Here is a 72,089-nt window from a genome sequence, read left to right as displayed (position 1 = left end):
ACTGATCCTGGGTTTTTTCTGGTTTGGATCACGTAGTAATGTGGTACCACACTGAAACAGTCGATTAAACCTCGTTTCGATCAATATTTTAGAGGATAATGCAAGTTAGGTCTGGGATAGGTCTGGGATTTGACCTCATCAGACTCATACCTTCGCACCCTTCACATACTCGTTGAACAGATCCTGGGATATTTTCTGGTTTGGATCACATAGTAATGTGGTACCACACTGAAACAATCAATGAAACCTGGTCTGGATAAATAGTTTAGAGGATATCGCATGTTAGGTCAAGGTTAGGTCTAAGATTTGCCCTCATCAGGCTCACAGTTTCGCGTTTTTCACATAGTTGTTGAACAGATCCTGGGTTGTTTCTGGTTTGGATCACGTAGTAATGTGGTACCACACTGAAACATTCAATTAAACCTGGTCTTGATAAATACTTTAGAGAATAACGCATGTTAGGTCTGGGTTAGGTCTAGGATTTGCCCTCATCGGGCTCATACTTTCGCATATTTCTCATACTTCATGGCTAGATCCTGGGCTATTTCTGGATTGGATCACGTAGTAAAGTGGTACCACACTGAAACATTCAATGAAACCTGGTCTGGATAAATAGTTTAGAGGATAACGCATGTTAGGTCAAGGTTAGGTCTAAGATTTGCCCCCTTCAGGCTCACAGTTTCGCGTTTTTCACATACTTGTTGAACAGATCCAGGGTTTTTGTCTGGTTTGGATCACGTAGTAATGTGGTACCACACTGAAACATTAAATTAAACCTGGTCTTGATAAATATTTTAGAGGATAACGCATGTTAGGTCTGGGTTAGGTCTGTGATTTGCCCTCATCAGGGTCATACTTTCGCATATTTCTCATACTTCATGGCCAGATCCTCGGCTATTTCTGGATTGGATCACGCAGTAATGTGGTACCACACTGAAACATTCAATTAAACCTGGTCTTGATAAATACTTTAGAGAATAACGCATGTTAGGTCTGGGTTAGGTCTAGGATTTGCCCTCATCGGGCTCATACTTTCGCATATTTCTCATACTTCATGGCTAGATCCTGGGCTATTTCTGGATTGGATCACGTAGTAAAGTGGTACCGCACTGAAACATTCAATGAATCCTGGTCTGGATAAATAGTTTAGAGGATAACGCATGTTAGGTCTGGGTTAGGTCTGTGATTTGCCCTCATCAGGGTCATACTTTCGCAGTTTTAACATGCATGTTGACCTGATCGAGGGTTTTTTTTGCTTTGGATCACGTAGTAAAGTGGTACCACACTAAAACAATCAATTATACCTGGTTTCGATCTATATTTTAGAGGATAACGCATGTTAGGTCTGGGATAGGTCTGGGATTAGCCCTCATCGGGGTCATACTGTCGCACAGTTGACATACTCGTTGATCAGATCCTGGGTTTTTTTCTGCTTTGGATCACGTGGTAATGTGGTACCACACTGAAACAGTCGATTAAACCTGGTTTCGATCAATATTATTGAGGATAACGCATGTTAGGTCTAGGTTAGGCCTGGGATTTTCACTCATCAGACTCATACTTTCGCATATTTCTCATACTTCATGGCTAGATCCTGGGCTATTTCTGGATTGGATCACGCAGTAATGTGGTACCACACTGAAACATTCAATTAAACCTGGTCTTGATAAATATGTTAGAGGATAACGCACGTTAGGTTTGGGTTAGGTCTAGGATTTGCACTCATCAGGCTCATCCTTTCGCATATTTCTCATACTTCATGGCTAGATCCTGGGCTGTTTCTGGATTGTATCACGTAGTAATGTGGTACCACACTGAAACAGTCCATTAAACCAGGTTTCGCTCAATATTTTAGAGGTTAACGCAAGTTAGGTCTGGGATAGGTCTGGGATTCGCCCTAATCAGGCTCATACATTCGCGTTTTTCACGTACTTGTTGAACTGATCCTGGGTTTTTTCTGGTTTGGATCACGTAGTAATGTGGTACCACACTGAAACAGTCGATTAAACCTCGTTTCGATCAATATTTTAGAGGATAACGCAAGTTAGGTCTGGGATTTGACCTCATCAGACTCATACCTTCGCACCCTTCACATACTCGTTGTACAGATCCTGGGTTATTTTCTGGTTTGGATCACATAGTAATGTGGTACCACAATGAAACAGTCGATTAAACCAGGTTTCGATCAATATTTTTGAGAATAACGCATGTTAGGTCTAGGTTATGCCTGGGATTTTCACACATCAGACTCATACTTTCGCATTCTTCAGATACTTGTTGAACGGATCCTGGGTTTTTTCTGGTTTGGATCACGTAGCAATGTGGGACCACACTGAAACAGTCAATTAAACCTGGTTTCGATCAATATTTTAGAGAATAATTCATGTTAGGTCTAGGTTAGGTCTGGGATTTGCTCTTTTCAGGCACATTCTTTCGCATATTTCTCATACTTGATGGCTAGATCCTGAGCTTTTTCTGGATTGCATAACGTAGTAATGAAGTACAACACTGAAACAGTCAATTAAACCTGGTTTCCATCAATATTTTAGAGGATAACGCAAGTTAGGTCTGGGATAGGTCTGGGATTCGCCCTAATCAGGCTCATACATTCGCGTTTTTCACGTACTTGTTGAACTGATCCTGGGTTTTTTCTGGTTTGGATCACGTAGTAATGTGGTACCACACTGAAACAGTCGATTAAACCTCGTTTCGATCAATATTTTAGAGGATAACGCAAGTTAGGTCTGGGATAGGTCTGTGATTTGCCCTCATCAGACTCATACTTTCGCACACTTCACATACTCGTTGATCAGATCCTGGGTTTTTTTCTGGTTTGGTTCACGTAGTAATGTGGTACCACACTGAAACATTCATTTAAACCTGGTCTTGATAAATATTTTAGAGGATAACGCATGTTAGGTCTGGGTTAGGTCTAGGATTTGCCCTCATCAGGCTCATACTTTCGCATATTTCTCATACTTCATGGCTAGATCCTGGGCTATTTCTGGATTGTATCACGTAGTAATGTGGTACCACGCTGAAACACTCAATTAAACCTGGTCTTGATAAATATTTTAGAGGATAACGCAAGTTAGGTCTGGGATAGGTCTAAGATTTGCCCTCATCAGGCTCACAGTTTCGCGTTTTTCACATACTTGTTGAACGGATCCTGTGCTTTTTCTGGTTTGGAACACGTAGTAATGTGGGACCACACTGAAACAATCAATTAAACCTGGTCTTGATAAATATTTTAGAGGATAACGCATGTTAGGTCTGGGTTAGGTCTAGGATTTACCCTCGTCAGGCTCATACTTTCGCATATTTCACATACTTCATGGCTATATCCAGGGCTATTTCTGGATTGGATCACGTAGTAAAGTGGTACCACACTGAAACAATCAATGAAACCTGGTCTGGATAAATAGTTTAGAGGATAACGCAAGTTAGGTCTGGGATAGGTCTAGGATTTGCCCTCATCAGGCTCTTACTTTCGCATATTTCTCATACTTCATGGCTAGATCCAGGGCTATTTCTGGATTGGATCACGTAGTAAAGTGGTACCACACTGAAACAATCAATGAAACCTGGTCTGGATAAATAGTTTAGAGGATATCGCATGTTAGGTCAAGGTTAGGTCTAAGATTTGCCCTCATCAGGCTCACAGTTTCGCGTTTTTCACATAGTTGTTGAACAGATCCTGGGTTGTTTCTGGTTTGGATCACGTAGTAATGTGGTACCACACTGAAACATTCAATTAATCCTGGTCTGGATAAATAGTTTAGAGGATAACGCATGTTAGGTCAAGGTTAGGTCTAAGATTTGCCCTCTTCAGGCTCACAGTTTCGCGTTTTTCACATACTTGTTGAACAGATCCAGGGTTTTTGTCTGGTTTGGATCACGTAGTAATGTGGTACCACACTGAAACATTAAATTAAACCTGGTCTTGATAAATATTTTAGAGGATAACGCATGTTAGGTCTGGGTTAGGTCTGTGATTTGCCCTCATCAGGGTCATACTTTCGCATATTTCTCATACTTCATGGCTAGATCCTCGGCTATTTCTGGATTGGATCACGCAGTAATGTGGTACCACACTGAAACAGTCGATTAAACCTGGTTTCGATCAATATTATTGAGGATAACGCATGTTAGGTCTAGGTTAGGCCTGGGATTTTCACTCATCAGACTCATACTTTCGCATATTTCTCATACTTCATGGCTAGATCCTGGGCTATTTCTGGATTGGATCACGCAGTAATGTGGTACCACACTGAAACATTCAATTAAACCTGGTCTTGATAAATATGTTAGAGGATAACGCACGTTAGGTTTGGGTTAGGTCTAGGATTTGCACTCATCAGGCTCATCCTTTCGCATATTTCTCATACTTCATGGCTAGATCCTGGGCTGTTTCTGGATTGTATCACGTAGTAATGTGGTACCACACTGAAACAGTCCATTAAACCAGGTTTCGCTCAATATTTTAGAGGATAACGCAAGTTAGGTCTGGGATAGGTCTGGGATTCGCCCTAATCAGGCTCATACATTCGCGTTTTTCACGTACTTGTTGAACTGATCCTGGGTTTTTTCTGGTTTGGATCACGTAGTAATGTGGTACCACACTGAAACAGTCGATTAAACCTCGTTTCGATCAATATTTTAGAGGATAACGCAAGTTAGGTCTGGGATAGGTCTCGGATTTGACCTCATCAGACTCATACCTTCGCACCCTTCACATACTCGTTGAACAGATCCTGGGATATTTTCTGGTTTGGATCACATAGTAATGTGGTACCACAATGAAACAGTCGATTAAACCAGGTTTCGATCAATATTTTTGAGGATAACGCATGTTAGGTCTAGGTTATGCCTGGGATTTTCACTCATCAGACTCATACTTTCGCATTCTTCACATACTTGATGAACGGATCCTGGGTTTTCTCTGGTTTGGATCACGTAGCAATGTGGGACCACACTGAAACAGTCAATTAAACCTGGTTTCGATCAATATTTTAGAGAATAATTCACGTTAGGTCTAGGTTAGGTCTGGGATTTGCTCTTATCAGGCACATTCTTTCGCATATTTCTCATACTTGATGGCTAGATCCTGAGCTTTTTCTGGATTGCATAACGTAGTAATGAAGTACAACACTGAAACAGTCAATTAAACCTGGTTTCCATCAATATTTTAGAGGATAACGCAAGTTAGGTCTGGGATAGGTCTGGGATTCGCCCTAATCAGGCTCATACATTCGCGTTTTTCACGTACTTGTTGAACTGATCCTGGGTTTTTTCTGGTTTGGATCACGTAGTAATGTGGTACCACACTGAAACAGTCGATTAAACCTCGTTTCGATCAATATTTTAGAGGATAACGCAAGTTAGGTCTGGGATAGGTCTGGGATTTGACCTCATCAGACTCATACCTTCGCACCGTTCACATACTCGTTGAACAGATCCTGGGTTATTTTCTGCTTTGGATCACGTAGTAAAGTGGTGCCACACTGAAACAGTCCATTAAACCTGGTTTCCATCAATATTTTAGAGGACAACGCATGTTAGGTCTTGGTTAGGCCTGCGATTTGCCCACATCAGGCTCATACTTTCGCACATTTCTCATACTTCATGGCTAGATCCTGGGCTGTTTCTGGATTGTATCACGTAGTAATGTGGTACCACGCTGAAACAGTCGATTAAACCTGGTTTCGATCAATATTTTAGAGGATAAAGCAAGTTAAGTCTGGGATAGGTCTGGGATTTGACCTGATCAGACTCATACTTTCGCACACTTCACATACTCGTTGAACTGATCCTGGGTTATTTTCTGGTTTGGATCACATAGTAATGTGGTACCACACTGAAACAGTCGATTAAACCAGGTTTCGATCAATATTTTTGAGGATAACGCATGTTAGGTCTGGGTTAGGTCTGGGATTTGCTCTCATCAGGCTCATTCTTTCGCATATTTCTCATACTTGATGGCTAGATCCTGGGCTTTTTCTGGGTCGCATCACGTAGTAATGAAGTACAACACTGAAACAGTCAATTAAACCAGGTTTCCATCAATATTTTAGAGGATAACGCATGTTAGGTCTAGGTTAGGTCTGGGATTTTCACTCGTCAGACTCATGCTTTCGCATTCTTCACATACTTGTTGAACGGATCCTGGGTTTTTTCTGGTTTGTATCACGTAGTAATGTGGTACCACACTGAAACATTCAATTAAACCTGGTCTTGATAAATATTTTAGAGGATAACGCAAGTTAGGTCTGGGATAGGTCTGGGATTTGACCTCGTCAGACTCATACTTTCGCACCCTTCACATACTCGTTGAACAGATCCTGGGTTACTTTGTTGTTTGGATCACATAGTAATGTGGTACCACACTGAAACAGTCGATTAAACCAGGTTTCGATCAGTATTTTTGAGGATAACGCATGTTAGGTCTAGGTTAGGTCTGGTATTTTCACTCATCAGACTCATACTTTCGTATTCTTCACATACTTGTTGAACGGATCCTAGGTTTTTTCTGGTTTGGATCACGTAGTAATGTGGGACCACACTGAAACAATCAATTACACCTGGTTTCGATCAATATTTAAGAGAATAATTCATGTTAGGTCTAGTTTAGGTCTGGGATTTGCTCTTATCAGGCTCATTCTTTCGCATATTTCTCATACTTGATGGCTAGATCCTGGGCTTTTTCTGGATTGCATCACGTAGTAGTGAAGTACAACACTGAAACAGTCAATTAAACCTGGTTTCCATCAATATTTTAGAGGACAACGCAAGTTAGGTCTGGGATAGGTCTGGGATTTGCCCTCATCAAGCTCATACTTTCGCGTTTTTCACATACTTGTTGAACAGATCCTGGGTTTTTTCTGGTTGGGATCCCGTAGTAGTGTGGTACCACACTGAAACAGTCCATTAAACCTGGTTTCGCTCAATATTTTAGAGGATAACGCATGTTAGGTCTAGGTCAGGCCTGGGATTTTCACTCATCAGACTCATACTTTCGCATTCTTCACATACTTGTTGAACGGATCCTGGGTTTTTTCTGGTTTGGATCACGTAGTAATGTGGGACCACACTGAAACAATCAATTAAACCTGGTCTTGATAAATATTTTAGAGGATAGCGCATGTTAGGTCTGGGTTAGGTCTAGGATTTGCCCTCGTCAGGCTCATACTTTCGCATATTTCTCATACTTCATGGCTAGATCCTGGGCTATTTCTGGATTGGATCACGTAGTAATGTGGTTCCACACTGGAACAGTCCATTAAACCTGGTTTGGATCAATATCTTAGAGGATAACGCATGTTAGGTCTAGGTTAGGTCTGGGATTTTCACTCATCAGACCCATACTTTCGCATTCTTCACATACTTGTCGAACGGATCCTGGGTTTTTTCTGGTTTGGATCACGTAGTAATGTGGGACCACACTGAAACAATTAATTAAACCTGGTCTTGATAAATATTTTAGAGGATAACGCATGTTAGGTCTGGGATAGGTCTGGGATTTGCCCTCATCAGACTCATACTTTCGCACATTTCACATACTTGTTGAACAGATCCTGGGTTATTTTCTGGTTTGGATCACATAGTAATGTGGTGCCACACTGAAACAGTCGATTAAACCAGGTTTCGATCAATATTTTTGAGGATAACGCAAGTTAGGTCTGGGATAGGTCCGGGATTTGCCCTCATCAGGCTCATACTTTCGCGTTTTTCACATACTTGTTGAACAGATCCTGGGTTTTTTCTGGTTTGGGTCACGTAGTAGTGTGATACTACACTGAAACATTCAATGAAACCTGGTCTGGATAAATATTTTAGAGGATAACGCATCTTAGGTCTGGGTTAGGTCTAAGATTTGCCCTCATCAGGCTCACAGTTTCGCGTTTTTCACATACTTGTTGAACAGATCCTGGGTTTTTTCTGGTTTGGTTCACGAAGTAGTGTGGTACCACACTGAAACAGTCCATTAAACCTGGTTTCGCTCATTATTTTAGAGGATAACGCATGTTAGGTCTAGGTTAGGTCTGGGATTTGCTCTCATCAGGCTCATTCTTTCGCATATTTCTCATACTTGATGGCTAGATCCTGGGCTTTTTCTGGATTGCATCACGTAGTAATGTGGTACCACGCTGAAACAGTCAATTAAACCTGGTTTCGATCAATATTTTAGAGGATAACGCAAGTTAGGTCTGGGATAGGTCTAGGATTTGCCCTCATCAGACTCATACTTTCGCATTCTTCACATACTTGTTGAACGGATCCTGGGTTTTTTCTGGTTTGGATCACATAGTAATGTGGTACCACACTGAAACAGTCGATTAAACCAGGTTTCGATCAATATTTTTGAGGATAACGCATGTTAGGTCTAGGTTAGGCCTGGGATTTTCACTCATCAGACTCATACTTTCGCATATTTCTCATACTTCATGGCTAGATCCTGGGCTGTTTCTGGATTGGATCACGTAGTAAAGTGGTACCACACTGAAACATTCAATGAAACCTGTTCTGGATAAATATTTTAGAGGATAACGCATCTTAGGTCTGGGTTAGGTCTAAGATTTGCCCTCATCAGGCTCACAGATACGCATTTTTCACATACTTGTTAAACAGATCCTGGGTTTTTTCTGGTTTGGATCACGTAGTAATGTGGCACCACACTAAAACAGTGAATTAAACCTGGTTTCGATCAATATTTTAGAGGATAACGCAAGCTAGGTCTGGGATAGGTCTGGGATTAGCCCTCATCAGACTCATACTTTCGCAAAATTCACATACTCGTTGACAAGATCCTGGGTTTTTTTCTGGTTTGGATCACGTAGTAATGTGGTTCCACACTGAAACAGTCGATTAAACCTGGTTTCGATCAATATTTTAAAGGATAACGCAAGTTAGGTCTGGGATAGGTCTGGGATTTGCCCTCATCAGGCTCATACTTTCGCGTTTTTCACATACTAGTTGAACAGATCCTGGGTTTTTTCTGGTTTGGATCCCGCAGTAGTGTGGTACCACACTGAAACAGTCCATTAAACCTGGTTTCGCTCAATATTTTAGAGGATAACGCATGTTAGGTCTAGGTCAGGCCTGGTTTTTTCACTCATCAGGCTCATACTTTCGCATTCTTCACATACTTGTTGAACGGATCCTGGGTTTTTTCTGGTTTGGATCACGTAGTAATGTGGTACCACACTGAAACATTCTATTAAACCTGGTCTTGATAAATATTTTAGAGGATAACGCATGTTAGGTCTGGGTTACGTCTAGGATTTGCCCTCATCAGGCTCATATTTTCGCATATTTCTCATACTACATGGCTAGATCCTGGGCTGTTTCTGCATTGTTTCACGTAGTAATGTGGTACCACGCTGAAACAGTCAATTAAACCTGGTTTCGATCAATACTTTAGAGGATAACGCAAGTTAGGTCTGGGATAGGTCTAGGATTTGCCCTCATCAGGCTCTTACTATCGCATATTTCTCATACTTCATGGCTAGATCCTGGGCTATTTCTGGATTGGATCACGTAGTAAAGTGGTACCACACTGAAACATTCAATGAAACCTGGTCTGGATAAATATTTTAGAGGATAACGCATCTTATGTCTGGGTTGAGTCTAAGATTTGCCCTCATCAGGCTCACAGTTTCGCGTTTTTCACATACTTGTTGAACAGATCCTGGGTTTTTTCTGGTTTGGATCACGTAGTAATGTGGTACCACACTAAAACAGTCAATTAAACCTGGTTTCGATCAATATTTTGGAGGATAACGCAAGTTAGGTCTGGGATAGGTCTGGGATTTACTCTCATCAGGCTCATTCTTTCGCATATTTCTCATTCTTGATGGCTAGATCCTGAGCTTTTTCTGGATTGCATCACGTAGTAATGAAGTACAGCACTGAAACAGTCAATTAAACCTGGTTTCCATCAATATATTAGAGGACAACGCAAGTTAGGTCTGGGATAGGTCTGGGATTTGCCCTCATCAGGCTCATACTGTCGCGTTTTTCACATACTTGTTGAACAGATCCTGGGCTTTTTCTGGTTTGGATCCCGTAGTAGTGTGGTACCACACTGAAACAGTCCATTAAACCTGGTTTCGCTCAATATTTTAGAGGATAGCGCATGTTAGGTCTAGGTCAGGCCTGGTTTCTTCACTCATCAGAATCATACTTTCGCATTCTTCACATACTTGTTGAACGGATCCTGGGTTATTTTCTAGTTTGGATCACGTAGTAATGTGGGTCCACACTGAAACAATCAATTAAACCTGGTCTTGATAAATATTTTAGTGGATAACACAAGTTAGGTCTAGGTAAGGCCTGGGATTTTCACCCATCGGACTCATACTTTCGCATTCTTCTTATACTTGTTGAACTGATCCTGGGTTTTTTCTCGTTTGGATCACGTAGTAATGTGGTACCACACTGAAACAGTCGATTAAACCTGGTTTCGATCAATATTTTAGAGGATAACGCAAGTTAAGTCTTGGATTGGTCTGGGATTTGACCTCATCAGACTCATACTTTCGCACACTTCACATACTCGTTGAACAGATCCTGGGTTATTTTCTGGTTTGGATCACATAGTAATGTGGTACCACACTGAAACGGTCGATTAAACCAGGTTTCGATCAATATTTTTGAGGATAACACATGTTAGGTCTAGGTTAGGCCTGGGATTTTCACTCATCAGACACATACTTTCGCATTCTTCACATACTTGTTGAACGGATCCTGGGTTTTTTCTGGTTTGGATCACGTAGTAATGTGGGTCCACACTGAAACAATCAATTAAACCTGGTCTTGATAAATATTTTAGAGGATAACGCATGTTAGGTCTGGGATAGGTCTGGGATTTGCCCTCATCAGACTCATACTTTCGCACACTTCACATACTCGTTGAACAGACCCTGGGTTATTTTCTGGTTTGGATCACATAGTAATGTGGTGCTAAACTGAAACATTCAATTAAACCTGGTCTTGATAAACATTTTAGAGGATAACGCATGTTAGGTCTGGGTTAGGTCTGGGATTTGCTCTCATCAGGCACATTCTTTCGCATATTTCTCGTACTGGATGGCTAGATCCTGGGCTGTTTCTGGATTGTATGACGTAGTAATGTGGTACCACACTGAAACAGTCAATTAAACCTGGTTTCGATCAATATTTTAGAGGATAACGCAAGTTAGGTCTAGGTTAGGCCTAGGATTTGCACTCATCAGGGTCATACTTTCGCAGTTTTAACATACATGTTGACCTGATCGAGGGTTTATTCTGCTTTGGATCACGTAGTAAAGTGGTACCACACTGAAACATTCAATTAAACCTGGTCTTGATAAATATTTTAGAGGATAACGCATGTTAGGTCTAGGTTAGGTCTGGGATTTGCTCTCATCAGGCTCATTCTTTCGCATATTTCTCATACTTGATGGCTATATCCTGGGCTTTTTCTGGACTGCATCACGTAGTAATGAAGTACAACACTGAAACAGTCAATTAAACCTGGTTTCCATCAATATCTTAGAGGACAACGCAAGTTAGGTCTGGCATAGGTATGGGATTCGCCCTCATCAGGCTCACAGTTTCGCGTTTTTCACATACTTGTTGAACAGATCCTGGGTTTTTTCTGGTTTGGATCACGTAGTAATATGGGTACACACTGATACAATCAACTAAACCTGGTCTTGATAAATATTTTAGAGGATAACGCATGTTAGGTCTGGGTTACGTCTAGGATTTGCCCTCATCTGGCTCATACTTTCGCATATTTCTCATACTTCATGGCTAGATCCTGGGCTGTTTCTGAATTGTATCATGTAGTAATGTGGTACCACGCTGAAACAGTCAATTAAACCTGGTTTCGATCAATATTTTAGAGGATAACGCAAGTTAGGTCTGGGATAGGTCTAGGATTTGCCCTCATCAGGCTCTTACTATCGCATATTTCTCATAGTTCATGGCTAGATCCTGGGCTATTTCTGGATTGGATCACGTAGTAAAGTGGTACCACACTGAAACATTCAATGAAACCTGTTCTGGATAAATATTTTAGAGGATAACGCATCTTAGGTCTGGGTTAGGTCTAGGATTTGCCCTCATCAGGCTCATACTTTCGCATATTTCTCATACTTCATGGCTAGATCCTTGGCTATTTCTGGATTGGATCACGTAGTAAAGTGGTACCACACTGAAACATTCAATGAAACCTGGTCTGGATAAATATTTTAGAGGATAACGCATCTTAGGTCTGGGTTAGGTCCAAGATTTGCCCACATCAGACTCATACTTTCGCACATTTCTCATACTTTATGGCTAGATCCTGGGCTATTTCTGGATTGGATTACGTAGTAATGTGGTACCACACTGAAACAGTCAATTAAACCTGGTATCGATCAATATTTTAGAGGATAACGCAAGTTAGGTCTGGGATAAGTCTGGGATTTGCCCTCATCAGGCTCATACTTTCGCGTTTTTCACATACTTGTTGAACAGATCCTGGGTTTTTTCTGGTTTGGATCACGTAGTAATATGGGTACACACTGATACAATCAACTAAACCTGGTCTTGATAAATATTTTAGAGGATAACGCATGTTAGGTCTGGGATAGGTCTGGGATTTGCCCTCATCAGGCTCATACTTTCGCGTTTTTCACATACTTGTTGAACAGATCCTGGGTTTTTTCTGGTTTGGATCACGTAGTAATATGGGTACACACTGATACAATCAACTAAACCTGGTCTTGATAAATATTTTAGAGGATAGCGCATGTTAGGTCTGGGATAGGTCTGGGATTTGCCCTCATCAGACTCATACTTTTGCACACTTCACATACTCGTTGAACAGATCCTGGGTTATTTTCTGGTTTGGATCACATAGTAATGTGGTACCAAACTGAAACAGTCGGTTAAACCTAGTTTCGATCAATATTTTAGAGGATAACGCAAGTTAGGTCTGGGATAGGTGTGGGATTTGCCCTCATCAGACTCATACTTACGCACACTTCACATACTTGTTGAACAGATCCTGGGTTTTTTCTGGTTTGGATCACATAGTAATGTGGTACCAAACTGAAACAGTCGATTAAACCAGGTTTCGATAAATATTTTAGAGGATAACGCATGTTAGGTCTGGGATAGGTCTGGGATTTTCACTCATCAGACTCATACTTTCGCATTCTTCTCATACCTGTTGAACTGATCCTGGGTTTTTTCTGGTTTGGATCACGTAGTAATGTGGTACCGCACTGAAACAGTCGATTAAACCTGGTTTCGATCAATATTTTAGAGGAAAACGCAAGTTAGGTCTGGGATAGGTCTAGGATTTGCCCTCATCAGGCTCTTACTATCGCATATTTCTCATAGTTCATGGCTAGATCCTGGGCTATTTCTGGATTGGATCACGTAGTAAAGTGGTACCACACTGAAACATTCAATGAAACCTGTTCTGGATAAATATTTTAGAGGATAACGCATCTTAGGTCTGGGTTAGGTCTAGGATTTGCCCTCATCAGGCTCATACTTTCGCATATTTCTCATACTTCATGGCTAGATCCTTGGCTATTTCTGGATTGGATCACGTAGTAAAGTGGTACCACACTGAAACATTCAATGAAACCTGGTCTGGATAAATATTTTAGAGGATAACGCATCTTAGGTCTGGGTTAGGTCCAAGATTTGCCCACATCAGACTCATACTTTCGCACATTTCTCATACTTTATGGCTAGATCCTGGGCTATTTCTGGATTGGATTACGTAGTAATGTGGTACCACACTGAAACAGTCAATTAAACCTGGTATCGATCAATATTTTAGAGGATAACGCAAGTTAGGTCTGGGATAAGTCTGGGATTTGCCCTCATCAGGCTCATACTTTCGCGTTTTTCACATACTTGTTGAACAGATCCTGGGTTTTTTCTGGTTTGGATCACGTAGTAATATGGGTACACACTGATACAATCAACTAAACCTGGTCTTGATAAATATTTTAGAGGATAACGCATGTTAGGTCTGGGATAGGTCTGGGATTTGCCCTCATCAGACTCATACTTTTGCACACTTCACATACTCGTTGAACAGATCCTGGGTTATTTTCTGGTTTGGATCACATAGTAATGTGGTACCAAACTGAAACAGTCGGTTAAACCTAGTTTCGATCAATATTTTAGAGGATAACGCAAGTTAGGTCTGGGATAGGTGTGGGATTTGCCCTCATCAGACTCATACTTACGCACACTTCACATACTTGTTGAACAGATCCTGGGTTTTTTCTGGTTTGGATCACATAGTAATGTGGTACCAAACTGAAACAGTCGATTAAACCAGGTTTCGATAAATATTTTAGAGGATAACGCATGTTAGGTCTGGGATAGGTCTGGGATTTTCACTCATCAGACTCATACTTTCGCATTCTTCTCATACCTGTTGAACTGATCCTGGGTTTTTTCTGGTTTGGATCACGTAGTAATGTGGTACCGCACTGAAACAGTCGATTAAACCTGGTTTCGATCAATATTTTAGAGGAAAACGCAAGTTAAGTCTGGGATTGGTCTGGGATTTGACCTCATCAGACTCATACTTTCGCACAATTCACATACTCGTTGACAAGATCCTGGGTTTTGTTCTGGTTTGGATCACGTAGTAATGTGGTTCCACACTGAAACAGTCGATTAAACCTGGTTTCGATCAATATTTTAGAGGATAACGCAAGTTAGGTCTGGGATAGGTCTGGGATTTGCCCTCATCAGGCTCATACTTTCGCGTTTTTCACATACTAGTTGAACAGATCCTGGGTTTTTTCTGGTTTGGATACCGTAGTAGTGTGGTACCACACTGAAACAGTCCATTAAACCTGGTTTCGCTCAATATTTTAGAGGATAACGCATGTTAGGTCTAGGTCAGGCCTGGTTTTTTCACTCATCAGACTCATACTTTCGCATTCTTCACATACTTGTTGAACGGATCCTGGGTTTTTTCTGGTTTGGGTCACGTAGTAATGTGGGACCACACTGAAACAGTCAATTAAACCTGGTTTCGACCAATATTTTAGAGAATAATTCATGTTGGGTCTAGGTTAGGTCTGGGATTTGCTCTCATCAGGCTCATACTTTCGCACACTTCACATACTTGTTGAACGGATCCTGGGTTTTTTCTGGTTTGGATCACGTAGTAGTGTGGTACCACACTGAAACAGTCCATTAACCCTGGTTTCGCTCAATATTTTAGACGATAACGCATGTTAGGTCTAGGTCAGGCCTGGGATTTTCACTCATCAGGCTCATACTTTCGCATTCTTCACATACTTGTTGAACGGATCCTGGGTTTTTTCTGGTTTGGATCACGTAGTAATGTGGGTCCACACTGAAACAATCAATTAAACTTATTCTTGATAAATATTTTAGAGGATAACGCATGTTAGGTCTGGGATAGGTCTGGGATTTGCCCTCATCAGGCTCATACTTTCGCACACTTCACATACTCGTTGAACAGATCCTGCGTTATTTTCTGGTTTGGATCACATAGTAATGTGGTACCACACTGAAACATTCAATTAAACCTGGTCTTGATAAATATTTTAGAGGATGACGCATGTTAGGTCTGGGTTAGGTCTAGGATTTGCCCTCATCTGGCTCATACTTTCGCATATTTCTCATACTTCAAGGCTAGATCCTGGGCTATTTCTGAATTGGATCACGTAGTAAAGTGGTACCACACTGAAACATTCAATGAAACCTGGTCTGGATAAATATTTTAGAGGACAACGCATCTTAGGTCTGGGATAGGTCTAAGATTTGCCCTCATCAGGCTCACAGTTTCGCGTTTTTCATATACTTGTTGAACAGATCCTGGATTTTTTCTGGTTTGGATCACGAAGTAGTGTGGTACCACACTGAAACCGTCCATTAAACCTGGTTTCGCTCATTATTTTAGAGGATAACGCATGTTAGGTCTAGGTTAGGTCTGGGATTTGCTCTCATCAGGCTCATTCTTTCGCATATTTCTCATACTTGATGGCTAGATCCTGGGCTTTTTCTGGATTGCATCACGTAGTAATGTGGTACCACGCTGAAACAGTCAATTAAACCTGGTTTCGATCAATACTTTAGAGGATAACGCAAGTTAGGTCTGGGATAGGTCTTGGATTTGCCCTCATCAGGCTCTTACTATCGCATATTTCTCATACTTCATGGCTAGATCCTGGACTATTTCTGGATTGGATCACGTAGTAAAGTGGTACCACACTGAAACATTCAATGAAACCTGGTCTGGATAAATATTTTAGAGGATAACGCATCTTAGGTCTGGGTTAGGTCTAAGATTTGCCCTCATCAGGCTCACAGTTTCGCGTTTTTCACATACTTGTTGAACAGATCCTGGGTTTTTTCTGGTTTGGATCACGTAGTAATGTGGTACCACACTAAAACAGTCGATTAAACCTGGTTTCGATGAATATTTTAGAGGATAACGCAAGTTAAGTCTGGGATTGGTCTGGGATTTGACCTCATCAGACTCATACATTCGCATTCCTCACATACTTGTTGAACGGATCCTGGGTTTTTTCTGGTTTGTATCACGTAGTAATGTGGTACCACACTGAAACAGTCCATTAAACCTGGTTTGGATTAATATTTTAGAGGATAACGCATGTTAGGTCTAGGTTAGCCCTGGGATTTTCACTCATCAGACTCATACTTTCGCATTCTTCTTATACTTGTTGAACTGATCCTGGGTTTTTTCTCGTTTGGATCACGTAGTAATGTGGTACCACACTGAAACAGTCGATTAAACCTGGTTTCGATCAATATTTTAGAGGATAACGCAAGTTAAGTCTGGGATTGGTCTGGGATTTGACCTCATCAGACTCATACTTTCGCACACTTCACATACTCGTTGAACAGATCCTGGGTTATTTTCTGGTTTGGGTCACGTAGTAATGTAGTACCACACTGAAACATTCAATTAAACCTGGTCTTGATAAATATTTTAGAGGATAACGCATGTTAGGTCTAGGTTAGGTCTGGGATTTGCTCTCATCAGGCTCATTCTTTCGCATATTTCTCATACTTGATGGCTATATCCTGGGCTTTTTCTGGACTGCATCACGTAGTAATGAAGTACAACACTGAAATAGTCAATTAAACCTGGTTTCCATCAATATCTTAGAGGATAACGCAAGCTAGGTCTGGGATAGGTCTGGGATTAACCCTCATCAGACTCATACTTTCGCACAATTCACATACTCGTTGACAAGATCCTGGGTTTTTTTCTGGTTTGGATCACGTAATAATGTGGTTCCACACTGAAACAGTCGATTAATCCTGGTTTCGATCAATATTTTAGAGGATAACGCAAGTTAGGTCTGGGATAGGTCTGGGATTTGCCCTCATCAGGCTCATACTTTCGCGTTTTTCACATACTAGTTGAACAGATCCTGGGTTTTTTCTGGTTTGGATCCCGTAGTAGTGTGGTACCACACTGAAACAGTCCATTAAACCTGGTTTCGCTCAATATTTTAGAGGATAGCGCATGTTAGGTCTAGGTCAGGCCTGGTTTCTTCACTCATCAGAATCATACTTTCGCATTCTTCACATACTTGTTGAACGGATCCTGGGTTTTTTCTGGTTTGGATCACGTAGTAATGTGGGTCCACACTGAAACAATCAATTAAACCTGGTCTTGATAAATATTTTAGAGGATAACGCAAGTTAGGTCTGGGATAGGTCTGGGATTTGCCCTCATCAGACTCATACTTTCGCATTCTTCACATACTTGTTGAACGGATCCTGGGTTTTTTCTGGTTTGGATCACGTAGTAATGTGGGTCCACACTGAAACAATCAATTAAACCTGGTCTTGATAAATATTTTAGAGGATAACGCATGTTAGGTCTGGGATAGGTCTGGGATTTGCCCTCATCAGGCTCATACTTTCGCACACTTCGCATACTCGTTGAACAGATCCTGCGTTATTTTCTGGTTTGGATCACATAGTAATGTGGTACCACACTGAAACATTCAATTAAACCTGGTCTTGATAAATATTTTAGAGGATGACGCATGTTAGGTCTGGGTTGGGTCTAGGATTTGCCCTCATCAGGCTCATACTTTCGCATATTTCTCATACTTCAAGGCTAGATCCTGGGCTATTTCTGAATTGGATCACGTAGTAAAGTGGTACCACACTGAAACATTCAATGAAACCTGGTCTGGATAAATATTTTAGAGGACAACGCATCTTAGGTCTGGGATAGGTCTAAGATTTGCCCTCATCAGGCTCACAGTTTCGCGTTTTTCATATACTTGTTGAACAGATCCTGGGTTTTTTCTGGTTTGGATTACGAAGTAGTGTGGTACCACACTGAAACCGTCCATTAAACCTGGTTTCGCTCAATATTTTAGAGGATAACACATGTTAGGTCTAGGTTAGGTCTGGGATTTGCTCTCATCAGGCTCATTCTTTCGCATATGTCTCATACTTGATGGCTAGATCCTGTGCTTTTTCCGGATTGCATCACGTAGTAACGTAGTACCACACTGAAACAGTCAACGAAACCTGGTTTCCATCAATATTTTAGAGGACAACGCAAGTTAGGTCTAGGTAAGGCCTGAGATTTTCACTGATCAGACTCATACATTCGCATTCTTCACATACTTGTTGAACGGATCCGGGGTTTTTTCTGGTTTGGATCACGTAGTAATGTGGTACCACACTGAAACATTCTATTAAACCTGGTCTTGATAAATATTTTAGAGGATAACGCATGTTAGGTCTGGGTTACGTCTAGGATTTGCCCTCATCAGGCTCATATTTTCGCATATTTCTCATACTTCATGGCTAGATCCTGGGCTGTTTCTGCATTGTTTCACGTAGTAATGTGATACCACGTTGAAACAGTCAATTAAACCTGGTTTCGATCAATACTTTAGAGGATAACGCAAGTTAGGTCTGGGATAGGTCTAGGATTTGCCCTCAGCAGGCTCTTACTATCGCATATTTCTCATACTTCATGGCTAGATCCTGGGCTATTTCTGGATTGGATCACGTAGTAAAGTGGTACCACACTGAAACATTCAATGAAACCGGGTCTGGATAAATATTTTAGAGGATAACGCATCTTAGGTCTGGGTTAGGTCTAAGATTTGCCCTCATCAGGCTCACAGTTTCGCGTTTTTCACATACTTGTTGAACAGATCCTGGGTTTTTTCTGGTTTGGATCACGTAGTAATGTGGTACCACACTAAAACAGTCAATTAAACCTGGTTTCGATCAATATTTTGGAGGATAACGCAAGTTAGGTCTGGGATAGGTCTGGGATTTGCTCTCATCAGGCTCATTCTTTCGCATATTTCTCATACTTGATGGCTAGATCCTGAGCTTTTTCTGGATTGCATCACGTAGTAATGAAGTACAGCACTGAAACAGTCAATTAAACCTGGTTTCCATCAATATTTTAGAGGACAACGCAAGTTAGGTCTGGGATAGTTCTGGGATTTGCCCTCATCAGGCTCATACTGTCGCGTTTTTCACATACTTGTTGAACAGATCCTGGGTTTTTTCTGGTTTGGATCCCGTAGTAGTGTGGTACCACACTGAAACAGTCCATTAAACCTGGTTTCGCTCAATATTTTAGAGGATAACGCATGTTAGGTCTAGGTCAGGCCTGGTTTTTTCACTCATCAGAATCATACTTTCGCGTTCTTCACATACCTGTTGAACGGATCCTAGGTTTTTTCTGGTTTGGATCACGTAGTAATGTGGGTCCACACTGAAACAATCAATTAAACCTGGTCTTGATAAATATTTTAGAGGATAACGCAAGTTATGTCTGGGATAGGTCTGGGATTTGCCCTCATCAGACTCATACTTTTGCTCACTTCACATACTCGTTGAACAGATCCTGGGTTATTTTCTGGTTTGGATCACATAGTAATGTGGTACCACACTGAAACAGTCGATTAAACCTGGTTTCGATGAATATTTTAGAGGATAACGCAAGTTAGGTCTGGGATAGGTCCGGGATTTGCCTTCATCAGGCTCATACTTTCGCATTCTTCTTATACTTGTTGAACTGATCCTGGGTTTTTTCTGGTTTGGATCACGTAGTAATGTGGGTCCACACTGAAACAATCAATTAAACCTGGTCTTGATAAATATTTTAGAGGATAACGCAAGTTAGGTCTAGGTAAGGCCTGGGATTTTCACTCATCAGACTCATACATTCGCATTCCTCACATACTTGTTGAACGGATCCTGGGTTTTTTCTGGTTTGTATCACGTAGTAATGTGGTACCACACTGAAACAGTCCATTAAACCTGGTTTGGATCAATATTTTTGAGGATAACGCATGTTAGGTCTAGGTTAGCCCTGGGATTTTCACTCATCAGACTCATACTTTCGCATTCTTCTCATAATAGCTGAACTGATCCTGGGTTTTTTCTGGTTTGGGTCACGTAGTAATGTGGGACCACACTGAAACAGTCAATTAAACCTGGTTTCGACCAATATTTTAGAGAATAATTCATGTTGGGTCTAGGTTAGGTCTGGGATTTGCTCTCATCAGGCTCATACTTTCGCACACTTCACATACTTGTTGAACGGATCCTGGGTTTTTTCTGGTTTGGATCACGTAGTAGTGAGGTACCACACTGAAACAGTCAACAAAACCTGGTTTCCATCAATATTTTAGAGGACAACGCAAGTTAGGTCTAGGTAAGGCCTGAGATTTTCACTGATCACACTCATACATTCGCATTCTTCACATACTTGTTGAACGGATCCGGGGTTTTTTCTGGTTTGGATCACGTAGTAATGTGGTACCACACTGAAACATTCTATTAAACCTGGTCTTGATAAATATTTTAGAGGATAACGCATGTTAGGTCTGGGTTACGTCTAGGATTTGCCCTCATCAGGCTCATATTTTCGCATATTTCTCATACTTCATGGCTAGATCCTGGGCTGTTTCTGCATTGTTTCACGTAGTAATGTGGTACCACGCTGAAACAGTCAATTAAACCTGGTTTCGATCAATACTTTAGAGGATAACGCAAGTTAGGTCTGGGATAGGTCTAGGATTTTCCCTCAGCAGGCTCTTACTATCGCATATTTCTCATACTTCATGGCTAGATCCTGGGCTATTTCTGGATTGGATCACGTAGTAAAGTGGTACCACACTGAAACATTCAATGAAACCGGGTCTGGATAAATATTTTAGAGGATAACGCATCTTAGGTCTGGGTTAGGTCTAAGATTTGCCCTCATCAGGCTCACAGTTTCGCGTTTTTCACATACTTGTTGAACAGATCCTGGGTTTTTTCTGGTTTGGATCACGTAGTAATGTGGTACCACACTAAAACAGTCAATTAAACCTGGTTTCGATCAATATTTTGGAGGATAACGCAAGTTAGGTCTGGGATAGGTCTGGGATTTGCTCTCATCAGGCTCATTCTTTCGCATATTTCTCATACTAGTTGAACAGATCCTGGGTTATTTTCTGGTTTGGATCACATAGTAATGTGGTACCACACTGAAACAGTCGATTAAACCTGGTTTCGATGAATATTTTAGAGGATAACGCAAGTTAGGTCTGGGATAGGTCCGGGATTTGCCTTCATCAGGCTCATACTTTCGCATTCTTCTTATACTTGTTGAACTGATCCTGGGTTTTTTCTGGTTTGGATCACGTAGTAATGTGGGTCCACACTGAAACAATCAATTAAACCTGGTCTTGATAAATATTTTAGAGGATAACGCAAGTTAGGTCTAGGTAAGGCCTGGGATTTTCACTCATCAGACTCATACATTCGCATTCCTCACATACTTGTTGAACGGATCCTGGGTTTTTTCTGGTTTGAATCACGTAGTAATGTGGTACCACACTGAAACAGTCCATTAAACCTGGTTTGGATCAATATTTTTGAGGATAACGCCTGTTAGGTCTAGGTTAGCCCTGGGATTTTCACTCATCAGACTCATACTTTCGCATTCTTCTCATAATTGCTGAACTGATCCTGGGTTTTTTCTGGTTTGGATCACGTAGTAATGTGGTACCACACTGAAACGGTCGATTTAACCTGGTTTCGATCAATATCGTAGAGGATAACGCAAGTTAAGTCTGGGATTGGTCTGGGATTTGACCTCATCAGACTCATACTTTCGCACACTTCACATACTCGTTGAACAGATCCTAGGTTATTTTCTGGTTTGGATCACATGGTAATGTGGTTCCACACTGAAACAGTCGATTAAACCAGGTTCCCATCAATATTTTAGAGGACAACGCAAGTTAGGTCTAGGTAAGGCCTGAGATTTTCACTGATCAGACTCATACATTCGCATTCTTCACATACTTGTTGAACGGATCCTGGGTTTTTTCTGGTTTGGATCACGTAGTAATGTGGCACCACACTGAAACACTCAATTAAACCAGGTTTCGATCAATATTTTTGAGGATAACGCATGTTAGGTCTAGGTTAGGCCTGGGATTTTCACTCATCAGACTCATACTTTCGCATTCTTCACATACTTGGTGAACGGATCCTGGGTTTTTTCTGGTTTGGATCACGTAGTAATGTGGGTCCACACTGAAACAATCAATTAAACCTGGTCTTGATAAATATTTTAGAGGATAACGCATGTTAGGTCTGGGATAGGTCTGGGATTTGCCCTCATCAGACTCATACTTTCGCATTCTTCACATACTTGTTGAACGGATCCTGGGTTATTTTCTGGTTTGGATCACATAGTAATGTGGTACCACACTGAAACAGTCGATTAAACCTGGTTTCGATGAATATTTTAGAGGATAACGCAAGTTAGGTCTGGGATAGGTCCGGGATTTGCCCTCATCAGGCTCATACTTTCGCGTTTTTCACATACTTGTTGAACAGATCCTGGGTTTTTTCTGGTTTGGGTCACGTAGTAGTGTGATACCACACTGAAACATCCAATTAAACCTGGTTTCGATGAATATTTTAGAGGATAACGCAAGTTAGGTCTGGGATAGGTCCCGGATTTGCCCTCATCAGGCTCATACTTTCGCGTTTTTCACATACATGTTGAACATATCCTGGGTTTTTTCTGGTTTGGATCCCGTAGTAGTGTGGTACCACACTGAAACAGTCCATTAAACCTGGTCTTGATAAATATTTTAGAGGATAACGCATGTTAGGTCTGGGTTACGTCTAGGATTTGCCCTCATCAGGCTCATACTTTCGCATATTTCTCATACTTCATGGCTAGATCCTGGGCTGTTTCTGCATTGTATCACGTAGTAATGTGGTACCACGCTGAAACAGTCAATTAAACCTGGTTTCGATCAATATTTTAGAGGATAACGCAAGTTAGGTCTGGGATAGGTCTAGGATTTGCCCTCATCAGGCTCTTACTATCGCATATTTCTCATACTTCATGGCTAGATCCCGGGCCATTTCTGGATTGGATCACGTAGTAAAATGGTACCACACTGAAACATTCAATGAAACCTGTTCTGGATAAATATTTTAGACGACAACGCAAGTTAGGTCTGGCATAGGTCTGGGATTCGCCCTCATCAGGCTCATACTTTCGCGTTTTTCACATACTTGTTGAACAGATCCTGGGTTTTTTCTGGTTTGTATCACGTAGTAGTGTGGTACCACACTGAAACAGTCCATTAAACCTGGTTTGGATCAATATTTTAGAGGATAACGCATGTTAGGTCTAGGTTAGCCCTGGGATTTTCACTCATCAGACTCATACTTTCGCATTCTTCTCATACTTGCTGAACTGATCCTGGGTTTTTTCTGGTTTGGATCACGTAGTTATGTGGTACCACACTGAAACAGTCGATTAAACCTGGTTTCGATCAATATCTTAGAGGATAACGCAAGTTAAGTCTGGGATTGGTCTGAGATTTGACCTCATCAGACTCATACTTTCGCACACTTCACATACTCGTTGAACAGATCCTGGGTTATTTTCTGGTTTGGATCACATGGTAATGTGGTGCCACACTGAAACAGTCGATTAAACCAGGTTCCGATCAATATTTTTGAAGATAACGAATGTTAGGTCTAGGTTAGGCCTGGGATTTTCACTCTTCAGACTCATACTTTCGCATTCTTCACATACTTGTTGAACGGATCCTGGGTTTTTTCTGGTTTGGATCACGTAGTAATGTGGGTCCACACTGAAACAATCAATTAAACCTGGTCTTGATAAATATTTTAGAGGATAACGCATGTTAGGTCTGGGTTAGGTCTGGGATTTGCTCTCATCAGGCTCATTCTTTCGCATATTTCTCATACTTGATGGCTATATACTGGGCTTTTTCTGGACTGCATCACGTAGTAATGAAGTACAACACTGAAATAGTCAATTAAACCTGGTTTCCATCAATATCTTAGAGGACAACGCAAGTTAGGTCTGGCATAGGTCTGGGATTCGCCCTCATCAGGCTCATACTTTCGCGTCTTTCACATATTTGTTGAACAGATCCTGGGTTTTTTCTGGTTTGTATCACGTAGTAATGAAGTACAACACTGAAACAGTCAATTAAACCTGGTTTCCATCAATATCTTAGAGGACAACGCAAGTTAGGTCTGGCATAGGTCTGGGATTCGCCCTCATCAGGCACACAGTTTCGCGTTTTTCACATACTTGTTGAACAGATCCTGGGTTTTTTCTGGTTTGGATCACGAAGTAGTGTGGTACCACACTGAAACAGTCCATTAAACCTGGTTTCGCTCATTATTTTAGAGGATAACGCATGTTAGGTCTAGGTTAGGTCTGGGATTTGCTCTCATCAGGCTCATTCTTTCGCATATTTCTCATACTTGATGGCTAGATCCTGGGCTTTTTCTGGATTACCTCACGTAGTAATGTAGTACCACACTGAAGCAGTCAATGAAACCTGGTTTCCATCAATATTTTAGAGGACAACGCAAGTTAGGTCTTGGTAAGGCCTGAGATTTTCACTGATCAGACTCATACATTCGCATTCTTCACATACTTGTTGAACGGATCCTGGGTTTTTTCTGGTTTGGATCACGTAGTAATGTGGTACCTCACTGAAACATTCTATTAAACCTGGTCTTGATAAATATTTTAGAGGATAACGCATGTTAGGTCTGGGTTACGTCTAGGATTTGCCCTCATCTGGCTCATACTTTCGCATATTTCTCATACTTCATGGCTAGATCCTGGGCTGTTTCTGAATTGTATCACGTAGTAATGTGGTACCACGCTGAAACAGTCAATTAAACCTGGTTTCGATCAATATTTTAGAGGATAACGCAAGTTAGGTCTGGGATTGGTCTAGGATTTGCCCTCATCAGGCTCTTACTATCGCATATTTCTCATAGTTCATGGCTAGATCCTGGGCTATTTCTGGATTGGATCACGTAGTAAAGTGGTACCACACTGAAACATTCAATGAAACCTGTTCTGGATAAATATTCTAGAGGATAACGCATCTTAGGTCTGGGTTAGGTCTAGGATTTGCCCTCATCAGGCTCATACTTTCGCATATTTCTCATACTTCATGGCTAGATCCTTGGCCATTTCTGGATTGGATCACGTAGTAAAGTGGTACCACACTGAAACATTCAATGAAACCTGGTCTGGATAAATATTTTAGAGGATAACGCATCTTAGGTCTGGGTTAGGTCCAAGATTTGCCCACATCAGACTCATACTTTCGCACATTTCTCATACTTCATGGCTAGATCCTGGGCTATTTCTGGATTGGATTACGTAGTAATGTGGTACCACACTGAAACAGTCAATTAAACCTGGTATCGATCAATATTTTAGAGGATAACGCAAGTTAGGTCTGGGATAAGTCTGGGATTTGCCCTCATCAGGCTCATACTTTCGCGTTTTTCACATACTTGTTGAACAGATCCTGGGTTTTTTCTGGTTTGGATCACGTAGTAATATGGGTACACACTGATACAATCAACTAAACCTGGTCTTGATAAATATTTTAGAGGATAACGCATGTTAGGTCTGGGATAGGTCTGGGATTTGCCCTCATCAGGCTCATACTTTCGCGTTTTTCACATACTTGTTGAACAGATCCTGGGTTTTTTCTGGTTTGGATCACGTAGTAATATGGGTACACACTGATACAATCAACTAAACCTGGTCTTGATAAATATTTTAGAGGATAACGCATGTTAGGTCTGGGATAGGTCTGGGATTTGCCCTCATCAGACTCATACTTTCGCACACTTCACATACTCGTTGAACAGATCCTGGGTTATTTTCTGGTTTGGATCACATAGTAATGTGGTACCAAACTGAAACAGTCGGTTAAACCTAGTTTCGATCAATATTTTAGAGGATAACGCAAGTTAGGTCTGGGATAGGTGTGGGATTTGCCCTCATCAGACTCATACTTACGCACACTTCACATACTTGTTGAACAGATCCTGGGTTTTTTCTGGTTTGGATCACATAGTAATGTGGTACCAAACTGAAACAGTCGATTAAACCAGGTTTCGATAAATATTTTAGAGGATAACGCATGTTAGGTCTGGGATAGGTCTGGGATTTTCACTCATCAGACTCATACTTTCGCATTCTTCTCATACCTGTTGAACTGATCCTGGGTTTTTTCTGGTTTGGATCACGTAGTAATGTGGTACCGCACTGAAACAGTCGATTAAACCTGGTTTCGATCAATATTTTAGAGGAAAACGCAAGTTAAGTCTGGGATTGGTCTGGGATTTGACCTCATCAGACTCATACTTTCGCACAATTCACATACTCGTTGACAAGATCCTGGGTTTTGTTCTGGTTTGGATCACGTAGTAATGTGGTTCCACACTGAAACAGTCGATTAAACCTTGTTTCGATCAATATTTTAGAGGATAACGCAAGTTAGGTCAGGGATAGGTCTGGGATTTGCCCTCATCAGGCTCATACTTTCGCGTTTTTCACATACTAGTTGAACAGATCCTGGGTTTTTTCTGGTTTGGATACCGTAGTAGTGTGGTACCACACTGAAACAGTCCATTAAACCTGGTTTCGCTCAATATTTTAGAGGATAACGCATGTTAGGTCTAGGTCAGGCCTGGTTTTTTCACTCATCAGACTCATACTTTCGCATTCTTCACATACTTGTTGAACGGAACCTGGGTTTTTTCTGGTTCGGGTCACGTAGTAATGTGGGACCACACTGAAACAGTCAATTAAACCTGGTTTCGACCAATATTTTAGAGAATAATTCATGTTGGGTCTAGGTTAGGTCTGGGATTTGCACATATCAGGCTCATACTTTCGCACACTTCACATACTTGTTGAACGGATCCTGGGTTTTTTCTGGTTTGGATCACGTAGTAGTGTGGTACCACACTGAAACAGTCCATTAACCCTGGTTTCGCTCAATATTTTAGACGATAACGCATGTTAGGTCTACGTCAGGCCTGGGATTTTCACTCATCAGACTCATTCTTTCGCATTCTTCACATACTTGTTGAACGGATCCTGGGTTTTTTCTGGTTTGGATCACGTAGTAATGTGGGTCCACACTGAAACAATCAATTAAACTTATTCTTGATAAATATTTTAGAGGATAACGCATGTTAAGTCTGGGATAGGTCTGGGATTTGCCCTCATCAGGCTCATACTTTCGCACATTTCACATACTCGTTGAACAGATCCTGTGTTATTTTCTGGTTTGGATCACATAGTAATGTGGTACCACACTGAAACATTCAATTAAACCTGGTCTTGATAAATATTTTAGAGGATGACGCATGTTAGGTCTGGGTTAGGTCTAGGATTTGCCCTCATCACGCTCATACTTTCGCATATTTCTCATACTTCAAGGCTAGATCCTGGGCTATTTCTGAATTGGGTCACGTAGTAAAGTGGTACCACACTGAAACATTCAATGAAACCTGGTCTGGATAAATATTTTAGAGGACAACGCATCTTAGGTCTGGGATAGGTCTAAGATTTGCCCTCATCAGGCTCACAGTTTCGCGTTTTTCATATACTTGTTGAACAGATCCTGGATTTTTTCTGGTTTGGATCACGAAGTAGTGTGGTACCACACTGAAACCGTCCATTAAACCTGGTTTCGCTCATTATTTTAGAGGATAACGCATGTTAGGTCTAGGTTAGGTCTGGGATTTGCTCTCATCAGGCTCATTCTTTCGCATATTTCTCATACTTGATGGCTAGATCCTGGGCTTTTTCTGGATTGCATCACGTAGTAATGTGGTACCACGCTGAAACAGTCAATTAAACCTGGTTTCGATCAATACTTTAGAGGATAACGCAAGTTAGGTCTGGGATAGGTCTTGGATTTGCCCTCATCGGGCTCTTACTATCGCATATTTCTCATACTTCATGGCTAGATCCTGGACTATTTCTGGATTGGATCACGTAGTAAAGTGGTACCACACTGAAACATTCAATGAAACCTGGTCTGGATAAATATTTTAGAGGATAACGCATCTTAGGTCTGGGTTAGGTCTAAGATTTGCCCTCATCAGGCTCACAGTTTCGCGTTTTTCACATACTTGTTGAACAGATCCTGGGTTTTTTCTGGTTTGGATCACGTAGTAATGTGGTACCACACTAAAACAGTCGATTAAACCTGGTTTCGATGAATATTTTAGAGGATAACGCAAGTTAGGTCTGGGATAGGTCCGGGATTTGCCCTCATCAGGCTCATACTTTCGCATTCTTCTTATACTTGTTGAACTGATCCTGGGTTTTTTCTGGTTTGGATCACGTAGTAATGTGGGTCCACACTGAAACAATCAATTAAACCTGGTCTTGATAAATATTTTAGAGGATAACGCAAGTTAGGTCTAGGTAAGGCCTGGGATTTTCACTCATCAGACTCATACATTCGCATTCCTCACATACTTGTTGAACGGATCCTGGGTTTTTTCTGGTTTGTACCACGTAGTAATGTGGTACCACACTGAAACAGTCCACTAAACCTGGTTTGGATTAATATTTTAGAGGATAACGCATGTTAGGTCTAGGTTAGCCCTGGGATTTTCACTCATCAGACACATACTTTCGCATTCTTCTTATACTTGTTGAACTGATCCTGGGTTTTTTCTCGTTTGGATCACGTAGTAATGTGGTACCACACTGAAACAGTCGATTAAACCTGGTTTCGATCAATATTTTAGAGGATAACGCAAGTTAAGTCTGGGATTGGTCTGGGATTTGACCTCATCAGACTCATACTTTCGCACACTTCACATACTCGTTGAACAGATCCTGGGTTATTTTCTGGTTTGGATCACATAGTAATGTGGTACCACACTGAAACAGTCGATTAAACCAGGTTTCGATCAATATTTTTGAGGATAACGCATGTTAGGTCTAGGTTAGTCCTGGGATTTTCACTCATCAGACTCATACTTTCGCATTCTTCACATACTTGTTGAACGGATCCTGGGTTTTTTCTGGTTTGGAACACGTAGTCATGTGGGTCCACACTGAAACAATCAATTAAACCTGGTCTTGATAAATATTTTAGAGGATAACGAATGTTAGGTCTGGGATAGGTCTGGGATTTGCCCTCATCAGACTCATACTTTCGCACACTTCACATACTCGTTGAACAGATCCTGGGTTATTTTCTGGTTTGGATCACGTAGCAATGTGGGTCCACACCGAAACAATCAATTAAACCTGGTCTTGATAAATATTTTAGAGGATAACGCATGTTAGGTCTGGGATAGGTCTGGGATTTGCCCTCATCAGGCTCATACTTTCGCGTTTTTCACATACTTGTTGAACAGATCCTGGGTTTTTTCTGGTTTGGGTCACGTAGTAATGTAGTACCACACTGAAACATTCAATTAAACCTGGTCTTGATAAATATTTTAGAGGATAACGCATGTTAGGTCTAGGTTAGGTCTGGGATTTGCTCTCATCAGGCTCATTCTTTCGCATATTTCTCATACTTGATGGCTATATCCTGGGCTTTTTCTGGACTGCATCACGTAGTAATGAAGTACAACACTGAAATAGTCAATTAAACCTGGTTTCCATCAATATCTTAGAGGATAACGCAAGCTAGGTCTGGGATAGGTCTGGGATTAGCCCTCATCAGACTCATACTTTCGCACAATTCACATACTCGTTGACAAGATCCTGGGTTTTTTTTCTGGTTTGGATCACGTAGTAATGTGGTTCCACACTGAAACAGTCGATTAATCCTGGTTTCGATCAATATTTTAGAGGATAACGCAAGTTAGGTCTGGGATAGGTCTGTGATTTGCCCTCATCAGGCTCATACTTTCGCGTTTTTCACATACTAGTTGAACAGATCCTGGGTTTTTTCTGGTTTGGATCCCGTAGTAGTGTGGTACCACACTGAAATAGTCCATTAACCCTGGTTTCGCTCAATATTGTAGACGACAACGCATGTTAGGTCTAGGTCAGGCCTGGGATTTTCACTCATCAGACTCATACTTTCGCATTCTTCACATACTTGTTGAACGGATCCTGGGTTTTTTCTGGTTTGGATCACGTAGTAATGTGGGTCCACACTGAAACAATCAATTAAACCTGGTCTTGATAAATATTTTAGAGGATAACGCATGTTAGGTCTGGGATAGGTCTGGGATTTGCCCTCATCAGGCTCATACTTTCGCACACTTGGCATACTCGTTGAACAGATCCTGCGTTATTTTCTGGTTTGGATCACATAGTAATGTGGTACCACACTGAAACATTCAATTAAACCTGGTCTTGATAAATATTTTAGAGGATGACGCATGTTAGGTCTGGGTTGGGTCTAGGATTTGCCCTCATCAGGCTCATACTTTCGCATATTTCTCATACTTCAAGGCTAGATCCTGGGCTATTTCTGAATTGGATCACGTAGTAAAGTGGTACCACACTGAAACATTCAATGAAACCTGGTCTGGATAAATATTTTAGAGGACAACGCATCTTAGGTCTGGGATAGGTCCAAGATTTGCCCTCATCAGGCTCACAGTTTCGCGTTTTTCATATACTTGTTGAACAGATCCTGGGTTTTTTCTGGTTTGGATCACGAAGTAGTGTGGTACCACACTGAAACCGTCCATTAAACCTGGTTTCGCTCAATATTTTAGAGGATAACACATGTTAGGTCTAGGTTAGGTCTGGGATTTGCTCTCATCAGGCTCATTCTTTCGCATATGTCTCATACTTGATGGCTAGATCCTGTGCTTTTTCCGGATTGCATCACGTAGTAACGTAGTACCACACTGAAACAGTCAACGAAACCTGGTTTCCATCAATATTTTAGAGGACAACGCAAGTTAGGTCTAGGTAAGGCCTGAGATTTTCACTGATCAGACTCATACATTCGCATTCTTCACATACTTGTTGAACGGATCCGGGGTTTTTTCTGGTTTGGATCACGTAGTAATGTGGTACCACACTGTAACATTCTATTAAACCTGGTCTTGATAAATATTTTAGCGGATAACGCATGTTAGGTCTGGGTTACGTCTAGGATTTGCCCTCATCAGGCTCATTCTTTCGCATATTTCTCATACTTGATGGCTAGATCCTGAGCTTTTTCTGGATTGCATCACGTAGTAATGAAGTACAGCACTGAAACAGTCAATTAAACCTGGTTTTCATCAATATTTTAGAGGACAACGCAAGTTAGGTCTGGGATAGTTCTGGGATTTGCCCTCATCAGGCTCATACTGTCGCGTTTTTCACATACTTGTTGAACAGATCCTGGGTTTTTTCTGGTTTGGATCCCGTAGTAGTGTGGTACCACACTGAAACAGTCCATTAAACCTGGTTTCGCTCAATATTTTAGAGGATAACGCATGTTAGGTCTAGGTCAGGCCTGGTTTTTTCACTCATCAGAATCATACTTTCGCGTTCTTCACATACCTGTTGAACGGATCCTGGGTTTTTTCTGGTTTGGATCACGTAGTAATGTGGGTCCACACTGAAACAATCAATTAAACCTGGTTTCGATGAATATTTTAGAGGATAACGCAAGTTAGGTCTGGGATAGGTCCGGGATTTGCCTTCATCAGGCTCATACTTTCGCATTCTTCTTATACTTGTTGAACTGATCCTGGGTTTTTTCTGGTTTGGATCACGTAGTAATGTGGGTCCACACTGAAACAATCAATTAAACCTGGTCTTGATAAATATTTTAGAGGATAACGCAAGTTAGGTCTAGGTAAGGCCTGGGATTTTCACTCATCAGAATCATACATTCGCATTCTTCACATACTTGTTGAACGGATCCTGGGTTATTTTCTGGTTTGGATCACATGGTAATGTGGTTCCACACTGAAACAGTCGATTAAACCAGGTTCCCATCAATATTTTAGAGGACAACGCAAGTTAGGTCTAGGTAAGGCCTGAGATTTTCACTGATCAGACTCATACATTCGCATTCTTCACATACTTGTTGAACGGATCCTGGGTTTTTTCTGGTTTGGATCACGTAGTAATGTGGGTCCACACTGAAACAATCAATTAAACCTGGTCTTGATAAATATTTTAGAGGATAACGCATGTTAGGTCTGGGATAGGTCTGGGATTTGCCCTCATCAGACTCATACTTTCGCATTCTTCACATACTTGTTGAACGGATCCTGGGTTATTTTCTGGTTTGGATCACATAGTAATGTGGTACCACACTGAAACAGTCGATTAAACCTGGTTTCGATGAATATTTTAGAGGATAACGCAAGTTAGGTCTGGGATAGGTCCGGGATTTGCCCTCATCAGGCTCATACTTTCGCGTTTTTCACATACTTGTTGAACAGATCCTGGGTTTTTTCTGGTTTGGGTCACGTAGTAGTGTGATACCACACTGAAACATCCAATTAAACCTGGTTTCGATGAATATTTTAGAGGATAACGCAAGTTAGGTCTGGGATAGGTCCGGGATTTGCCCTCATCAGGCTCATACTTTCGCGTTTTTCACATACTTGTTGAACAGATCCTGGGTTTTTTCTGGTTTGGATCCCGTAGTAGTGTGGTACCACACTGAAACATTCCATTAAACCTGGTTTCGCTCAATATTTTAGTGGATAACGCATGTTAGGTCTAGGTCAGGCCTGGTTTTTTCACTCATCAGACTCATACTTTCGCATTCTTCACATACTTGTTGAACGGATCCTGGGTTTTTTCTGGTTTGGATCACGTAGTAATGTGGGTCCACACTGAAACAATCAATTAAACCTGGTCTTGATAAATATTTTAGTGGATAACGCATGTTAGGTCTGGGATAGGTCTGGGATTTGCCCTCATCAGACTCATACTTTCGCACACTTCACATACTCGGTGAACAGATCCTGGGTTTTTTCTGGTTTGGATCACGTAGTCATGTGGTACCACACTGAAACAGTCGATTAAACCTGGTTTCGATCAATATCTTAGAGGATAACGCAAGTTAAGTCTGGGATTGGTCCGGGATTTGACCTCATCAGACTCATACTTTCGCACACTTCACATACTCGTTGAACAGATCCTGGGTTATTTTCTGGTTTGGATCACATAGTAATGTGGTACCACACTGAAACAGTCGATTAAACCTGATTTTGATCAATATTTTAGAGGATAACGCATAGTTAGGTTTGGGATAGGTCTGGGATTTGACCTCATCAGACTCATACTTTCGCACACTTCACATACTCGTTGAACAGATCCTGGGTTATTTTCTGGTTTGGATCACATAGTAATGTGGTACCACACTGAAACAGTCGATTAAACCTGGTTTCGATCAATATTTTAGAGAATAATTCATGTTAGGTCTAGGTTAGGTCTGGGATTTGCTCTCATCAGGCTCGTTCCTTCGCATATTTCTCATACTTGATGGCTAGATCCTGGGCTTTTTCTGGATTGCATCACGTAGTAATGAAGTACAACACTGAAACAGTCAATTAAACCTGGTTTCCATCAATATCTTAGAGGACAACGCAAGTTAGGTCTGGGATTGGTCTGGGATTTGCCCTCATCAGGCTCATACTTTCGTGTTTTTCACATACTTGTTGAACAGATCCTGGCTTTTCTCTGGTTTGGATCACGTAGTAGTGTGGTACCACACTGAAACAGTCCATTAAACCTGGTTTGGATCAATATTTTAGAGGATAACGCATGTTAGGTCTAGGTTAGGTCTGGAATTTGCCCTCATCAGGGTCATACTTTCGCAGTTTTAACATACATGTTGACCTGACCGAGGGTTTTTTCTGCTTTGGATCACGTAGTAAAGTGGTACCACACTGAAACATTCAATTAAACCTGGTCTTGATAAATATTTTAGAGGATAACGCAAGTTAAGTCTGGGATTGGCCTGGGATTTGGGCTCATCAGACTCATACTTTCGCACACTTCACATACTCGTTGAACAGATCCTGGGTTACTTTCTGGTTTGGATCACATAGTAATGTGGTACCGCACTGAAACAGTCGATTAAACCAGGTTTCGATCAATATTTTTGAGGATAACGCATGTTAGGTCTAGGTTAGGCCTGGGATTTTCACTCATCAGACTCATACTTTCGCATTCTTCACATACTTGTAGAACGGATCCTGGGCTTTTCTGGTTTGGATCACGTAGTAATGTGGGACCACACTGAAACAGTCAATTAAACCTGGTCTTGAAAAATATTTTAGAGGATAACGCATGTTAGGTCTGGATCAGGTCTAGAATTTGCCCTCATCATGCTCATACTTTCGCATCTTTCTCATACATCATGGCTTGATCCTGGGCTATTTCTGGAATGTATCACGTAGTAATGTGGTACCACGCTGAAACAGTCGATGAAACCTGGTTCCGATCAATATTTTAGAGGATAACGCAAGTTAAGTCTGGGATTGGTCTGGGATTTGACCTCATCAGACTCATACTTTCGCACACTTCACATACTTGTTGAACAGATCCTGGGTTTTTTCTGGTTTGGATCCCGTAGTAGTGTGGTACCACACTGAAACAGTCCATTAAACCTGGTTTCGCTCAATATTTTAGAGGATAACGCATGTTAGGTCTAGGTCAGGCCTGGGATTTTCACTCATCAGACTCATACTTTCGCATTCTTCACATACTTGTTGAACGGATCCTGGGTTTTTTCTGGTTTGGATCAGCTAGTAATGTGGGTCCACACTGAAACAATCAATTAAACCTGGTCTTGATAAATATTTTATAGGAAAACGCATGTTAGGTCTGGGATAGGTATGGGATTTGTCCTCATCAGACTCATACTTTCGTGTTTTTCACATACTTGTTGAACAGATCCTGGCTTTTCTCTGGTTTGGATCACGTAGTAGTGTGGTACCACACTGAAACAGTCCATTAAACCTGGTTTGGATCAATATTTTAGAGGACAACGCATGTTAGGTCTAGGTCAGGCCTGGGATTTTCACTCATCAGACTCATACCTTCGCATTCTTCACATACTTGTTGAACTGATCCTGGGTTTTTTCTGGTTTGGATCACGTAGTAATGTGGTACCACACTGAAACAGACGATTATACCTGGTTTCGATCAATATCTTAGAGGATAACGAAAGTTAAGTCTGGGATTGGTCTGGGATTTGACCTCATCAGGCTCATACTTTCGCGTTTTTCACATACTTGTTGAACAGATCCTGGGTTTTTTCTGGTTTGGATCCCGTAGTAGTGTGGTACCACACTGAAACTGTCCATCAAACCTGGTTTCGCACAATATTTTAGAGGATAACGCATGTTAGGTCTAGGTTAGGCCCGGGATTTTCACTCATCAGACTCATATTTCGCATTCTTCACATACTTGTTGAACGGATCCTGGGTTTTTTCTGGTTTTGATCACGTAGTAATTTGGGACCACACTGAAACAGTGAATGAAACCTGGTTTCCATCAATATTTTAGAGGACAACGCAAGTTAGGTCTAGGTAAGGCCTGAGATTGTCACTGATCAGACTCATACTTTCGCCTTCTTCACATACTTGTTGAACGGATCCTGGGTTTTTTCTGGTTTGGAACACGTAGTAATGTGGTACCACACTGAAACATTCAATTAAACCTGGTCTTGATAAATATTTTAGAGAATAACGCATGTTAGGTCTGGGTTAGGTCTAGGATTTGCCCTCATCAGGCTCATACTTTCGCATATTTCTCATACTTCATGGCTAGATCCTGGGCTATTTCTGGATTGGATCACGTAGTAAAGTGGTACCACACTGAAACATTCAATGAAACCTGGTCTGGATAAAAATTTTAGAGGATAACGCATGTTAGGTCAAGGTTAGGTCTAAGATTTGCCCTTATCAGGCTCACAGTTACGCGTTTTTCACATACTTGTCGAACAGATCCTGGGTTTTTTGTGGTTTGGATCACGTAGTAATGTGGGACCACACTGAAACAGTCAATTAAACCTGGTTTCGATCAATATTTTAGAGAATAATTCATATTAGGTCTAGGTTAGGTCTGGGTTAGACTCATACTTACGCACACTTCACATATTCGTTGACGAGATCCTGGGTTTTTTTCTAGTTTGGATCACGCAGTAATGTGCTACCACACTGAAACAGTCGATTAAACCTGGTTTCGATCAATATTTTTGAGGATAACGCATGTTAGGTCTAGATTAGGTCTGGGATTTGCTCTCATCAGGCTCACACTTTCGCGTTTTTCACATACTTGTTGAACAGATCCTGGGTTTTTTCTGGTTTGGATCCCGTAGTAATGTGGTACCACACTGAAACATTCAATTAAACCTGGTCTTGATAAACATTTTAGAGGATAACGCATGTTAGGTCTGGGATAGGTCTGGGTTAGACTCATACTTTCGCACACTTCTCATACTCGTTGACGAGATCCTGGGTTTTTTTCTAGTTTGGATCACGCAGTAATGTGATACCACACTGAAACAGTCGATTAAACCTGGTTTCGATCAATATTTTTGAGGATAACGCATGTTAGGTCTGGGATAGGTCTGGGATTAGCCCTCATCAGACTCATACTTTCGCTTTCTTCACATACTTGTTGAACGGATCCTGGGCTTTTTCTGGATTGCATCACGTAGTAATGTAGTACCACACTGAAACAGTCAATGAAACCTGGTTTCCATCAATATTTTAGAGGACAACGCGAGATAGGTCTAGGTAAGGCCTGAGATTTTCACTGATCAGACTCATAAATTCGCATTCTTCACATACTTGTTGAACGGATCCTGGGTTTTTTCTGGTTTGGAACACGTAGTAATGTGGTACCACACTGAAACATTCAATTAAACCTGGTCTTGATAAATATTTTAGAGGATAACGCATGTTAGGTCTGGGTTACGTCTAGGATTTGCCCTCATCAGGCTCATACTATCGCATATTTCTCATACTTCATGGTTAGATCCTGGGCTGTTTATGCATTGTATCACGTAGTAATGTGGTACCACGCTGAAACAGTCAATTATACCTGGTTTCGATCAATATTTTAGAGGATAACGCAAGTTAGGTCTGGGATAGGTCTAGGATTTGCCCTCATCAGGCTCTTACTATCGCATATTTCTCATACTTCATGGCTAGATCCTGGGCTATTTCTGGATTGGATCACGTAGTAAAGTGGTACCACACTGAAACATTCAGTGAAACCTGTTCTGGATAAATATTTTAGAGGATAAAGCATCTTAGGTCTGGGTTAGGTCTAAGATTTGCCCTCATCAGGCTCACAGTTTCGCGTTTTTCACATACTTGTCGAACAGATCCTGGGTTTTTTCAGGTTTGGATCACGTAGTAATGTGGGGCCACACTGAAACAATCAATTAAACCTGGTCTTGATAAATATTTTAGAGGACAACGCATCTTAGGTCTGGGTTAGGTCTAAGATTTGCCCTCATCAGGCTCACAGTTTCGCGATTTTCACATACTTGTTGAACAGATCCTGGGTTTTTTCTGGTTTGGATCACGAAGTAGTGTGGTACCACACTGAAACAGTCCATTAAACCTGTTTTCGCTCAAATTTTTAGAGGATAACGCATGTTAGGTCTAGATTAGGTCTGGGATTTGCTCTCATCAGGCTCATTCTTTCGCATATTTCTCATACTTGATGGCTATATCCTGGGCTTTTTCTGGATTGCATCACGTAGTAACGTAGTACCACACTGAAACAGTCAATGAAACCTGGTTTCCATCAATATTTTAGAGGACAACGCAAGTTAGGTCTAGGTAAGGCCTGAGATTTTCACTGATCAGACTCATACTTTCGCCTTCTTCACATACTTGTTGAACGGATCCTGGGTTTTTTCTGGTTTGGAACACGTAGTAATGTGGTACCACACTGAAACATTCAATTAAACCTGGTCTTGATAAATATTTTAGAGAATAACGCATGTTAGGTCTGGGTTAGGTCTAGGATTTGCCCTCATCAGGCTCATACTTTCGCATATTTCTCATACTTCATGGCTAGATCCTGGGCTATTTCTGGATTGGATCACGTAGTAAAGTGGTACCACACTGAAACATTCAATGAAACCTGGTCTGGATAAGAATTTTAGAGGATAACGCATGTTAGGTCAAGGTTAGGTCTAAGATTTGCCCTCATCAGGCTCACAGTTTCGCGTTTTTCACATACTTGTCGAACAGATCCTGGGTTTTTTGTGGTTTGGATCACGTAGTAATGTGGTACCACACTGAAACATTCAATTAAACCTGGTCTTGATAAATATTTTAGAGGATAACGCATGTTAGGTCTGGGATAGGTCTGGGATTAGCCCTTATCAGACTCATACTTTCGCACACTTCACATACTCGTTGACGAGATCCTGGGTTTTTTTCTAGTTTGGATCACGCAGTAATGTGGTACCACACTGAAACAGTCGATTAAACCTGGTTTCGATCAATATTTTTGAGGATAACGCATGTTATGTCTGGGATAGGTCTGGGATTAGCCCTCATCAGACTCATACTTTCGCTTTCTTCATACTTGTTGAACGGATCCTGGGCTTTTTCTGGATTGCATCACGTAGTAATGTAGTACCACACTGAAACAGTCAATGAAACCTGGTTTCCATCAATATTTTAGAGGACAACGCAAGTTAGGTCTAGGTAAGGCCTGAGATTTTCACTGATCAGACTCATACATTCGCATTCTTCACATACTTGTTGAACGGATCCTGGGTTTTTTCTGGTTTGGATCACGTAGAAATGTGGTACCACACTGAAACATTCAATTAAACCTGGTCTTGATAAATATTTTAGAGGATAACGCATGTTAGGTCTGGGTTACGTCTAGGATTTGCCCTCATCAGGCTCATACCTTCGCATATTTCTCATACTTCATGGCTAGATCCTGGGCTGTTTCTGCATTGTATCACGTAGTAATGTGGTACCACACTGAAACATTCAATTAAACCTGGTCTTGATAAATATTTTAGAGGATCACGCAAGCTAGGTCTGGGATAGGTCTGGGATTAGCCCTCATCAGACTCATACTTTCGCACACTTCACATACTCGTTGACAAGATCCTGGGTTTTTTCCTGGCTTGGATCACGTAGTAATGTGGTTCCACACTGAAACAGTCGATTAAACTTGGCTTCGATCAATATTTTAGAGGATAACGCAAGTTAGGTCTGGGATAGGTCTGGGATTTGCCCTCATCAGGCTCATACTTTCGCGTTTTTCACATACTTGTTGAACGGATCCTGGGTTTTTTCTGGTTTGGGTCACGTAGTAATGTGGTACCACACTGAAACATTCAATTAAACCTGGTCTTGATAAATATTTTAGAGGATCACGCAAGCTAGGTCTGGGATAGGTCTGGGATTAGCCCTCATCAGACTCATACTTTCGCACACTTCACATACTCGTTGACAAGATCCTGGGTTTTTTCCTGGCTTGGATCACGTAGTAATGTGGTTCCACACTGAAACAGTCGATTAAACTTGGCTTCGATCAATATTTTAGAGAATAACGCATGTTAGGTCTGGGTTAGGTCTAGGATTTGCCCTCATCAGGCTCATACTTTCGCATATTTCTCATACTTGTTGAACGGATCCTGGGTTTTTTCTGGTTTTGATCACGTAGTAATGTGGGACCACACTGAATCAATCAATTAAACCTGGTCTTGATAAATATTTTAGAGGATAACGCATGTTAGGTCTGGGATAGGTCTGGGATTAGCCCTCATCAGACTCATACTTTCGCACACTTCACATACTCGTTGACGAGATCCTGGGTTTTTTTCTAGTTTGGATCACGCAGTAATGTGGTTCCAAACTGAAACAGTCCATTAAACCTGGTTTGGATCAATATTTTAGAGGATAACGCATGTTAGGTCTAGGTTAGGCCCGGGATTTTCACTCATCAGACTCATATTTCGCATTCTTCACATACTTGTTGAACGGATCCTGGGTTTTTTCTGGTTTTGATCACGTAGTAATGTGGGACCACACTGAATCAATCAATTAAACCTGGTCTTGATAAATATTTTAGAGGATAACGCATGTTAGGTTTGGCTTAGGTCTAGGATTTGCCCTCATCAGGCTCACAGTTTCGCGTTTTTCACATACTTGTTGAACAGATCCTGGGTTTTTTCTGGTTTGGATCACGTAGTAATGTGGTACCACACTAAAACAGTCAATTAAACCAGGTTTCGATCAATATTTTTGAGGATAACGCATGTTAGGTCTAGGTTAGGCCTGGGATTTTCACTCATCAGACTCATATATTCGCATTCTTCACATACTTTTTGAACGGATCCTGGGTTTTTTCTGGTTTGGATCACGTAGTAATGTGGGTCCACACTGAAACAATCAATTAAACCTGGTCTTGATATATATTTTAGAGGATAACGCATGTTAGGTCTGGGATAGGTCTGGGATTTGCCCCCATCAGACTCATACTTTCGCATTCTTCACATACTTGTTGAACTGATCCTGGGTTTTTTCCGGTTTGGATCACGTAGTAATGTGGTTCCAAACTGAAACAGTCCATTAAACCTGGTTTGGATCAATATTTTAGAGGATAACGCATGTTAGGTCTAGGTTAGCCCTGGGATTTTCACCCATCAGACTCATACTTTCGCATTCTTCTTATACTTGTTGAACTGATCCTGGGTTTTTTCTGGTTTGGATCACGTAGTAATGTGGTACCACACTGAAACAGTCGATTAAACCTGGTTTCGATCAATATTTTAGAGGATAACGCAAGTTAGGTCTAGGTTAGGCCCGGGATTTTCACTCATCAGACTCATATTTCGCATTCTTCACATACTTGTTGAACGGATCCTGGGTTTTTTCTGGTTTTGATCACGTAGTAATTTGGGACCACACTGAATCAATCAATTAAACCTGGTCTTGATAAATATTTTAGAGGATAACGCATGTTAGGTTTGGCTTAGGTCTAGGATTTGCCCTCATCAGGCTCACAGTTTCGCGTTTTTCACATACTTGTTGAACAGATCCTGGGTTTTTTCTGGTTTGGATCACGTAGTAATGTGGTACCACACTAAAACAGTCAATTAAACCAGGTTTCGATCAATATTTTTGAGGATAACGCATGTTAGGTCTAGGTTAGGCCTGGGATTTTCACTCATCAGACTCATATATTCGCATTCTTCACATACTTTTTGAACGGATCCTGGGTTTTTTCTGGTTTGGATCACGTAGTAATGTGGGTCCACACTGAAACAATCAATTAAACCTGGTCTTGATATATATTTTAGAGGATAACGCATGTTAGGTCTGGGATAGGTCTGGGATTTTCACCCATCAGACTCATACTTTCGCATTCTTCTTATACTTGTTGAACTGATCCTGGGTTTTTTCTGGTTTGGATCACGTAGTAAAGTGGTACAACACTGAAACAGTCCATTAAACCTGGTTTGGATCAATATTTTAGAGGATAACGCATGTTAGGTCTAGGTTAGGTCTGGGATTTTCGATCATGAGACTCATACTTTCGCATTCCTCACATACTTGTTGAACGGATCCTGGGTTTTTTCTGGTTTATATCACGTAGTAATGTGGTACCACACTGAAACAGTCCATTAAACCTGGTTTGGATCAATATTTTAGAGGATAACGCATGTTAGGTCTAGGTTAGCCCTGGGATTTTCACCCATCAGACTCATACTTTCGCATTCTTCTTATACTTGTTGAACTGATCCTGGGTTTTTTCTGGTTTGGATCACGTAGTAATGTGGTACCACACTGAAGCAGTCGATTAAACCTGGTTTCGATCAATATTTTAGAGGATAACGCAAGTTAAGTCTGGGATTGGTCTGGGATTTGACCTCATCAGCCTCATACTTTCGCACACTTCACATTCTCGTTGAACAGATCCTGGGTTTTCTTCTGGTTTGGATCACATAGTAATGTGGCACCGCACTGAAACAGTCGATTAAACCCCGTTTCGATCAATATTTTTGAGGATAACGCATGTTAGGTCTAGGTTAGGCCCGGGATTTTCACTCATCAGACACATATTTCACATTCTTCACATACTTGTTTAACGGATCCTGGGTTTTTTCTGGTTTGGATCACGTAGTAATGTGGGACCACACTGAATCAGTCAATTAAACCTGGTTTCGACCAATATTTTAGAGAATAATTCATGTTAGGTCTAGGTTAGGTCTGGGATTTTCTCTCATCACGCTCATTCTTTCGCATATTTCTCATACTTGAGGGCTAGATCCTGGGCTTTTTCTGGATTGGATCACGTAGTAATGAAGTACAACACTGAAACAGTCAATTAAACCTGGTTTCCATCAATATTTTAGAGGACAGCGCATGTTAGGTCTAGGTTAGGCCTGGGATTTGCCCTGATCAGGGTCATACTTTCGCAGTTTTAACATACATGTTGACCTGATCGAGGGTTTTTTCTGCTTTGGATCACGTAGTAAAGTGGTACCACACTGAAACAGTCCATTAAACCTGGTTTGGATCAATATTTTAGAGGATAACGCATGTAAGGTCTAGGTTAGGTCTGGGATTTTCGCTCATGAGACTCATACTTTCGCATTCTTCACATACTTGTTGAACGGATCCTGGGTTTTTTCTGGTTTGGTTCATGTAGTAATGTGGTACCACACTGAAACAATCAATTAAACCTGGTCTTGATAAATATTTTAGAGGATAACGCATGTTAGGTTTGGCTTAGGTCTAGGATTTGCCCCCAGCAGGCTCATACTTTCGCATATTTCTCATACCTCATGGCTAGATCTTGGGCTGTTTCTGGTTTGTATCACGTAGTAATGTGGTACCACGCTGAAACAGTCAATTAAACCTGGTTTCGATCAATATTTTAGAGGATAACGCAAGTTAAGTCTGGGAATGGTCTGGGATTTGACCACATCAGACACATACTTTCGCACACTTCACATACTCGTTGAACAGATCCTGGGTTATTTTCTGGTTTGGATCACATAGTAATGTGGTACCACACTGAAACAGTCGATTAAACCTGGTTTCACTCAATATTTTAGAGGATAACGCATGTTAGGTCTAGGTCAGGCCTGGGATTTTCACTCATCAGACTCATACTTTCGCATTCTTCACATACGTGTTGAACGGATGCTGGGTTTTTTCTGGTTTGGATCACGTAGTAATGTGGGTCCACAGTGAAACAATCAATTAAACCTGGTCTTGATAAATATTTTAGAGGCTAACGCATGTTAGGTCTGGGATAGGTATGGGATTTGCCCTCATCAGACTCATACTTTCGCACACTTCACATACCCGTTGAACAGGTCCTGGGTTATTTTCTGGTTTGGATCACATAGTAATGTGGTACAACACTGGAACAGTCGATTAAACCAGGTTTCGATCTATATTTTTGAGGATAACGCATGTTAGGTCTGGGATAGGTCTGGGATTTGCCCTCATCAGGCTCATACTTTCGCGTTTTTCACATACTTGTTGAACAGATCCTGGGTTTTTTCTGGTTTGGATCCCGTAGTAGTGTGGTACCACAATAAAACAGTCAATTAAACATGGTTTCGATCAATATTTTAGAGGATATCGCAAGTTAGGTCTGGGATAGGTCTGGGATTAGCCCTCATCAGACTCATTCTTTCGCTTTCTTCACATACTCGTTGAACAGATCCTGGGTTTTTTCTGGTTTGGATCCCGTAGTAGTGTGGTACCACAATAAAACAGTCAATTAAACCTGGTTTCGATCAATATTTTAGAGGATATCGCAAGTTAGGTCTGGGATAGGTCTGGGATTAGCCCTCATCAGACTCATACTTTCGCTTTCTTCACATACTCGTTGAACAGATCCTGTGTTATTTTCTGGTTTGGATCACATAGTAATGTGGTACCACACTGAAACAGTCGATTAAACCAGGTTTCGAACAATATTTTTGAGGATAACGCATGTTAGGTCTGGGATAGGTCTGGGATTTGCTCTCATCAGGCTCATTCTTTCGCATATTTCTCATACTTGATGGCTAGATCCTGAGCTTTTTCTGGATTGCATCACGTAGTAATGAAGTACAACACTGAAACAGTCAATTAAACCTGGTTTCCATCAATGTTTTAGAGGACAACGCAAGTTAGGTCTGGGATAGGTCTGGGATTTGCTCTCATCAGGCTCATTCTTTCGCATATTTCTCATACTTGATGGCTAGATCCTGAGCTTTTCTGGATTGCATCACGTAGTAATGAAGTACAACACTGAAACAGTCAATTGAACCTGGTTTCCATCAATATTTTAGAGGACAACGCAAGTTAGGTCTGGGATAGGTCTGGGATTTGCCCTCATCAGGCCCATACTGTCGCGTTTTTCACATACTTGTTGAACAGATCCCGGGTTTTTTCTGGTTTGGATCCCGTAGTAGTGTGGTACCACACTGAAACAGTCCATTAAACCTGGTTTCGCTCAATATTTCAGAGGATAACGCATGTTAGGTCTAGGTCAGGCCTGGTTTTTTCATTCATCAGACTCATACTTTCGCATTCTTCACATACTTGTTGAACGGATCCTGGGTTTTTTCTGGTTTGGATCACGTAGTTATGTGGGCCCACACTGAAACAATCAATTAAACCTGGTCTTGATAAATATTTTAGAGGATAACGCATGTTAGGTCTGGGATAGGTCTGGGATTTGCGCTCATCAGACTCATACTTTCGCACACTTCACATACTCGTTGAACAGATCCTGGGTTATCTTCTGGTTTGGATCACATAGTAATGTGGTACCGCACTGAAACAGTCGATTAAACCAGGTTTCGATCAATATTTTTTAGGATAACGCATGTTAGGTCTAGGTTAGGCCTGGGATTTTCACTCATCAGACTCATACTTTCGCATTCTTCGCATACCTGTTGAACGGATCCTGGGTTTTTTCTGGTTTGGATCACGTAGTAATGTGGGTCCACACTGAAACAATCAATTAAACCTGGTCTTGATAAATATTTTAGAGGATAACGCATGTTAGGTCTGGGATAGGTCTGGGATTAGCCCTCATCAGACTCATACTTTCGCACACTTCACATACTCGTTGAACAGATCCTGGGTTTTTACTGGTTTGGATCACATAGTAATGTGGTACCACACTGAAACAGTCGATTAAACCAGGTTTCGATCAATATTCTTGAGGATAACGCATGTTAGGTCTAGGTTAGGCCTGGGATTTTCACTCATCAGACTCATACTTTCGCATTCCTCACATACTTGTTGAACGGATCCTGGGTTTTTTCTGGTTTATATCACGTAGTAATGTGGTACCACACTGAAACAGTCCATTAAACCTGGTTTGGATCAATATTTTAGAGGATAACGCATGTTAGGTCTAGGTTAGCCCTGGGATTTTCACCCATCAGACTCATACTTTCGCATTCTTCTTATACTTGTTGAACTGATCCTGGGTTTTTTCTGGTTTGGATCACGTAGTAATGTGGTACCACACTGAAGCAGTCGATTAAACCTGGTTTCGATCAATATTTTAGAGGATAACGCAAGTTAAGTCTGGGATTGGTCTGGGATTTGACCTCATCAGCCTCATACTTTCGCACACTTCACATTCTCGTTGAACAGATCCTGGGTTTTTTTCTGGTTTGGATCACATAGTAATGTGGCACCACACTGAAACAGTCGATTAAACCACGTTTCGATCAATATTTTTGAGGATAACGCATGTTAGGTCTAGGTTAGGCCCGGGATTTTCACTCATCAGACACATATTTCACATTCTTCACATACTTGTTGAACGGATTCTGGGTTTTTTCTGGTTTGGATCACGTAGTAATGTGGGACCACACTGAATCAGTCAATTAAACCTGGTTTCGACCAATATTTTAGAGAATAATTCATGTTACGTCTAGGTTAGGTCTGGGATTTTCTCTCATCAGGCTCATTCTTTCGCATATTTCTCATACTTGAGGGCTAGATCCTGGGCTTTTTCTGGATTGGATAACGTAGTAATGAAGTACAACACTGAAACAGTCAATTAAACCTGGTTTCCATCAATATTTTAGAGGACAGCGCATGTTAGGTCTAGGTTAGGCCTGGGACTTGCCCTGATCAGGGTCATACTTTCGCAGTTTTAACATACATGTTGACCTGATCGAGGGTTTTTTCTGCTTTGGATCACGTAGTAAAGTGGTACCACACTGAAACAGTCCATTAAACCTGGTTTGGATCAATATTTTAGAGGATAACGCATGTTAGGTCTAGGTTAGGTCTGGGATTTTCGCTCATGAGACTCATACTTTCGCATTCTTCACATACTTGTTGAACGGATCCTGGGTTTTTTCTGGTTTGGTTCATGTAGTAATGTGGTACCACACTGAAACAATCAATTAAACCTGGTCTTGATAAATATTTTAGAGGATAACGCATGTTAGGTTTGGCTTAGGTCTAGGATTTGCCCCCAGCAGGCTCATACTTTCGCATATTTCTCATACTTCATGGCTAGATCCTGGGCTGTTTCTGGTTTGTATCACGTAGTAATGTGGTACCACGCTGAAACAGTCAATTAAACCTGGTTTCGATCAATATTTTAGAGGATAACGCAAGTTAGGTCTGGCATAGGTCTGGGATTCGCCCTCATCAGGCTCATACTTTCGCGTTTTTCACATACTTGTTGAACAGATCCTGGGTTTTTTCTGGTTTGTATCACGTAGTAGTGTGGTACCACACTGAAACAGTCCATTAAAGCTGGTTTGGATCAATTGCTTAGAGGATAACGCATGTTAGGTCTAGGTTAGCCCTGGGATTTTCACTCATCAGACTCATACTTTCGCATTCTTCTCATACTTGTTGAACTGATCCTGGGTTTTTTCTGGTTTGGATCACGTAGTAATTTGGTACCACACTGAAGCAGTCGATTAAACCTGGTTTCGATCAATATCTTAGAGGATAACGCAAGTTAAGTCTGGGAATGGTCTGGGATTTGACCTCATCAGACACATATTTTCGCACACTTCACATACTCGTTGAACAGATCCTGGGTTATTTTCTGGTTTGGATCACATAGTAATGTGGTACCACACTGAAACAGTCGATTAAACCTGGTTTCACTCAATATTTTAGAGGATAACGCATGTTAGGTCTAGGTCAGGCCTGGGATTTTCACTCATCAGACTCATACTTTCGCATTCTTCACATACGTGTTGAACGGATGCTGGGTTTTTTCTGGTTTGGTTCATGTAGTAATGTGGTACCACACTGAATCAGTCAATTAAACCTGGTTTCGACCAATATTTTAGAGAATAATTCATGTTAGGTCTAGGTTAGGTCTGGGATTTTCTCTCATCAGGCTCATTCTTTCGCATATTTCTCATACTTGAGGGCTAGATCCTGGGCTTTTTCTGGATTGGATCACGTAGTAATGAAGAACAACACTGAAACAGTCAATTAAACCTGGTTTCCATCAATATTTTAGAGGACAGCGCATGTTAGGTCTAGGTTAGGCCTGGGACTTGCCCTGATCAGGGTCATACTTTCGCAGTTTTAACATACATGTTGACCTGATCGAGTGTTTTTTCTGCTTTGGATCACGTAGTAAAGTGGTACCACACTGAAACATTCAATGAAACCTGTTCTGGATAAATATTTTAGAGGATAATGCATCTTAGGTCTGGGTTAGGCCTGGGATTTTCACTCATCAGACTCATACTTTCGCATTCTTCACATACTTGTTGAACGGATCCTGGGTTTTTTCTGGTTTGGATCACGTAGTAATGTGGGTCCACACTGAAACAATCAATTAAACCTGGTCTTGATAAATATTTTAGAGGATAACACATGTTAGGTCTGGGATAGGTCTGGGTTTGCCCTCATCAGACTCATACTTTCGCACACTTCGCATACTCGTTGAACAGATCCCGGGTTATTTTCTGGTTTGGATCACATAGTAATGTGGTACCACACAGAAACATTCAATTAAACCTGTTCTGGATAAATATTTTAGAGGATAAAGCATCTTAAGTCTGGGTTAGGCCCGGGATTTTCACTCATCAGACTCATATTTCGCATTCTTCACATACTTGTTGAACGGATCCTGGGTTTTTTCTGGTTTTGATCACGTAGTAATGTGGGACCACACTGAATCAATCAATTAAACCTGGTCTTGATAAATATTTTAGAGGATAACGCATGTTAGGTTTGGCTTAGGTCTAGGATTTGCCCCCAGCAGGCTCATACTTTCGCATATTTCTCATACTTGATGGCTAGATCCTGGGCTTTTTCTGGATTGGATCACGTAGTAATGAAGTACAACACTGAAACAGTCAATTAAACCAGGTGTCCATCAATATTTTAGAGGACAGCGCATGTTAGGTCTAGGTTAGGCCTGGGATTTGCCCTGATCAGGGTCATACTTTCGCAGTTTTAACATACATGTTGACCTGATCGAGGGTTTTTTCTGCTTTGGATCACGTAGTAAAGTGGTACCACACTGAAACAGTCCATTAAACCTGGTTTGGATCAATATTTTAGAGGATAACGCATGTTAGGTCTAGGTTAGGTCTGGGATTTTCGATCATGAGACTCATACTTTCGCATTGTTCACATACTTGTTGAAGTGATCCTGGGTTTTTTCTGGTTTGGATCACGTAGTAATGTGGTACCACACTGAAGCAGTCGATTAAACCTGGTTTCGATCAATATTTTAGAGGATAACGCAAGTTAAGTCTGGGATTGGTCTGGGATTTGACCTCATCAGCCTCATACTTTCGCACACTTCACATTCTCGTTGAACAGATCCTGGGTTTTTTTCTGGTTTGGATCACATAGTAATGTGGCACCACACTGAAACAGTCGATTAAACCACGTTTCGATCAATATTTTTGAGGATAACGCATGTTAGGTCTAGGTTAGGCCCGGGATTTTCACTCATCAGACACATATTTCACATTCTTCACATACTTGTTGAACGGATCCTGGGTTTTTTCTGGTTTGGATCACGTAGTAATGTGGGACCACACTGAAGCAGTCGATTAAACCTGGTTTCGATCAATATTTTAGAGGATAACGCAAGTTAAGTCTGGGATTGGTCTGGGATTTGACCTCATCAGCCTCATACTTTCGCACACTTCACATTCTCGTTGAACAGATCCTGGGTTTTTTTCTGGTTTGGATCACATAGTAATGTGGCACCACACTGAAACAGTCGATTAAACCACGTTTCGATCAATATTTTTGAGGATAACGCATGTTAGGTCTAGGTTAGGCCCGGGATTTTCACTCATCAGACACATATTTCACATTCTTCACATACTTGTTGAACGGATCCTGGGTTTTTTCTGGTTTGGATCACGTAGTAATGTGGGACCACACTGAATCAGTCAATTAAACCTGGTTTCGACCAATATTTTAGAGAATAATTCATGCTAGGTCTAGGTTAGGTCTGGGATTTTCTCTCATCAGGCTCATTCTTTCGCATATTTCTCATACTTGAGGGCTAGATCCTGGGCTTTTTCTGGATTGGATCACGTAGTAATGAAGTACAACACTGAAACAGTCAATTAAACCTGGTTTCCATCAATATTTTAGAGGACAGCGCATGTTAGGTCTAGGTTAGGCCTGGGACTTGCCCTGATCAGGGTCATACTTTCGCAGTTTTAACATACATGTTGACCTGATCGAGGGTTTTTTCTGCTTTGGATCACGTAGTAAAGTGGTACCACACTGAAACAGTCCATTAAACCTGGTTTGGATCAATATTTTAGAGGATAACGCATGTTAGGTCTAGGTTAGGTCTGGGATTTTCGCTCATGAGACTCATACTTTCGCATTCTTCACATACTTGTTGAACGGATCCTGGGTTTTTTCTGGTTTGGTTCACGTAGTAATGTGGTACCACACTGAAACAATCAATTAAACCTGGTCTTGATAAATATTTTAGAGGATAACGCATGTTAGGTTTGGCTTAGGTCTAGGATTTGCCCCCAGCAGGCTCATACTTTCGCATATTTCTCATACTTCATGGCTAGATCCTGGGCTGTTTCTGGTTTGTATCACCTAGTAATGTGGTACCACGCTGAAACAGTCAATTAAGCCTGGTTTCGATCAATATTTTAGAGGATAACGCAAGTTAGGTCTAGGTCAGGCCTGGGATTTTCACTCATCAGACTCATACTTTCGCATTCTTCACATACGTGTTGAACGGATGCTGGGTTTTTTCTGGTTTGGATCACGTAGTAATGTGGGTCCACAGTGAAACAATCAATTAAACCTGGTCTTGATAAATATTTTAGAGGATAACGCATGTTAGGTCTGGGATAGGTATGGGATTTGCCCTCATCAGACTCATACTTTCGCACACTTCACATACTCGTTGAACAGGTCCTGGGTTATTTTCTGGTTTGGATCACATAGTAATGTGGTACCACACTGAAACAGTCGATTAAACCAGGTTTCGATCTATATTTTTGAGGATAACGCATGTTAGGTCTGGGATAGGTCTGGGATTTGCCCTCATCAGGCTCATACTTTCGCGTTTTTCACATACTTGTTGAACAGATCCTGGGTTTTTTCTGGTTTGGATCCCGTAGTAGTGTGGTACCACAATAATACAGTCAATTAAACCTGGTTTCGATCAATATTTTAGAGGATATCGCAAGTTAGGTCTGGGATAGGTCTGGGATTAGCCCTCATCAGACTCATACTTTCGCTTTCTTCACATACTCGTTGAACAGATCCTGGGTTTCTTCTGGTTTGGATACCGTAGTAGTGTGGTACCACAATAAAACAGTCAATTAAACCTGGTTTCGATCATTATTTTAGAGGATATCGCAAGTTAGGTCTGGGATAGGTCTGGGATTAGCCCTCATCAGACTCATACTTTCGCTTTCTTCACATACTCGTTGAACAGATCCTGTGTTATTTTCTGGTTTGGATCACATAGTAATGTGGTACCACACTGAAACAGTCGATTAAACCAGGTTTCGAACAATATTTTTGAGGATAACGCATGTTAGGTCTGGGATAGGTCTGGGATTTGCTCTCATCAGGCTCATTCTTTCGCATATTTCTCATACTTGATGGCTAGATCCTGAGCTTTTTCTGGATTGCATCACGTAGTAATGAAGTACAACACTGAAACAGTCAATTAAACCTGGTTTCCATCAATGTTTTAGAGGACAACGCAAGTTAGGTCTGGGATAGGTCTGGGATTTGCTCTCATCAGGCTCATTCTTTCGCATATTTCTCATACTTGATGGCTAGATCCTGAGCTTTTCTGGATTGCATCACGTAGTAATGAAGTACAACACTGAAACAGTCAATTAAACCTGGTTTCCATCAATATTTTAGAGGACAACGCAAGTTAGGTCTGGGATAGGTCTGGGATTTGCCCTCATCAGGCCCATACTGTCGCGTTTTTCACATACTTGTTGAACAGATCCTGGGTTTTTTCTGGTTTGGATCCCGTAGTAGTGTGGTACCACACTGAAACAGTCCATTAAACCTGGTTTCGCTCAATATTTCAGAGGATAACGCATGTTAGGTCTAGGACAGGCCTGGTTTTTTCATTCATCAGACTCATACTTTCGCATTCTTCACATACTTGTTGAACGGATCCTGGGTTTTTTCTGGTTTGGATCACGTAGTTATGTGGGTCCACACTGAAACAATCAATTAAACCTGGTCTTGATAAATATTTTAGAGGAGAACGCATGTTAGGTCTGGGATAGGTCTGGGATTTGCCCTCATCAGACTCATACTTTCGCACACTTCACATACTCGTTGAACAGATCCTGGGTTTTTACTGGTTTGGATCACATAGTAATGTGGTACCACACTAAAACAGTCGATTAAACCAGGTTTCGATCAATATTTTTGAGGACAACGCATGTTAGGTCTAGGTTAGGCCTGGGATTTTCACTCATCAGACTCATACTTTCGCATTCCTCACATACTTGTTGAACGGATCCTGGGTATTTTTGTCTGGTTTGGATCACGTAGTAATGTGGTACCACGCTGAAACAGTCAATTAAACCTGGTTTCGATCAATATTTTAGAGGATAACGCAAGTTAGGTCTGGGATAGGTCTAGGATTTGCCCTCATCAGGCTCTTACTATCGCATATTTCTCATACTTCATGGCTAGATCCTGGGCTATTTCTGGATTGGATCACGTAGTAAAGTGGTACCACACTGAAACATTCAATGAAACCTGTTCTGGATAAATATTTTAGAGGATAAGGCATCTTAGGTCTGGGTTAGGCCTGGGATTTTCACTCATCAGACTCATACTTTCGCATTCTTCACATACTTGTTGAACGGATCCTGGGTTTTTTCTGGTTTGGATCACGTAGTAATGTGGGTCCACACTGAAACAATCAATTAAACCTGGTCTTGATAAATATTTTAGAGGATAACACATGTTAGGTCTGGGATAGGTCTGGGTTTGCCCTCATCAGACTCATACTTTCGCACACTTCGCATACTCGTTGAACAGATCCCGAGTTATTTTCTGGTTTGGATCACATAGTAATGTGGTACCACACAGAAACATTCAATTAAACCTGGTTTCGATCAATATTTTAGATGATAACGCAAGTTAGGTCTGGGATAGGTCCGGGATTTGCCCTCATCAGGCTCATACTTTCGCGTTTTTCACATACTCGTTGAACAGATCCTGGGTTATTTTCTGGTTTGGATCACATAGTAATGTCGTACCACACTGAAACAGTCGATTAAACCAGGTTTCGAACAATATTTTTGAGGATAACGCATGTTAGGTCTGGGATAGGTCTGGGATTTGCTCTCATCAGGCTCATTCTTTCGCATATTTCTCATACTTGATGGCTAGATCCTGAGCTTTTTCTGGATTGCATCACGTAGTAATGAAGTACAACACTGAAACAGTCAATTAAACCTGGTTTCCATCAATGTTTTAGAGGACAACGCAAGTTAGGTCTGGGATAGGTCTGGGATTTGCTCTCATCAGGCTCATTCTTTCGCATATTTCTCATACTTGATGGCTAGATCCTGAGCTTTTTCTGGATTGCATCACGTAGTAATGAAGTACAACACTGAAACAGTCGATTAAACCTGGTTTCGATCAATATTTTAGAGGATAACGCAAGTTAGGTCTGGGATAGGTCTAGGATTTGCCCTCATCAGGCTCTTACTATCGCATTCTTCACATACTTCATGGCTAGATCCTGGGCTATTTCTGGATTGGATCACGTAGTAAAGTGGTACCACACTGAAACATTCAATGAAACCTGTTCTGGATAAATATTTTAGAGGATAAAGCATCTTAGGTCTGGGTTAGGCCTGGGATTTTCACTCATCAGACTCATACTTTCGCATTCTTCACATACTTGTTGAACGGATCCTGGGTTTTTACTGGTTTCGATCACGTAGTAATGTGGTACCACACAGAAACATTCAATTAAACCTGGTTTCGATCAATATTTTAGAGGATAACGCAAGTTAGGTCTGTGATAGGTCCGGGATTTGCGCTCATCAGGCTCATACTTTCGCGTTTTTCACATACTTGTTGAACAGATCCTGGGTTTTTTCTGGTTTGGGTCACGTAGTAGTGTGATACTACACTCAAACAGTCGACTAAACCAGGTTTCGATCAATATTTTTGAGGATAACGCATGTTAGGTCTAGGTTAGGCCTGGGATTTTCACTCATCAGACTCATACTTTCGCATTCTTCACATACTTCTTGAACTGATTCTGGGTTTTTTCTGGTTTGGACCACGTAGTAATGTGGTTCCACACTGAAACAGTCGGTTAAACCTGGTTTCGATCAATATTTTAGAGGATAACGCAAGTTAGGTCTGGGATAGGTCTGGGATTAGCCCTCATCAGACTCATACTTTCGCACACTTCACATACTCGTTGAACAGATCCTGGGTTATTTTCTGGTTTGGATCACATAGTAATGTGGTACCAAACTGAGACAGTCGATTAAACCAGGTTTCGATCAATATTTTAGAGGATAACGCATGTTAGGTCTAGGTTAGCCCTGGGATTTTCACTCATCAGACTCATACTTTCGCATTCTTCTTATACTTGTTGAACTGATCCTGGGTTTTTTCTGGTTTGGATCACGTAGTAATATGGTACCACACTGAAACAGCCGATTAAACCTGGTTTCGATCAATATTTTAGAGGATAACGCAAGTTAAGTCTGGGATTGGTCTGGGATTTGACCTCATCAGACTCATACTTTCGCACACTTCACATACTCGTTGAACAGATCCTGGGTTATTTTCTGGTTTGGATCACATAGTAATGTGGTACCACACTGAAACAGTCGATTAAACCAGGTTTCGATCAATATCTTTCAGGATAACGCATGTTAGGTCTAGGTTAGGCCTGGGATTTTCACTCATCAGACTCATACTTTCACATTCTTCACATACTTGTTGAACGGATCCTGGGTTATTTTCTGGTTTGGATCACATAGTAATGTGGTACCACACTGAAACAGTCGATTAAACCAGGTTTCGATCAATATTTTTGAGGATAACGCATGTTAGGTCTAGGTTAGGCCTGGGATTTTCACTCATCAGACTCATACATTCGCATTCCTCACATACTTGTTAAACGGATCCTGGGTTTTTACTGGTTTGGATCACGTAGTTATGTGGTACCACACTGAAACATTCAATGAAACCTGGTCTGGATAAATATTTTAGAGGACAACGCATCTTAGGTCTGGGTTAGGTCTAAGATTTGCCCTCATCAGGCTCACAGTTTCGCGTTTTTCACATACTCGTTGAACAGATCCTGGGTTTTTTCCAGGTTTGGATCACGTAGTAATGTGGTACCACACTAAAACAGTCAATTAAACCTGGTTTCGATCAATATTTTAGAGGATAACGCATGTTAGGTCTAGGTTAGCCCTGGGATTTTCACCCATCAGACTCATACTTTCGCATCCTTCTTATACTTGTTGAACTGATCCTGGGTTTTTTCTGGTTTGGATCACGTAGTAATGTGGGTCCACACTGAAACAGTCGATTAAACCTGGTTTGGATCAATATTTTAGAGGATAACGCATGTTAGGTCTAGGTTAGCCCTGGGATTTTCACCCATCAGACTCATACTTTCGCATCCTTCTTATACTTGTTGAACTGATCCTGGGTTTTTTCTGGTTTGGATCACGTAGTAATGTGGTACCACACTGAAACAGTCGATTAAACCTGGTTTCGATCAATATTTTAGAGGATAACGCAAGTTAGGTCTGGGATAGGTCTAGGATTTGCCCTCATCAGGCTCTTACTATCGCATATTTCTCATACTTCATGGCTAGATCCTGGGCTATTTCTGGATTGTATCACGTAGTAAAGTGGTACCACACTGAAACACTCAATGAAACCTGGTCTGGATAAATATTTTAGAGGATAACGCGTGTTAGGTCTGGGATAGGTCTGGGATTTGCCCTCATCAGACTCATACTTTCGCACACTTCACATACTCGCTGAACACATCCTGGGTTATTTTCTGGTTTGGATCACATAGTAATGTGGTACCACACTGAAACAGTCGATTAAACCAGGTTTCGATCAATATTTTTGAGGATAACGCATGTTAGGTCTAGGTTAGGCCTGGGATTTTCACTCATCAGACTCATACATTCGCATTCTTCACATACTTTTTGAACGGATCCTGGGTTTTTTCTGGTTTGGATCACGTAGTAATGTGGGTCCACACTGAAACAATCAATTAAACCTGGTCTTGATATATATTTTAGAGGATAACGCATGTTAGGTTTGGCTTAGGTCTAGGATTTGCCCCCAGCAGGCTCATACTTTCGCATATTTCTCATACTTGATGGCTAGATCCTGGGCTTTTTCTGGATTGGATCACGTAGTAATGAAGTACAACACTGAAACAGTCAATTAAACCAGGTTTCGATCAATATTTTTGAGGATAACACATGTTAGGTCTGGGATAGGTCTGGGTTTGCCCTCATCAGACTCATACTTTCGCACACTTCGCATACTCGTTGAACAGATCCCGGGTTATTTTCTGGTTTGGATCACATAGTAATGTGGTACCACACAGAAACATTCAATTAAACCTGTTCTGGATAAATATTTTAGAGGATAAAGCATCTTAAGTCTGGGTTAGGCCCGGGATTTTCACTCATCAGACTCATATTTCGCATTCTTCACATACTTGTTGAACGGATCCTGGGTTTTTTCTGGTTTTGATCACGTAGTAATGTGGGACCACACTGAATCAATCAATTAAACCTGGTCTTGATAAATATTTTAGAGGATAACGCATGTTAGGTTTGGCTTAGGTCTAGGATTTGCCCCCAGCAGGCTCATACTTTCGCATATTTCTCATACTTGATGGCTAGATCCTGGGCTTTTTCTGGATTGGATCACGTAGTAATGAAGTACAACACTGAAACAGTCAATTAAACCAGGTTTCCATCAATATTTTAGAGGACAGCGCATGTTAGGTCTAGGTTAGGCCTGGGATTTGCCCTGATCAGGGTCATACTTTCGCAGTTTTAACATACATGTTGACCTGATCGAGGGTTTTTTCTGCTTTGGATCACGTAGTAAAGTGGTACCACACTGAAACAGTCCATTAAACCTGGTTTGGATCAATATTTTAGAGGATAACGCATGTTAGGTCTAGGTTAGGTCTGGGATTTTCGATCATGAGACTCATACTTTCGCATTGTTCACATACTTGTTGAAGTGATCCTGGGTTTTTTCTGGTTTGGATCACGTAGTAATGTGGTACCACACTGAAGCAGTCGATTAAACCTGGTTTCGATCAATATTTTAGAGGATAACGCAAGTTAAGTCTGGGATTGGTCTGGGATTTGACCTCATCAGCCTCATACTTTCGCACACTTCACATTCTCGTTGAACAGATCCTGGGTTTTTTTCTGGGTTGGATCACATAGTAATGTGGCACCACACTGAAACAGTCGATTAAACCACGTTTCGATCAATATTTTTGAGGATAACGCATGTTAGGTCTAGGTTAGGCCCGGGATTTTCACTCATCAGACACATATTTCACATTCTTCACATACTTGTTGAACGGATCCTGGGTTTTTTCTGGTTTGGATCACGTAGTAATGTGGGACCACACTGAATCAGTCAATTAAACCTGGTTTCGACCAATATTTTAGAGAATAATTCATGTCAGGTCTAGGTTAGGTCTGGGATTTTCTCTCATCAGGCTCATTCTTTCGCATATTTCTCATACCTGAGGGCTAGATCCTGGGCTTTTTCTGGATTGGATCACGTAGTAATGAAGTACAACACTGAAACAGTCAATTAAACCTGGTTTCCATCAATATTTTAGAGGACAGCGCATGTTAGGTCTAGGTTAGGCCTGGGACTTGCCCTGATCAGGGTCATACTTTCGCAGTTTTAACATACATGTTGACCTGATCGAGGGTTTTTTCTGCTTTGGATCACGTAGTAAAGTGGTACCACACTGAAACAGTCCATTAAACCTGGTTTGGATCAATATTTTAGAGGATAACGCATGTTAGGTCTAGGTTAGGTCTGGGATTTTCGCTCATGAGACTCATACTTTCGCATTCTTCACATACTTGTTGAACGGATCCTGGGTTTTTTCTGGTTTGGTTCACGTAGTAATGTGGTACCACACTGAAACAATCAATTAAACCTGGTCTTGATAAATATTTTAGAGGATAACGCATGTTAGGTTTGGCTTAGGTCTAGGATTTGCCCCCAGCAGGCTCATACTTTCGCATATTTCTCATACTTCATGGCTAGATCCTGGGCTGTTTCTGGTTTGTATCACCTAGTAATGTGGTACCACGCTGAAACAGTCAATTAAGCCTGGTTTCGATCAATATTTTAGAGGATAACGCAAGTTAGGTCTAGGTCAGGCCTGGGATTTTCACTCATCAGACTCATACTTTCGCATTCTTCACATACGTGTTGAACGGATGCTGGGTTTTTTCTGGTTTGGATCACGTAGTAATGTGGGTCCACAGTGAAACAATCAATTAAACCTGGTCTTGATAAATATTTTAGAGGATAACGCATGTTAGGTCTGGGATAGGTATGGGATTTGCCCTCATCAGACTCATACTTTCGCACACTTCACATACTCGTTGAACAGGTCCTGGGTTATTTTCTGGTTTGGATCACATAGTAATGTGGTACCACACTGAAACAGTCGATTAAACCAGGTTTCGATCTATATTTTTGAGGATAACGCATGTTAGGTCTGGGATAGGTCTGGGATTTGCCCTCATCAGGCTCATACTTTCGCGTTTTTCACATACTTGTTGAACAGATCCTGGGTTTTTTCTGGTTTGGATCCCGTAGTAGTGTGGTACCACAATAAAACAGTCAATTAAACCTGGTTTCGATCATTATTTTAGAGGATATCGCAAGTTAGGTCTGGGATAGGTCTGGGATTAGCCCTCATCAGACTCATACTTTCGCTTTCTTCACATACTCGTTGAACAGATCCTGTGTTATTTTCTGGTTTGGATCACATAGTAATGTGGTACCACACTGAAACAGTCGATTAAACCAGGTTTCGAACAATATTTTTGAGGATAACGCATGTTAGGTCTGGGATAGGTCTGGGATTTGCTCTCATCAGGCTCATTCTTTCGCATATTTCTCATACTTGATGGCTAGATCCTGAGCTTTTTCTGGATTGCATCACGTAGTAATGAAGTACAACACTGAAACAGTCAATTAAACCTGGTTTCCATCAATGTTTTAGAGGACAACGCAAGTTAGGTCTGGGATAGGTCTGGGATTTGCTCTCATCAGGCTCATTCTTTCGCATATTTCTCATACTTGATGGCTAGATCCTGAGCTTTTCTGGATTGCATCACGTAGTAATGAAGTACAACACTGAAACAGTCAATTAAACCTGGTTTCCATCAATATTTTAGAGGACAACGCAAGTTAGGTCTGGGATAGGTCTGGGATTTGCCCTCATCAGGCCCATACTGTCGCGTTTTTCACATACTTGTTGAACAGATCCTGGGTTTTTTCTGGTTTGGATCCCGTAGTAGTGTGGTACCACACTGAAACAGTCCATTAAACCTGGTTTCGCTCAATATTTCAGAGGATAACGCATGTTAGGTCTAGGACAGGCCTGGTTTTTTCATTCATCAGACTCATACTTTCGCATTCTTCACATACTTGTTGAACGGATCCTGGGTTTTTTCTGGTTTGGATCACGTAGTTATGTGGGTCCACACTGAAACAATCAATTAAACCTGGTCTTGATAAATATTTTAGAGGAGAACGCATGTTAGGTCTGGGATAGGTCTGGGATTTGCCCTCATCAGACTCATACTTTCGCACACTTCACATACTCGTTGAACAGATCCTGGGTTTTTACTGGTTTGGATCACATAGTAATGTGGTACCACACTAAAACAGTCGATTAAACCAGGTTTCGATCAATATTTTTGAGGACAACGCATGTTAGGTCTAGGTTAGGCCTGGGATTTTCACTCATCAGACTCATACTTTCGCATTCCTCACATACTTGTTGAACGGATCCTGGGTATTTTTGTCTGGTTTGGATCACGTAGTAATGTGGTACCACGCTGAAACAGTCAATTAAACCTGGTTTCGATCAATATTTTAGAGGATAACGCAAGTTAGGTCTGGGATAGGTCTAGGATTTGCCCTCATCAGGCTCTTACTATCGCATATTTCTCATACTTCATGGCTAGATCCTGGGCTATTTCTGGATTGGATCACGTAGTAAAGTGGTACCACACTGAAACATTCAATGAAACCTGTTCTGGATAAATATTTTAGAGGATAAGGCATCTTAGGTCTGGGTTAGGCCTGGGATTTTCACTCATCAGACTCATACTTTCGCATTCTTCACATACTTGTTGAACGGATCCTGGGTTTTTTCTGGTTTGGATCACGTAGTAATGTGGGTCCACACTGAAACAATCAATTAAACCTGGTCTTGATAAATATTTTAGAGGATAACACATGTTAGGTCTGGGATAGGTCTGGGTTTGCCCTCATCAGACTCATACTTTCGCACACTTCGCATACTCGTTGAACAGATCCCGAGTTATTTTCTGGTTTGGATCACATAGTAATGTGGTACCACACAGAAACATTCAATTAAACCTGGTTTCGATCAATATTTTAGATGATAACGCAAGTTAGGTCTGGGATAGGTCCGGGATTTGCCCTCATCAGGCTCATACTTTCGCGTTTTTCACATACTCGTTGAACAGATCCTGGGTTATTTTCTGGTTTGGATCACATAGTAATGTCGTACCACACTGAAACAGTCGATTAAACCAGGTTTCGAACAATATTTTTGAGGATAACGCATGTTAGGTCTGGGATAGGTCTGGGATTTGCTCTCATCAGGCTCATTCTTTCGCATATTTCTCATACTTGATGGCTAGATCCTGAGCTTTTTCTGGATTGCATCACGTAGTAATGAAGTACAACACTGAAACAGTCAATTAAACCTGGTTTCCATCAATGTTTTAGAGGACAACGCAAGTTAGGTCTGGGATAGGTCTGGGATTTGCTCTCATCAGGCTCATTCTTTCGCATATTTCTCATACTTGATGGCTAGATCCTGAGCTTTTTCTGGATTGCATCACGTAGTAATGAAGTACAACACTGAAACAGTCGATTAAACCTGGTTTCGATCAATATTTTAGAGGATAACGCAAGTTAGGTCTGGGATAGGTCTAGGATTTGCCCTCATCAGGCTCTTACTATCGCATTCTTCACATACTTCATGGCTAGATCCTGGGCTATTTCTGGATTGGATCACGTAGTAAAGTGGTACCACACTGAAACATTCAATGAAACCTGTTCTGGATAAATATTTTAGAGGATAAAGCATCTTAGGTCTGGGTTAGGCCTGGGATTTTCACTCATCAGACTCATACTTTCGCATTCTTCACATACTTGTTGAACGGATCCTGGGTTTTTACTGGTTTCGATCACGTAGTAATGTGGTACCACACAGAAACATTCAATTAAACCTGGTTTCGATCAATATTTTAGAGGATAACGCAAGTTAGGTCTGTGATAGGTCCGGGATTTGCCCTCATCAGGCTCATACTTTCGCGTTTTTCACATACTTGTTGAACAGATCCTGGGTTTTTTCTGGTTTGGGTCACGTAGTAGTGTGATACTACACTCAAACAGTCGACTAAACCAGGTTTCGATCAATATTTTTGAGGATAACGCATGTTAGGTCTAGGTTAGGCCTGGGATTTTCACTCATCAGACTCATACTTTCGCATTCTTCACATACTTCTTGAACTGATCCTGGGTTTTTTCTGGTTTGGACCACGTAGTAATGTGGTTCCACACTGAAACAGTCGGTTAAACCTGGTTTCGATCAATATTTTAGAGGATAACGCAAGTTAGGTCTGGGATAGGTCTGGGATTAGCCCTCATCAGACTCATACTTTCGCACACTTCACATACTCGTTGAACAGATCCTGGGTTATTTTCTGGTTTGGATCACATAGTAATGTGGTACCAAACTGAGACAGTCGATTAAACCAGGTTTCGATCAATATTTTAGAGGATAACGCATGTTAGGTCTAGGTTAGCCCTGGGATTTTCACTCATCAGACTCATACTTTCGCATTCTTCTTATACTTGTTGAACTGATCCTGGGTTTTTTCTGGTTTGGATCACGTAGTAATATGGTACCACACTGAAACAGCCGATTAAACCTGGTTTCGATCAATATTTTAGAGGATAACGCAAGTTAAGTCTGGGATTGGTCTGGGATTTGACCTCATCAGACTCATACTTTCGCACACTTCACATACTCGTTGAACAGATCCTGGGTTATTTTCTGGTTTGGATCACATAGTAATGTGGTACCACACTGAAACAGTCGATTAAACCAGGTTTCGATCAATATCTTTCAGGATAACGCATGTTAGGTCTAGGTTAGGCCTGGGATTTTCACTCATCAGACTCATACTTTCACATTCTTCACATACTTGTTGAACGGATCCTGGGTTATTTTCTGGTTTGGATCACATAGTAATGTGGTACCACACTGAAACAGTCGATTAAACCAGGTTTCGATCAATATTTTTGAGGATAACGCATGTTAGGTCTAGGTTAGGCCTGGGATTTTCACTCATCAGACTCATACATTCGCATTCCTCACATACTTGTTAAACGGATCCTGGGTTTTTACTGGTTTGGATCACGTAGTTATGTGGTACCACACTGAAACATTCAATGAAACCTGGTCTGGATAAATATTTTAGAGGACAACGCATCTTAGGTCTGGGTTAGGTCTAAGATTTGCCCTCATCAGGCTCACAGTTTCGCGTTTTTCACATACTCGTTGAACAGATCCTGGGTTTTTTCCAGGTTTGGATCACGTAGTAATGTGGTACCACACTAAAACAGTCAATTAAACCTGGTTTCGATCAATATTTTAGAGGATAACGCATGTTAGGTCTAGGTTAGCCCTGGGATTTTCACCCATCAGACTCATACTTTCGCATCCTTCTTATACTTGTTGAACTGATCCTGGGTTTTTTCTGGTTTGGATCACGTAGTAATGTGGGTCCACACTGAAACAGTCGATTAAACCTGGTTTGGATCAATATTTTAGAGGATAACGCATGTTAGGTCTAGGTTAGCCCTGGGATTTTCACCCATCAGACTCATACTTTCGCATCCTTCTTATACTTGTTGAACTGATCCTGGGTTTTTTCTGGTTTGGATCACGTAGTAATGTGGTACCACACTGAAACAGTCGATTAAACCTGGTTTCGATCAATATTTTAGAGGATAACGCAAGTTAGGTCTGGGATAGGTCTAGGATTTGCCCTCATCAGGCTCTTACTATCGCATATTTCTCATACTTCATGGCTAGATCCTGGGCTATTTCTGGATTGTATCACGTAGTAAAGTGGTACCACACTGAAACACTCAATGAAACCTGGTCTGGATAAATATTTTAGAGGATAACGCGTGTTAGGTCTGGGATAGGTCTGGGATTTGCCCTCATCAGACTCATACTTTCGCACACTTCACATACTCGCTGAACACATCCTGGGTTATTTTCTGGTTTGGATCACATAGTAATGTGGTACCACACTGAAACAGTCGATTAAACCAGGTTTCGATCAATATTTTTGAGGATAACGCATGTTAGGTCTAGGTTAGGCCTGGGATTTTCACTCATCAGACTCATACATTCGCATTCTTCACATACTTTTTGACCGGATCCTGGGTTTTTTCTGGTTTGGATCACGTAGTAATGTGGGTCCACACTGAAACAATCAATTAAACCTGGTCTTGATATATATTTTAGAGGATAACGCATGTTAGGTCTGGGATAGGTCTGGGATTTGCCCCCATCAGACTCATACTTTCGCATTCTTCACATACTTGTTGAACTGATCCTGGGTTTTTTCCGGTTTGGATCACGTAGTAATGTGGTACCAAACTGAAACAGTCCATTAAACCTGGTTTGGATCAATATTTTAGAGGATAACGCATGTTAGGTCTAGGTTAGCCCTGGGATTTTCACCCATCAGACTCATACTTTCGCATTCTTCTTATACTTGTTGAACTGATCCTGGGTTTTTTCTGGTTTGGATCACGTAGTAATGTGGTACCACACTGAAACAGTCGATTAAACCTGGTTTCGATCAATATTTTAGAGGATAACGCAAGTTAGGTCTAGGTTAGGCCGGGGATTTTCACTCGTCAGACTCATATTTCGCATTCTTCACATACTTGTTGAACGGATCCTGGGTTTTTTCTGGTTTTGATCACGTAGTAATGTGGGACCACACTGAATCAGTCAATTAAACCTGGTCTTGATAAATATTTTAGAGGATAACGCATGTTAGGTTTGGCTTAGGTCTAGGATTTGCCCCCAGCAGGCTCATACTTTCGCATATTTCTCATACTTGATGGCTAGATCCTGGGCTTTTTCTGGATTGGATCACGTAGTAATGAAGTACAACACTGAAACAGTCAATTAAACCTGGTTTCCATCAATATTTTAGAGGACAGCGCATGTTAGGTCTAGGTTAGGCCTGGGATTTGCCCTGATCAGGGTCATACTTTCGCAGTTTTAACATACATGCTGACCTGATCGAGGGTTTTTTCTGCTTTGGATCACGTAGTAAAGTGGTACCACACTGAAACAGTCCATTAAACCTGGTTTGGATCAATATTTTAGAGGATAACGCATGTTGGGTCTAGGTTAGGTCTGGGATTTTCGATCATGAGACTCATACTTTCGCATTGTTCACATACTTGTTGAACGGGTCCTGGGTTTTTTCTGGTTTGGTTCATGTAATAATGTGATACCACTCTGAAACATTCAATTAAACCTGGTCTTAATAAATATTTTAGAGGATAACGCATGTTAGGTTTGGCTTAGGTCTAGGATTTGCCCCCAGCAGGCTCATACTTTCGCATATTTCTCACACTTCATGGCTAGATCCTGAGCTGTTTCTGGTTTGTATCACGTAGTAATGTGGTACCACGCTGAAACAGTCAATTAAACCTGGTTTCGATCAATATTTTAGAGGATAACGCAAGTTAGGTCTGGCATAGGTCTGGGATTCGCCCTCATCAGGCTCATACTTTCGCGTTTCTCACATACTTGTTGAACAGATCCTGGGTTTTTTCTGGTTTGTATCACGTAGAAATGTGGTACCAAACTGAAACAGTCGATTAAACCAGGTTTCGACCAATATTTTTGAGGACAACGCATGTTAGGTCTAGGTTAGGCCTGGAATTTTCACTCATCAGACTCATACTTTCGCATTCCTCACATACTTGTTGAACGGATCCTGGGTTTTTTCTGGTTTATATCACGTAGTAATGTGGTACCACACTGAAACAGTCCATTAAACCTGGTTTGGATCAATATTTTAGAGGAGAACGCATGTTAGGTCTAGGTTAGCCCTGGGATTTTCACCCATCAGACTCATACTTTCGCATTCTTCTTATACTTGTTGAACTGATCCTGGGTTTTTTCTGGTTTGGATCACGTAGTAATGTGGTACCACACTGAAGCAGTCGATTAAACCTGGTTTCGATCAATATTTTAGAGGATAACGCAAGTTAAGTCTGGGATTGGTCTGGGATTTGACCTTATCAGCCTCATACTTTCGCACACTTCACATACTCGTTGAACAGATCCTGGGTTTTTTTCTGGTTTGGATCACATAGTAATGTGGCACCACACTGAAACAGTCGATTAAACCACGTTTCGATCAATATTTTTGAGGATAACGCATGCTAGGTCTAGGTTAGGCCCGGGATTTTCACTCATCAGACACATATTTCACATTCTTCACATACTTGTTGAACGGATCCTGGGTTTTTTCTGGTTTGGATCACGTAGTAATGTGGGACCACACTGAATCAGTCAATTAAACCTGGTTTCGACCAATATTTTAGAGAATAATTCATGTTAGGTCTAGGTTAGGTCTGGGATTTTCTCTCATCAGGCTCATTCTTTCGCATATTTCTCATACTTGAGGGCTCGATCCTGGGCTTTTTCTGGATTGGATCACGTAGTAATGAAGTACAACACTGAAACAGTCAATTAAACCTGGTTTCCATCAATATTTTAGAGGACAGCGCATGTTAGGTCTAGGTTAGGCCTGGGATTTGCCCTGATCAGGGTCATTCTTTCGCAGTTTTAACATACATGTTGACCTGATCGAGGGTTTTTTCTGCTTTGGATCACGTAGTAAAGTGGTACCACACTGAAGCAGTCCATTATACCTGGTTTGGATCAATATTTTAGAGGATAACGCATGTTAGGTCTAGGTTAGGTCTAGGATTTTCGCTCATGAGACTCATACTTTCGCATTCTTCACATACTTGTTGGACGGATCCTGGGTTTTTTCTGGTTTGGTTCATGTAGTAATGTGGTACCACACTGAAACAATCAATTAAACCTGGTCTTGATAAATATTTTAGAGGATAACGCATGTTAGGTTTGGCTTAGGTCTAGGATTTGCCCCCAGCAGGCTCATACTTTCGCATATTTCTCATACTTCATGGCTAGATCCTGGCCTGTTTCTGGTTTGTATCACGTAGTAATGTGGTACCACGCTGAAACAGTCAATTAAACCTGGTTTCGATCAATATTTTAGAGGATAACGCAAGTTAGGTCTGGCATAGGTCTGGGATTCGCCCTCATCAGGCTCATACTTTCGCGTTTTTCACATACTTGTTGAACAGATCCTGGGTTTTTTCTGGTTTGTATCACGTAGTAGTGTGGTACCACACTGAAACAGTCCATTAAAGCTGGTTTGGATCAATTGCTTAGTGGATAACGCATGTTAGGTCTAGGTTAGCCCTGGGATTTTCACTCATCAGACTCATACTTTCGCATTCTTCTCATACTTGTTGAACTGATCCTGGGTTTTTTCTGGTTTGGATCACGTAGTAATTTGGTACCACACTGAAGCAGTGGATTAAACCTGGTTTCGATCAATATTTTAGAGAAAAATTCATGTAAGGTCTAGGTTAGGTCTGGGATTTGCTCTCATCAGGCTCATTCTTTCGCATATTTCTCATACATGTTGAACAGATCCTGGGTTTTTTCTGGTTTGGATCACGTAATAATGTGGGACCACACTGAAACCATCAACTAAACCTGGTTTCCATCAATATTTTAGGGGACAACGCAAGTTAGGTCTGGGATAGGTCTGGGATTTGCCCTGATCAGGCTCATACCTTCGCATTCCTCACATACGTGTTGAACGGATGCTGGGTTTTTTCTGGTTTGGATCACGTAGTAATGTGGGTCCACAGTGAAACAATCAATTGAACCTGGTCTTGATAAATATTTTAGAGGATAACATATGTTAGGTCTGGGATAGGTCTGGGATTTGCCCTCATCAGACTCATACTTTCGCACACTTCACATACTCGTTGAACAGATCCCGGGTTATTTTCTGGTTTGGATCACATAGTAATGTGGTACCACACTGAAACAGTCGATTAAACCAGGTTTCGATCAATATTTTTCAGGATAACGCATGTTAGGTCTAGGTTAGGCCTGGGATTTTCACTCATCAGACTCATACTTTCGCATTCTTCACATACTTGTAGAACGGATCCTGGGTTTTTACTGGTTTCGATCACGTAGTAATGTGGTACCACACAGAAACATTCAATTAAACCTGGTTTCGATCAATATTTTAGAGGATAACGCAAGTTAGGTCTGTGATAGGTCCGGGATTTGCCCTCATCAGGCTCATACTTTCGCGTTTTTCACATACTTGTTGAACAGATCCTGGGTTTTTTCTGGTTTGGGTCACGTAGTAGTGTGATACTACACTCAAACAGTCGACTAAACCAGGTTTCGATCAATATTTTTGAGGATAACGCATGTTAGGTCTAGGTTAGGCCTGGGATTTTCACTCATCAGACTCATACTTTCGCATTCTTCACATACTTCTTGAACTGATCCTGGGTTTTTTCTGGTTTGGACCACGTAGTAATGTGGTTCCACACTGAAACAGTCGGTTAAACCTGGTTTCGATCAATATTTTAGAGGATAACGCAAGTTAGGTCTGGGATAGGTCTGGGATTAGCCCTCATCAGACTCATACTTTCGCACACTTCACATACTCGTTGAACAGATCCTGGGTTATTTTCTGGTTTGGATCACATAGTAATGTGGTACCAAACTGAGACAGTCGATTAAACCAGGTTTCGATCAATATTTTAGAGGATAACGCATGTTAGGTCTAGGTTAGCCCTGGGATTTTCACTCATCAGACTCATACTTTCGCATTCTTCACATACTTGTTGAACGGATCCTGGGTTATTTTCTGGTTTGGATCACATAGTAATGTGGTACCACACTGAAACAGTCGATTAAACCAGGTTTCGATCAATATTTTTGAGGATAACGCATGTTAGGTCTAGGTTAGGCCTGGGATTTTCACTCATCAGACTCATACATTCGCATTCCTCACATACTTGTTAAACGGATCCTGGGTTTTTACTGGTTTGGATCACGTAGTTATGTGGTACCACACTGAAACATTCAATGAAACCTGGTCTGGATAAATATTTTAGAGGACAACGCATCTTAGGTCTGGGTTAGGTCTAAGATTTGCCCTCATCAGGCTCACAGTTTCGCGTTTTTCACATACTCGTTGAACAGATCCTGGGTTTTTTCTGGTTTGGATCACGTAGTAATGTGGTACCACACTAAAACAGTCAATTAAACCTGGTTTCGATCAATATTTTAGAGGATAACGCATGTTAGGTCTAGGTTAGCCCTGGGATTTTCACCCATCAGACTCATACTTTCGCATCCTTCTTATACTTGTTGAACTGATCCTGGGTTTTTTCTGGTTTGGATCACGTAGTAATGTGGGTCCACACTGAAACAGTCGATTAAACCTGGTTTGGATCAATATTTTAGAGGATAACGCATGTTAGGTCTAGGTTAGCCCAGGGATTTTCACCCATCAGACTCATACTTTCGCAACCTTCTTATACTTGTTGAACTGATCCTGGGTTTTTTCTGGTTTGGATCACGTAGTAATGTGGTACCACACTGAAACAGTCGATTAAACCTGGTTTCGATCAATATTTTAGAGGATAACGCAAGTTAGGTCTAGGTTAGGCCGGGGATTTTCACTGATCAGACTCATATTTCGCATTCTTCACATACTTGTTGAACGGATCCTGGGTTTTTTCTGGTTTTGATCACGTAGTAATGTGGGACCACACTGAATCAGTCAATTAAACCTGGTCTTGATAAATATTTTAGAGGATAACGCATGTTAGGTTTGGCTTAGGTCTAGGATTTGCCCCCAGCAGGCTCATACTTTCGCATATTTCTCATACTTGATGGCTAGATCCTGGGCTTTTTCTGGATTGGATCACGTAGTAATGAAGTACAACACTGAAACAGTCAATTAAACCTGGTTTCCATCAATATTTTAGAGGACAGCGCATGTTAGGTCTAGGTTAGGTCTGGGATTTGCTCTCATCAGGCTCATTCTTTCGCATATTTCTCATACATGTTGAACAGATCCTGGGTTTTTTCTGGTTTGGATCACGTAATAATGTGGGACCACACTGAAACCATCAACTAAACCTGGTTTCCATCAATATTTTAGGGGACAACGCAAGTTAGGTCTGGGATAGGTCTGGGATTTGCCCTGATCAGGCTCATACCTTCGCATTCCTCACATACGTGTTGAACGGATGCTGGGTTTTTTCTGGTTTGGATCACGTAGTAATGTGGGTCCACAGTGAAACAATCAATTGAACCTGGTCTTGATAAATATTTTAGAGGATAACATATGTTAGGTCTGGGATAGGTCTGGGATTTGCCCTCATCAGACTCATACTTTCGCACACTTCACATACTCGTTGAACAGATCCCGGGTTATTTTCTGGTTTGGATCACATAGTAATGTGGTACCACACTGAAACAGTCGATTAAACCAGGTTTCGATCAATATTTTTCAGGATAACGCATGTTAGGTCTAGGTTAGGCCTGGGATTTTCACTCATCAGACTCATACTTTCGCATTCTTCACATACTTGTAGAACGGATCCTGGGTTTTTACTGGTTTCGATCACGTAGTAATGTGGTACCACACGGAAACATTCAATTAAACCTGGTTTCGATCAATATTTTAGAGGATAACGCAAGTTAGGTCTGTGATAGGTCCGGGATTTGCCCTCATCAGGCTCATACTTTCGCGTTTTTCACATACTTGTTGAACAGATCCTGGGTTTTTTCTGGTTTGGGTCACGTAGTAGTGTGATACTACACTCAAACAGTCGACTAAACCAGGTTTCGATCAATATTTTTGAGGATAACGCATTAGGTCTAGGTTAGGCCTGGGATTTTCACTCATCAGACTCATACTTTCGCATTCTTCACATACTTCTTGAACTGATCCTGGGTTTTTTCTGGTTTGGACCACGTAGTAATGTGGTTCCACACTGAAACAGTCGGTTAAACCTGGTTTCGATCAATATTTTAGAGGATAACGCAAGTTAGGTCTGGGATAGGTCTGGGATTAGCCCTCATCAGACTCATACTTTCGCACACTTCACATACTCGTTGAACAGATCCTGGGTTATTTTCTGGTTTGGATCACATAGTAATGTGGTACCAAACTGAGACAGTCGATTAAACCAGGTTTCGATCAATATTTTAGAGGATAACGCATGTTAGGTCTAGGTTAGCCCTGGGATTTTCACTCATCAGACTCATACTTTCGCATTCTTCTTATACTTGTTGAACTGATCCTGGGTTTTTTCTGGTTTGGATCACGTAGTAATATGGTACCACACTGAAACAGTCGATTAAACCTGGTTTCGATCAATATTTTAGAGGATAACGCAAGTTAAGTCTGGGATTGGTCTGGGATTTGACCTCATCAGACTCATACTTTCGCACACTTCACATACTCGTTGAACAGATCCTGGGTTATTTTCTGGTTTGGATCACATAGTAATGTGGTACCACACTGAAACAGTCGATTAAACCAGGTTTCGATCAATATCTTTCAGGATAACGCATGTTAGGTCTAGGTTAGGCCTGGGATTTTCACTCATCAAACTCATACTTTCGCATTCTTCACATACTTGTTGAACGGATCCTGGGTTATTTTCTGGTTTGGATCACATAGTAATGTGGTACCACACTGAAACAGTCGATTAAACCAGGTTTCGATCAATATTTTTGAGGATAACGCATGTTAGGTCTAGGTTAGGCCTGGGATTTTCACTCATCAGACTCATACATTCGCATTCCTCACATACTTGTTAAACGGATCCTGGGTTTTTACTGGTTTGGATCACGTAGTTATGTGGTACCACACTGAAACATTCAATGAAACCTGGTCTGGATAAATATTTTAGAGGATAACGCATGTTAGGTCTAGGTTAGCCCTGGGATTTTCACCCATCAGACTCATACTTTCGCATCCTTCTTATACTTGTTGAACTGATCCTGGGTTTTTTCTGGTTTGGATCACGTAGTAATGTGGGTCCACACTGAAACAGTCGATTAAACCTGGTTTGGATCAATATTTTAGAGGATAACGCATGTTAGGTCTAGGTTAGCCCTGGGATTTTCACCCATCAGACTCATACTTTCGCAACCTTCTTATACTTGTTGAACTGATCCTGGGTTTTTTCTGGTTTGGATCACGTAGTAATGTGGTACCACACTGAAACAGTCGATTAAACCTGGTTTCGATCAATATTTTAGAGGATAACGCAAGTTAGGTCTAGGTTAGGCCGGGGATTTTCACTCATCAGACTCATATTTCGCATTCTTCACATACTTGTTGAACGGATCCTGGGTTTTTTCTGGTTTTGATCACGTAGTAATGTGGGACCACACTGAATCAGTCAATTAAACCTGGTCTTGATAAATATTTTAGAGGATAACGCATGTTAGGTTTGGCTTAGGTCTAGGATTTGCCCCCAGCAGGCTCATACTTTCGCATATTTCTCATACTTGATGGCTAGATCCTGGGCTTTTTCTGGATTGGATCACGTAGTAATGAAGTACAACACTGAAACAGTCAATTAAACCTGGTTTCCATCAATATTTTAGAGGACAGCGCATGTTAGGTCTAGGTTAGGCCTGGGATTTGCCCTGATCAGGGTCATACTTTCGCAGTTTTAACATACATGCTTACCTGATCGAGGGTTTTTTCTGCTTTGGATCACGTAGTAAAGTGGTACCACACTGAAACAGTCCATTAAACCTG

This window comes from Colletes latitarsis, unplaced genomic scaffold (assembly GCF_051014445.1).
Source record: "Colletes latitarsis isolate SP2378_abdomen unplaced genomic scaffold, iyColLati1 scaffold0006, whole genome shotgun sequence".
NCBI classification, from domain to species: domain Eukaryota; kingdom Metazoa; phylum Arthropoda; class Insecta; order Hymenoptera; family Colletidae; genus Colletes; species Colletes latitarsis.
Note: the sequence above shows the minus strand (reverse complement) of the source record.